The sequence below is a fragment of the Oncorhynchus mykiss genome, chromosome 16 (assembly GCF_013265735.2).
Source record: "Oncorhynchus mykiss isolate Arlee chromosome 16, USDA_OmykA_1.1, whole genome shotgun sequence".
Classification (NCBI taxonomy): Eukaryota; Metazoa; Chordata; class Actinopteri; order Salmoniformes; family Salmonidae; genus Oncorhynchus; species Oncorhynchus mykiss.
In genome coordinates, this window is record NC_048580.1 from 58,742,906 (window position 1) to 58,814,994 (window position 72,089).

The 72,089-nt window shown below is 43.3% G+C and overlaps 1 protein-coding gene across 1 annotated transcript; it reads left to right on the top strand.

Moving 5' to 3' along the window:
* Positions 1–984: 984 nt before the first annotated feature.
* Positions 985–49,289, top strand: LOC110492418 (fibulin-2). Its single transcript, XM_036947393.1, has 15 exons — positions 985–1,177; positions 5,899–7,402; positions 19,247–19,361; positions 19,997–20,126; positions 21,670–21,880; positions 25,298–25,522; positions 28,501–28,605; positions 29,370–29,471; positions 41,444–41,581; positions 42,223–42,366; positions 42,506–42,634; positions 44,280–44,405; positions 44,684–44,929; positions 45,016–45,139; positions 45,747–49,289. The coding sequence occupies exons 2-15, from the start codon at positions 6,028–6,030 to the stop codon at positions 46,102–46,104; spliced, it is 3,528 nt and encodes a 1,175-aa protein (XP_036803288.1). The 5' UTR covers positions 985–1,177; positions 5,899–6,027; the 3' UTR covers positions 46,105–49,289.
* The last annotated feature ends 22,800 nt before the right edge of the window (positions 49,290–72,089 follow it).

A 72,089-nucleotide genomic window follows, 5' to 3' on the forward strand; every position in this document is an offset into this window, starting at 1 on the left:
ATGATGATATTTGAACGCGCAACCTTTGGGCTGCTAGACGTTCACATTATGCACCTACTCATCCAACCTGACCAACCACCCTACTTTAGATTTTGCCTTAAAGGGAAACTTGTGGATTTTTGTGGATACCATGTACTTCCCTAGAGTGGAAGTCTATGGTATCTACTAGCGTGCAGCAATTACACTAACGCTAGTTAGCAACTTCCTTCAAACTGCACACAGGTAGATAAAAATGGTCTCCACAAGTTCATCTCACTTTGGGGAAGTAGATTAAGGGCTTTTTTGCCAAAATCCTAAAGTATCCCTTTAAGTATTATTCTGTATTTTATGTAACTATACCAAGTCTAATATTTATACTATTTTGAGTGTCCCGGATTTATGTTCATAATTAGGTCTAGTCTATGAGACCAGGCTGTCCTCTCAGGTAGACAGAGATTGGACAAAATCTAATCAACGCTTCACGTGTCTGCCTTTTAGCGGGAGAGCAGTTTACCCACTGAATTACAGTCCCCGATTGTCTTTAAACAGATACACACAGACGGTTTCCTTAATCTCTGGGCCTAAAACATGAAACACCGCATGGATCATGTGATATTTTCTTATTGAGTGAGAAGATTTGCAGGAGATTCTGACTATTGTGTGTGACTTGTAGCCTTTTTTTCCTGTCCTTTGTCATTTTCAAGGTAATCAAATGGGCAAAATATGGGCATAATAGTTCTTGAGCTGCACAATCTATTTTTGGTTGATTCAGCTGGAGTTATAAGATCTACACAAAAATGTCTCAATAATTAAAATGTAAATTGCGCCAGGGAAAATGACTGCATTCAGCAGTAAACACAAGTGCAATGGCTAATATTGGAATGTGACAGCAAGCAGTCTATTTCAGTAAAGTAAAAGAGCAACGAGATGCAAGGAGTAGGGGATTGGAATTCGTTCAAGCGTGAATCAGTAGCGTAATAAAATAGAGGCGCGAAATTATTCCAGACTTCTAATTTTCCAAAGTATTAGTAGAGCAAAGAAAGTTTTTGATCCGCCCTTTCCTCTCTCCCTTCGCAGAGAGCGCTTGCACATCCCCCTTCTCTTTAGAACGCGCACAACTAACTTTGGGCACAACCGCTGGCCAGTAGATAATACAGGATAGTCTACCCGTCGCACAGTGACAGAACTGAGACGAAAGGTAAATATAAACTTTTCAATCACTGCCTTTGTACACATCATTGTGAAAATGTGTTTATGTGCTAACCTTATATAAGAGACTGATTGAGATTCTTTCCATGATGTAAAACATGTAAGAAGTATGGTGTTTTCCTAAACTTCTACCCATCAGTTGTGTGCATGGCTTGGTATGGCAGCATGTCACTGACTTGAACAGATTTGTCAGGCTATATTTTCGTTCCTTTCTCCAAATAACTAAGATATCAGCATTTTAATAATATATTAAATTATGCCTATTTCACACTTCTTTGTTAAAACACTGAGAAAATGGGTTTAAATCATATTTCCAATATAAAATGATGCAGTATTCTCTTCAATTATCCCTGAAGTTATCCGTAATGCTTATATCGATGTGTATGTAATGACAAAGTGTAAACAGTAATATTTGTTAAAAGTGATTTGGATTTATGTGAATTTGTGCACCTTATCACCCCTCAGGCTACTGACTTGATCACATTCAAGACATTCTTATGCAAAGTATACCAGATAACTTCAGTCTATCTTTAAATCTTTACAACAGTCAGAAAATACAGTATTTCAAAACCTTAAGACTAACCACAAACAGTACTATTGAGAACTTTTCCTGATGTTCATTATCATGTTAAATGTTTTCTGTGTCCTGGCAAGAGCTGTGGTTGACAAAGGTGGAGAGTGGGATGAGCAAGCCAAGCCCGCAACCATTGTTTTCAGAAGCTTTGGACATTGTGTTAACAGATTGAAAAACGTACAATGTACTTTGTTTCATTGAAACAAATGAGTAGTATCTATGTAAGCAAAGATACAGTGGCCAGATGTATCTTCCATTCACTTTAGCTTCTAGGTTCTGATAGTGGTTGTGCGTGACACATATTTATACAATCAGTTTTATTTTCCCAGACAGACTTTCCATTACTTTTTTGAATCTCACTCTAAGATGTGGCAGACATAGGAACAATCATGCCAATTGTCTTCACATGCAATGTGCTGAATTCAACACAATTAAAACACCAAACCAGTGAGGCACATGCCAGTCAAGACTGTGAGACCTGAAATGATTCGCATGCAAAGCCATCATTGATTGTCTAAGTGGTGCATTAGTCTGTGCTGCAGTCCTTCTCATTCTGTGGTCTGGTATGATGAAGAGAGAAACGTAGCCCCAGATGTGAGAGAGGTAGCCAGAACCAATGTTTTACTTTCAATTGGATGTCTGATGGCTCTCAAAAGGTTTGAATTTGAAAAAACGTTGAATTTGGAAAAGGAGATTGTAATATTTCATTTTGAAAACCTCTGCACTTGGCTGTGACTGCTATAACCTGTTAACTGTGCGCTTGGTTGAGTTTGACACTGAGGGGCTGTGTTAGTGTATGATGATAGAATCCTCACTGAAGGGAAGGCTGTGCATGGTCCCTTATATAATCAGCAATGAAGAAGGAATTTGCTCCTAGATAATAGGATGCCTCAACACAGAGCAGCACACTTTGGCATACTTACAGTCCATAACACTATATAGGTTGATAAACTCAACAGTCTTATTAAAATATATTTAAACATAGTAATATAACATGTCAGGAGCATAGTATTTTAGAATATGTTGATATAGAAAACATTGACTGTATGCAGTTATGAGTTGCTTTGAGAGTTTAAAGACGTGTCAGTGCAGGTTTCTCCATACAACCAATGTACACACGAGCGTGGAGGGTGTCTATTGAGGAAAATATACCATGTCAACACGGGGTGATTTTTGCCCTCCCAAACTGCTCCACCATATGTTGGAATCCATGCACCAGCAAGCTGTTTCTTAGCACTAAGGGGGCACTCACTATGTGTGTCTTTTGAGTCTAACTAACACTGTTAATATTCCTCAACTGAGTGTTAAGCTCAGTGTTAAAGTTGACTAAAATGTCAGGAGTAGATCGAATATCGTTTTTTATACACAGAATGTTTCACTTACAACAGGAATGTATTTTGGAAAATAACTTGTGGAATCATAAAACAGATTTCTTTGCTTGAAATGTCGCAGTGTCTCTTATAACTGGACCAAGCACACGAGCAGTGGAGGAAAACAGGAAAAGTGAAATAGAAAACACTTAGTTTTCAATAAGATGTTCTCTGATTTGAAGTCACATCACTGACTTGGATGACACACGAGTATAGAATTGTCTGAATAACCAGTCTGAATATGGATCACTGCAAAGATTGTCCAGTACAATAGTGTAAGAAATTAATCTTATCAAGAACTTACATACTTCCCACATTCTGAATTGCAGATTTGGAAGCGATCGGGCACTATCAACCACAATACAACCCTACTACTGAATTGTGCTAGACCAGTGGTTCCCAAAATGTTTTATAGTCCCATACCCCTTCAAACATTCAACCTCCAGCTGCTTACCCCCTTTAGCACCAGGGTCAGCGCACTCTTAAATGTAGTTTTTTTGCCATCGTTGTAAGCCTGCCACACACACACTATACGATACATTTATTAAACGTAAGAATGAGTGTGAGTTTTTGTCCAACCTGGCTCGTGGGAAGTGACAAAGAGCTCTTATAGGACCAGGGCACAAATAATAATATAATAATCAATAATTTTTCTCTTTATTTAACCATCTTACATATAAAACCTTATTTGTGAATAACTCACCACAGGTTAATGATAAGGGTGTGCTTGAAAGGATGCATGTACAGCAACTGCAATGTTCGCTTGTATTGGGTTGTCTTAAATCATTTTCCACACACAGTCTGTGCCTAAGTTTAATTTTCATTCTAGTGAGGGTGGAGAATCCACTCTCACATAGGTAGGTGGTTGCAAAGGGCATCAGTGTCTTAACAGCGCAGCCCAATCCAGAAATCTGGCAGAGGTTTCTGATTTAAATTACATTTTCACAGAACCGCTTGTTACAATTTCGATGAGGCTCTCTTGTTCAGATACTGGTAAGTGGACTGGAGGCAGGGCATGAAAGGGATAGCGAATCCAGTTGTTTGTGTCATCCGTTTCGGGAAAGTACCTGCGTAATTGCACACCCAACTCACTCAGGTGCTTCGCTATATCACATTTTATATTGTCCGTAAGCTTGAGTTCATTTGCACACAAAAAATCGTACAATGATGGAAAGACCTGTGTGTTGTCCTTGTTAATGCAGAGAGAGAAGAGCTCCAACGTCTTAATCATAGCCTCAATTTTGTCCCGAACATTGAATATAGTTGGGGAGAGTCCCTGTAATCCTAGATTCAGATCAGTCAGGCGAGAAAAAACATCACCCAAATAGGCCAGTCGTGTGAGAAACTCTTCATCATGCAAGCAGTCAGACAAGTTGAAATTATGGTCAGTAAAGAAAACTTGAAGCTCGTCTTCTTTCAATTAAAAAAAATGTGTCAATACTTTGTCGCTTTATAACCAGCGCACCTCTGTATGTGAAAGCATTACATGGTCGCTGTCCATATAGTGCAGAAAATACACAAGAGTTCAGGGGCCTTGCTTTAACAAGGTTAACCATTTTCACTGTAGTGTCCAAAACGTCTTTCAAGCTGTCAGGCATTCTCTTAACAACAAGAGCCTCTCGGTGGATGCTGCAGTGTACCCAAGTGACGTCGGGAGCAACTGCACACGCATTACCACTCCAATATGTCTCCAAGTCATGGCTTTTGCGCCATCAGTACAGATACCAACACATCTTTAATGCGATTGGATGTTAATTATTTGACTAGGCTACCTGTATTTGACATTGTGTTGTTAGTGAAATGAGGTTACTCAGGTGAGAAAAAAACCTCGCCCAAATGTATAGCCCCGTTGGAAAATATAAATGGACAGAATCTTTTATTTTATTTTGTGTAAAAAATTAAAAAATACATGTGAATCACATTTTCATTTGGCGTACCCCTGAAGGTATTGTGGGTACCCCAGTTTGGGAATAGCTGTATCAGACGATTAGCTTAGCTCTCTGTTTATTATTGTATCTGTTGAAGTTGTTCATGCTCTGTCAGGTGCAGTACTGTAGGTAGAGTACTTTCATCTGTTAGTGTTCCTAACAACTTGTTGCTGTACCTCAACAATACCCTCTTCATCTTAAAGAAACTTAACTTTATAAAGCTTTTTACGAGGCAATAGTAAATTAAGTTGATATTGTTGCTGATAAACAATCTTCTGCTCCAAGCACTGTCAACTTTTTATGTGTGGGCCTCCAATTGTATTGTATTGTTTCGAATGTTTTGTTATTTCAGCCTTGCTTTTCTAACTGTGGAAAGTTTGTCTAGGGTTGTCCATATTTCCCCCCAACCCTATCCGGCGTTACCTGTAGCCAAATGTCCATGCCAATGTAATGTAAACCACAGCATGCATCCACAGCTGTGCTGTGACCCAAGAGAGTGGGCATGGAAAAACATACATTAGCTCACTGGTCAATTTTAGTCTAGGCATAATGACAGTAATGTTAGCTAGTTTAAACACACTGGTGGGGCCCAGTTCAAAGGAAATCAGATAAGAGTTGATTTGACACGTACACAGGTTACAGCAGCTGTAAACAGTGCAGCAAAATGCTTACCTGCAGCTTCCTCAACAATGCAGTTCAACTATCGATACCAATAATATCAAAAGTCAATCAAAAACAACAAGTAAGTAGAAGAAACAGACAACTTGGTGATTACCTTATGGTTCTGTCACTACAGTAACATAACAGAACAGATGTTATGTCTCTTTCATTCTCACAGGTTGAAGGAGGCCAGTTGAAATCGGACCTTCAACATCATTCTCACTCTTGTTCGACTGCAGAGGACTGGGTACAATTGTTATCAACAAATTCATTTCGAACATTTGTTCTTGGGGGACTTTTATGCAAAATGAACCAAAAGAATCTGATGCTCTTTCAATGGGTGCTCCTGTTGTGCCTGGGCACCTGTCTAAGCCAAAGGGACTGTACAAGCGTGGATTGTCCAGTGTTGGACAACTGCATTGAGGAGGTTTTGGAGAAGGGTGCTTGCTGTGCCACCTGTGTTAAAATAGGATGCTCATGTGAAGGTTACCAGTACTATGACTGCATCCATGCAGGATTCCGGAATGGTAAAGTTCCAGAGGGAGAATCTTACTTTGTGGATTTCGGAAGCACAGAATGTTCTTGTCCACAGGGAGGCGGGAGGATCGGGTGCCATTTCATCCCGTGTCCCGAGATCGCTCCCAACTGCATCGCTGTCGCGGAACCTGCGGATGGGTGTCCGCAGTGTGAGCGCATTGGCTGTATCCATATTGACCAGAAATACGAGGCAGGTCACTCCTTCCAGATGGACCCTTGTCAGGTGTGTCACTGTCCTAATGATGGCGGGAGCCTGATGTGTTCCCCTATCCCTGACTGTGACTCTGGTACTGTTAAGAAGCCCATGATAGCAACAACCACACAGAACAACGACCCTCAGAGAGACCTCAGCAAACTGCATGATAACAAACAGACAAGCCCGCTAGACCCATTCGCCACCTCTAACACCTTACCTCTTTACAAAGAGGAGCCATCTGTCCTGGATGAAGATGAGGATTATGACTACACACTGCCTGACCCCACATCTACCACTCCACAAGACCTGGTCCAGCCAACAGAATCTACCACGGTGTCACCATCCTATGCTGAGACAAGCTCTTCTCCTTATGAGATTTTTAATGACCTGAGGCAAGAGCTGAGAGAGAGACTAGGAACATACGATCAGGAGCGAACAGAGGAGGCGGCCATTACTGAGGATCCACATCACATAGATCAGACCACCTCAAGTGAGTCAACAACATCAACAACTACACAGGAAGTGACCTCAGAGAGCCAAAGGCGTCAACAGGAGGTTGTTGACCGGGACAACAGGCATCACAGAGACAGTGACAGAATGATGAAGAGTGACAGTTCGGAGGACGTCACACCAACTGTCCGTAGTGACAAGGGAGTGAGACACACTGGCCTCCACGAACAAAGAGACAGCCACAGCAGTCACCACCATGATGGCGGTCTTTTATCCCAAAGTCATGGAAGGCACCTTGAGGAGCACCTTGAGGAGCAGCGTGAGGAGCCCATAACGCCCCAGAGTAAACCTGACCAGGAGTCTTCATTCCCCACAGAGAAGTTCAGCCCGACCAGCAGAGCTCCTGTCATGAGGGAGGAGGGAGACCAGCTGGCCAGGAGACAGCCCCACACCCTCTTCAACTACCAGGGCCCAAACAAACAGCCTGGAAACACTGAGGGTAAGTCGACAACACTAATATGGACACTGTGGTTTTGGTATAGTTGATATTGAACAGCTCTACCAGTCCACAGTCTAAAACAGTAAGGTACTGCCGATATGTTTCTATTCATTTTCTATAATTGCTTTATTTAACGTGAGTAAATCACATACAATGACCTTTGAGACCTAGTGAAAGGCACTATACATGACAGCAGTTCTTGTATATGCCATTTGTTAATTCATTAAACGATAGGAACTACATTCATCCAATGAAATGGTTTGTGCCTGTGACAACAGTAGCCCAGTGTTAGAGCCTCAGATGATTTACTGCCCTTTTTCTCTTACATCCTGTGTTCCATGTAGGAATTCTTAATCAGTCTATAGTAGCTACTACTGTAGCTGGCGCTGGGTCCAGGAAAAGCTATGGTTCATGGAAAGCAAATGGTCCCTAGACAGTGAGTCTTCAACTATCCTACTCATGACAGGGGTTGGAGATAACTATGCTTGTCTTTTTTTTTTTTTTTTGGTACTAATTTTAGTTAGGCATTTTATCAAATGGAAATTCCTTAGGATAACCTCTCAATAAAGGACTTACAATGGAGTCATTTGGAGAATTTAAGGATGTTTCCATGTTTTCTTTAATTCAAACCCAAAGTGACAGATGATACAGTATTGTGACATTTCTGTATCTTCCTTGTGGCGTCTACATCAGTGTCTTCCATCCTTCCAGGAGCCTCCTGAACACCGCTTAACTTCTGTAGCAGTGTCACTCACGTACCATCATCAGTTAGCTCTCAGAGCTAGCAGGCCTCCCCAGTGCATAAATACTGTACAAGAGCAGCTTCTGAGATGGACAGCAGATGATGAAGACATTAGTTAAATGTCTGGAGGATGGGTTAAGAGGGTACAGTGTTCAAAGAGAATACCTATCTCTGCTTTCAACTTGAGGTCGTCTCGTCTGTGACACATTCATAGGTAGTAGCTGTGATTGTGTATGCCCTCTAAATGGCCGCTGTGTGGGGCCTCCAATATGTTGGATAGTCTTCTCATGAAATCAGGTTTCACCCTGAGAGAAAAATCCCTCAATCAGATCATGAGATTCCTGTAGGGTTTATGGGTTTAACCGTTCATAATGTTTACAGTAATACAGTGATTTGAACTGAATAAACTCCATGTGATTTCATCACCGCCACTGTACAGCTACTGAATGACGAACTAGGTCAGAGCTATGGGAGTTCAGACTCTTGTACTATATTGTAAGTAGGTATCGTGTAACAACCAGTCATCTGTGGATTTTCCCAGCCTCGGCAAGCCATCCTGCTTTACTACACTATCACTGTTCAGACCTGTTGGTATTTTTCTCTGCTTTCAGCATAGGAATGTATAGTATGTGTTAGCTGTATGGGGTGATTCTTTGGGAGTTAGCACAAGAGATACCTGCCACATACATTCCATGTGGAGAGGGTAGATTATGTCAGTTCTTGTCTTCCTCAGTGGCGTTGGCGTTTACAATTCACACAATTTGTTTACAAAGACAAGACGAAGGTCTGGTCAACTTCTCCAGTATGCCTTATGCCTGCCTGTGAGCAAATATCCCCCGGGCTGCCTTGGCTGCAGTGCAACACATAGATTTGTCTTGACAGATGCCCTCAACTGTTTTTCACGCTGCATTTCAGAATATTAGGATATCATCCAAAAATTAAATGGTAGATTACTGTTGCTTCACGGTTGGTTGACTGAGAGAGTCTTAGTTCATTCACATCCATGCCTGTCTAACACACCCTGAGTATCTCTGCCCTGTCTGGAGCAGCGACATAGAGATGACTGGCCTGGCTATTGTCCAGCCTCTGGGTCAAACTGTAATTGTTAAGCAGGGCCGGACTACCACATTTGGGGCCCCTACCTCCAGGGGGCCCCCAACCCATTTTTTTTGTTGCAGTTTTAAAGAGAATTTGCTGATATTCTACACATTTTGCCATGATGCTGAGAGAAAATGTTGCTGTTTTAAAGCTAATTTACTGCCATTCTATCCTTTTTGCCATTTCTTATGACGTGTTCATATGCTTGACCACCAGGGTGCCCCCCCCCCCCCCCCCCCCCCCCCCCAGAAAAAGTATTAGGGCCCCATGGAGGTCAGGGGCCCCCAGAGCACGTGCCCTGCTTGCCTGGCCCTGTTGTTACTGTAAGGGTCAGAGGTCATGGTCACTGGGTGAAGGGAAAGAGGTTCCAGCATGGTGATATCCTTAAGGACAGGAAGAGACTCAGTTGACAAGGCCCTGAATAATGCCTGTTATCAACCCCCTTTAGGGCAGCATGCCAGGGTCTTTGGTAGAGGAAAGGAGAAGCATGCACTACAAAAACACAACTATTTTTCACTACACATAAACCGGCCTAGTTTCTATTGAAGTAAAAAATATCTATATATTTTAGAATCGATAACTACCCTGCTCCGTCTGGAGTCTGGGCTACTACCCTCCCTCTACCAGTTACAAGTTGTGGGGGTTTGTAGGCACTCCAATGCTGTCATGGCCGTGTTGGTGTAGGATTTCACAGGGGGTTGTACCTGAAAAGGGCATAATACACATGTGATGAATGAGACCTCTGTTGTGGCCTGATTGCCGGGCGCTACTCGCTGGTCCCTCATGAGCCGCTGTGATTACGCTCACTGTGATTACGCTTCTCCCATGAGGCACTGGGCCTCCCAATCCAACCATTAATCACTGGAGCTCCGCTAGACTTTCACACTCTTCTCCTGCTCAAGAAACTTACTTAGCCTACTCAACCAAGCTGAAGCCATTTTGAGATCGATTTGTTAAACAGGCATAGGAAAATCTAAGGCGTGTACAAAAAGTTCAAGTCATTTTGGACTTTTGTCCAAAACTCAATAATTTTCAGTAGCCACTATACTGTAATTTTTGCCCTCATTATTTGTGTCAGGGATATAGCAAGGAGGACATTTGTATCATTGCCGCTCACAACACCTAAGGTTGCATCCAGGGCTGGATTAAGAAATCATAGGCCCCAGCGACTTAGTTTTTTTATATAGGCCCCGCCCATCTCCACTTCCCGGCACACCATCATTTTCTGTAAACAAATCCGTGCACCAAGATGCAATTCGATGTGTGATAAATTTACTGTTGAAGAAAAAGCTGCTTTATAATAAATCCATAATCCATTTGCAATGTTGCATAGCCTACAGTTGAGCAGAGGTGTTTTTAGGATTTCCACACATGGGGAACATGTTAGCAATTCTACTTAATTTACATGATAGAACACATTAGCTGAATCTTTTTTAATACCATACAAATTACCGAAATGAGTGGCTACTCTAACAATCTGAGATCAACAGGTCTTGAATTCAAACAAACAATAGCCAAGGCCAATGCATCGTTACACAGATTGAACAGTATTAAGAGGCAATGAGGACAGCACAATAAGTGCTGTTATTGTGAAGTGGAAAAGTCTAGGAGCAACGATGGCTCAGCTGCAAAGTGGTAGGCTACAGAAGCTCACGGAATGGGACCGCTGAGTGCTGAAGTGCCTAGCTTGTATAAATGGTCTGTCCTCGGTTGCAACACTCATTACCGAGTTCCAAACTGCCTCTGAAAGCAACGTCAACAAAATAACTGTTCATTGGGAGCTTCATGAAATGTGTTTCCATGGCTGAGCAGCCGCACACTAGCCTAAGATCACAATGCGCAATGCCAAGCATCGGCTGGAGTGGTGTAAAGCTTGTCGCCATTGGACTCTGGAGCAGTGTAAACGTTCTCTGGAGTGATGAATCACGCTTCACCATCTGGCAGACTGACAGATGAATCTGGGTTTGGCAGATGCCAGGAGAACGCTACCTGCCCGAATGCATAGTGCCAACTGTAAAGTTTGGTGGAGGAGGAATAATGGTCTGGGGCTTTTTGTCATAGTTCGGGCTAGGCCCTGTAGTTTCAGTGAAGGGAAATCTGAACGCCACAGCATACAATAACATTCTAAACAATTCTGTGCTTTCAACTTTGTGGCAACAGTTTGGGTAGGCTCTTTCCTGTTTCAGCATGACTATGCCCCATGCACCAAGCAAGGTCCATACAGAAATGGTTTGTCAAGATTGGTGTGGAAGAACTTGACTGGCCTGCACAGAGCCCTGACCTCAACCCCATCAAACACCTTTGGGATGAATTGGAACGCCGACTACGAGCCAGGCCTAACCGCCCAACATCAGTGCCCTAATGCTCTTGTGGCTGAATGGAAGCAAGTCCCTGCAGCAATGTTCCAATATCTAGTGGAAAGACCAGCTCCATATCAATGATTTTGGAATGAGCAGGTTTGACGAGCAGGTGTCCACATACTTTTTGTCTTGTAGTGTTTATTATCGGCTACTAAACACCATTTCCAATAGCACACTGACTCATTTAATGATGAAGATGAAGCCACAGGCTACTTCCCACCAGTCTTGGCAATAGCATATCTCAAGATGAGCTACTTATAAAAACTGCTGCTGTTTGCAAAAAATGTATAGTTGTTGAGAAAATAGTTACTGTTGGTTCCACAGACAGATTAGTCTTCTCTTTCCAGAAGTAGGCATTTGCTTTCCAAACTTTACATTTTTCCCACAATTGTATTTTGAAATTTGCAAAAGACAGACAGACAGCTGCAACCAACCATAGAAATATAATCCTTAGATGGCAGTTCCCATTCAAGTCAGGACTAGCAGCCATTGGTATTGTACCTATGAGTTTAATCTTCAAATTGCCAGGGTAAGAGGTTCCAAAACCCTTCTATGGATTATATATGTATATGGCCACAGCACATCAAGTTGTATATTTGGCTAGCATGCTGGCCAATAGCAGCCTTTCTGACTACAGGCAACTAGTAACTGCCAAAATAAAGGAAACACTTGAGTAAATGAAGGATACAAATAATATGTCATGGTGTGGGGTGCATTTTTCCTGTCATGGTTTAGGTTCACTTGTAGAATCTTTGATAAGGATCATTAAAGCTGTTCTGGCAGCTCGTAGTGGCCAAACACCCTTTTAAGACACTATGTTTCCTTTATTTCTGCAGTTACCTGTGTATGCTTGTCATAAAACGTTATCCACAGTCATTTTTTTTTAAACTATGGATCCTCTGTTGCTAAATTATGCTCTCTGGTGTATTTTGAACATTGAGAGTGGGTTCTTGTGGTTGGATAAAATAATATTAAAATGACAGATTTATTTTATTTTATTTGCTTTGTCTCTTGGCTCCCTATGGACTTGGGTCCGGCCCCTGTCTCACACAATTGACCAGTCACATTTATTTATTACGCAGTTACCCAATCAAGGCAGGGTCCCCCAATTACCCACATGTGCCCCATACCTCTTCTCCTCCCCCAATCTGACGATTAGCTTAGCGGCAGTAAGCAGCAGCAGGCTGTCTACATTCATTGAGAGAGGGCTCCTGAATCCTCCTGTGGTTGGTGGTTGCAGTAAAACATTTTTAAAATATATATTACATATATAATATATACTATATGTATTTATTTTCTCCATAAAAAATAAAGAAAATGCTGCCTCTTGGGGCCCCAATGTGCCTGGGCCCAGTGGCTTCAGCCCCGATAAACTCCTGCATTAATCTGTCCCTGGTAGCATCTGGGAGTGAACTAGGCAGATATGTAATTTTAGTGCTGATGAAAAGGAGTGTGAATTCCAGACCTGGCCACATCAGGGTTCATCTTTACCGCTACTTTGAGGGTAGCGCTTGGAGGTGGTTGATCCTCTAGCCAATCTACTGTAGGGGGGTTTCCAGGACATTTCCAGGAAGGCTTATCTCACTATTGCATGTCTTTACCATAAAAGGGCAAACTTATCCACAAAACCACTCAGAATTGAAAATATGAACCCGACAAAGCCATATGCAGGAAACCAGATCGTCAACAAGACCGAGAGATAGCATGAGATTGGTGATAAATACAACTGAATAACAGCTCTGCCACTTGTATCCATCTGCATGAATGTAATTGCAATTATGGTTACGTAAGGCCAACGGCTTGCAGCTATTTTCAGCATATTATAAATCTGTTCTCATGGTTAAAGATTAGATGATATGCTTTATTATTCTTCATTGATGTGATTTGACCTGGCAGTCAAACATTTGCAGTGGGCCAAATAAGATTAGAGAGGTTCACCTGTGTGACCACAAATCAAATCGTTATTTGTCACATGCGCTGAATACAACAGTGAAATGCAGACTTACAAGCCCTTAACCAACAATGCAGTTTTAAGAATAGAAAAAAAAAATAGAAATATAACAAATAATTAAGGACAGATCCCGGAAATGCAACCCTCTTTAGTGTGTGTGTGTGTGTGTGTGTGTGTGTGTGTGTGTGTGTGTGTGTGTGTGTGTGTGTGTGTGTGTGTGTGTGTGTGTGTGTGTGTGTGTGTGTGTGTGTGTGTGTGTCTGTGTTTATATTTGGTGAGGTTATTGCCGTATAACTCTATTGGATTAGGTCTTTGAATACTTACTCATCAATATTTAAAGGAAAAGCTAACACCTTTTGGAAATAACAACTGTTCTTTCTTTACAGTAATGTTCCCATCTGAATGGCTGCATATAAATGAGACTGTTTTAACTGCAGCTTGCAAATCCAACCATGCTGAGCAATTGGGCAATTTTTCCCCCCCCGTGGTATCTGATGTTACAAAATGCAAAATCTGGATTTGGATGGATGTGCCAAGGCATGGAATTAAACAATATCCTGTCCTTTGGGTTGTGAAAACAGGCTGTGATATATTACCCATAGAACACCAACAGGAAATGGCTCCACACGTTGGAGTAAATGAGAGGTCTGGCGAAGGTGTGTTGCATCTAACCATAACTCTACATGTAGGGAAATAATCACATTCTCTATCCTTGAAATGCAGATTGATTCTAGTCTGTTTCAATGTCAATCAAAATCAAATGAATTGTATTTATTTGCATTTTTCACAGACATATTCTACAGAATGCTTAGCAAAACAGTGGAAAGGAACAAACAGCCAGACCTAAACTAACTATTTATACTGTATACTGTAACATTGATTGCAATCCTGTCAATGATGGTGATCATTCAGATCACCGTAGCCAATCAGGAGTCGGGACGAGGCGATGGGACATTTCAGTGTGTGTCTGTGCCTCGTACTGGTCTGGTCATCCATCCAACACCACATGGACATGTAATAGGATCAGAGGTTAGAGAGGGAAACCATCAAAGACAGTGGGGTCTGGATGGCCCTCAGGGCTCCCAACCACAAACCACAGCCCAGTCAAGAGTTCAGACTCCAGAGAGAGTGATGGATCACACACGTCCATCTGCTCTACGATCACTACTATCAGACTCAGTCACTATCAGGGTGATCAGGATAAATAGCTGTCGATACGTTATCTTCTTCAACATGCTTCAGCCGGCCATGGAAAGGAAGTCATGCTGATGGGCGAAACACCCTCCCTGTTAAGTCATAGACAGCTGGGGAGTTCCACCAATTGAGTACCTTTTGGGTATTGTAACTTGTTAAAAAAATGTTTTATTTCACTACATTTTGATAAAATATTAACTTTTGGCTCAATGGCTAATTACTTCCCACTCATCTCCCCTGTAACTATTCTCCAGGTCGTTGCTGTAAATGAAAATGTGTTCTCAGTCAATGTACCTGATAAAATAAGGGTCAAATAAAAACAAATGATAAACTGTACAGCAGCGCCGGCCACCAATTTATGGCACAAGAATGGAGACATGTCGGGATGGGAGCTGCTCCCCTCTTGTTTTCAATACTCTCAATGGATGGTGGTGGTGGGCTACAGTGCTGTGTGAGCGTGATATTACTGCAACTTAACAGGCTGGCAGACAGATGTAATGACAGGCCAAGAAAAGAGAGATGTACCTAGAACCACCTATCAAGGCCACCTCCACAACTTTCCTCCTCACATGATAAATCAGCCATGGGGGTGATTACACACCTGACTGGAACATATTTGCTTTAGTCTCCTAATTAGAGAGATGCAGCATATTCATGGGCTGAGCTTAGACATGGTTCCGCTACTCCAGGTAATTGTTTCAAGGCTGTAAAGTGGCTGTTTCAGTCTAAATGTTTGACCTTTATCTGCAGGGTCTCGTTTCAGAGGCTTTTTGATGTCGTTAACTCAAAGGCCTCAATTCAATCAAACCTGCATTGTGGTATTTTCAAAGTAGCTCTTTTCCCCATTTAAAAAAAAATAAACTTAAAATGGTCTTGGGTTCTGTAAAAACTCACAGATTTCATAATAAGAAGTATGTGTTTCTGGGCAGACATTTGTCAACTAAGACCTTGCACAAATATTGCTTTGGCATGTTCAACTGAATTCCAGTCAAACAGCAAATAATATCTTACCTTTTTATTGAGCACATGGGGCCGTTCTGTACTACGTTGTATGATTGCTATACTGATTCCAGCTGGATATAAAAATGGGTAGGATGCAAATGAAAAAGATGACTGATGAAGCTCTGTCTTATAATAATAACAAATTCACGCAGGTTCAAAGAACATTGTCAGAGAGCACGAATGGGGACAGATATTTATGCATCAAAGAGGCCTTGCCTTCTCTGAGGTTCCCTATCTTTTCATTTCTAAACCTATAAATTATTCACTGCTGTGCAGCACATTCTCCACTGGAAATAAACAGCTTGGTGCTCACATGAAAAGGCATGTCAAGGAGAGTGGGCCATCAGGACCAAAACAAAGGAAAGTGAATCACTAAGAAAAGTTGGGGAAGTTAATTAATGACGAGAGAATTAATGACCAGTTAACATAAGCTCCTTCAAACAAATACTTTTGCTTATGTGTTATACTATGCTAATTTGACATTATTTATCCTTTCTGGCTGTTTCTTTAATTGGACTCATGCTTTAGTTGATTTTGTAGACTGTGGAGTTTAATCATGGTATTGGGTAAAGATCTCCACTTAGCACTTTCCTCTGTACCGCCTCCAGCTGCTCTTCTATTAAATCAAGTGGTACATTTGAATCAGCCTACATAATAATTGACAAATTAAAGTTATAAAAAGGTATACAAATGTGTTTTTACAGTCTGCTGATTTAGAAACAGTGCAGATAGAAGGCCCACAAATATAACACAGTTATAGGCCTATTACCCCAAGCCACCAAGCAGATTGTGGCCAGTAAAAGAGGAAATGGTCATTTGAGTGTCTGACCCACCCTTACCTTGGGCTCCCGAGTGGCGCAGCGGTCTAAGGTACTGCATCTCAGTGCTAGAGGCATCACTACAGACCTGGTTAGATTCCAGGCTGTATCACAACCGGCCATGATTGGAGTCCCATAGGGCAGCGTACAATTGGCCCAGCATCGTCCGGGGTAGAATGTCATTGTAAATAAGAATGTGTTCTTAACTGACTTGCCTAGTTAAATAAAGGTACAAATAAAAAATTCAATAATACCATAACAGGTTGGTATGATAAAGATGTCAATAGACAGATGTAATGGATCTAAGAGAAATCAGATGATTTGTTATCCCAGTGCTTGGGAAGTGAACAGGGTGGAGCTGTGTTGACACAAAGATCATGATGTTTTTTTTTTTTTTACAAACGCTGACGTAAAAAAAAAGTTTCTGTGGAAAGCCACCAACAAGAACAAATGTGGCCGTTTTGGAGATTCCAAACAGATTTCAACAGAAGTGAAAGCTTTAATTCCCACTGAAAACAGTGTGGCTCAGCAAGCTTTAAAATAGGTTCCAAAATAGTATGTGTATAAGGCAACCATTTGCAGCCCACATCTTGATATTAGAAAAAAACATTTAAAATGTAATCAGATGTTTTTAAGAATATAACTGTAATTTTTAAGTAATGCGGTCAGGTTAGAGATACTTTATTTTTGTAATTGTCACGTTCGTTGTATAGAGGAGACCAAAGCACAGCGTGAGTACTTAACGCTGAAAATATATAAAGTCATAATTTGCATTAATATTACAAACATTCAAAAATATTACTGAAATGGGATAAACCAAATAACGAGAAGCGCCAGCACACAACCTGTGGCTAAAAGGTGAATTTGACTGGTGTGCGCACCTCACAGAGACAATTCACAGAGGTGGTGAGTAGATTAGAGCAGGTTGGCGATAGAACAATGTCAATCATAAAGTCCTGCCCGACTATATTGCTGAGGCATAAAAGATCTTACAATGCCTGGATAGGTATTTTACCTATGTTATAGCAATCTGGTGCCTGAATGCAGAGACGACTACGTGGCATGTAACCATTGGTTGATGCAATGCAACACCTGAGAAGGGGAACACGACCAAACATTTCTTAATAAATGACATGATTATCTGTATCTGGCATTCTTTTATTATGCAAAACTAGGGCTGTCAGAGTTCATATTTTAACTCGAGTTAACTTTTTGTCATTTTTGTGCACCTTTTTGTTATTGTGTGATTAATCGCATTGTCTGAAAGTGTTTCAAATAACAGCTGAAATCAACAATGCTATGTCACAACAAGTTGACTTTGAAGTTAAAGAAAGTGTGCTTAATCAATTTACCAGATTTTTGCTAACTGTTAGTTTGGACACAATCAAGACGTCATCATGCAATGTATTTTGAATTTTAAAAACAATTCTGAATTTGAGATTAATCGTGATTAATCACATCAAATCCTAAAAAATATTTATCATTTGACAGCCCTATGCAAAAAAACGATGTATTGATGGGACTAACGATAGCATAGGCCTTGGTAAGCAAAATGTTACATTAGCAACAAAAATAGTAGCAAACGAGGAGTACATGTGGGAGAAATGGCCGGAAAGAGGCACATTATAGATTGACCTAATTATACCAACCAGAGAAATACAGTATTTGTAGGCTACAGGCCTACCTTTTCAGCTGGAATGGCTACACTGGGAAACACATCTTTGACCTAGAGGGTTAGGTTCAGTCTGTCCAAATGTAACGGAGTTAAGAACGAACCGTGAACTCATTCCATAGCTAGCTTGAAATGGCTCAGATTGCACCATCCAATTTTCAGTGCACAACCTTTTCGGTGGTCCAAACCTTTGGAATGTTGTCAAGGATGGCAGTCACATGTGTTGCAAAGCAGAAGGTCAATGGTTCGAGCCCAGAATGGGGCAGCGGGACAATGGAGGAAGCTAAACTGTTAGCAGCAAACTAAGCCCTGTTACACAAAGAACTACAGTACAGTACAGGAAACACCAATCAACATTGGAATGCATTGATCTGGAGTCATCATAGTCATGATCACTGGGCAGGCTCTAAATGAGATTATTCTTTTTTCCCCTCTGTCTGTTCCTAGTGCTGGATGGGGTGATATTGTGTTGCCTGAACACTGATTAGCCTTCAAGCTAAGATTTTGTATACATTGGCTCTGGAGTGTACTTTATAGAGTCTAAGGTTTCACAGTGCTCCCTGCCAGGGAAACAGAGAGAGGGAGATGGAGGTGGAAAATAATAAAATAATTTGTTCCTCATGCTGCTGAATGTGAATTCAGTCTATTCACCAAAGCACATTCAGAGCAAAGTCAATCACTCTAGCAGACACGTGGAGCAGTAACAGGCAAGCTGGGATGCAGACACACTCTCAGTAAACTGCCTCAGATTTCTGTATCTTTGGATATTGCATAGACTACAATGTTACACATTAAATCCTTACTTCCATGAAGGACTGGGTGAGATGTATTGCGTGAATGATAGTTAGAGCGTTTGAGATTGTCCTCTCCAATGATGATCTCTCCTTCATTCTATTTAGTTAGCCAGTTTTCTTTTTTAATTTCATGTGTTCCCTCAAAAAAATTGAACTTAAACCCCATTTGTCTGTTGGTGTGTTTGTTTTGTGTGTGTGTGTGTGTTTCTGTAGTTTCTTCCAAGGAGTTGGTGGAGACCTGCTGTGAGACAGGGGAGAAGTGGGCCTCAGCCCATGGCCACTGCAGCAACATGGAGCTCCCCAGAGAGGACAGACACTCCATCTGTCGGTACGCCCATGGAGACACACTAAACACAAGTTTTAGGAAGCCCAATTTTTCTGTAGGAATTACTCATTGGTAGGGACCAGAGTTTGTCCTATTTAGTTATAGAGTGTGTTATAAATGTCAGCTTTGCTGCTTTCACTATGCCAGTGAGGGATGGTTGGCTGCCAAGTTTGTTTCTGCTTCAGCCAACTTGTTTTTGACGGCAAGCCAACTATGCATTAGTTTAGTTTTTATCCTACTTGTAAAATATGATCATCTTATAAATGGCATCTTACGTGACTTCGCTTCGTGGGCCCATGTCAATATTGTATGACATGATTCCATGAAAGTTGTATTTGTGGTTGATGTGTTAAATATGAAGTGAATGAGATCACGATCTATAAAGAATTTGTGCCAATATGAAAACTATACATTTTACAGGCCCTCGCACATTACATTGCACAGCGTACTAGTGTGAATTTTTGCCCTAATAGACTTCCAATTTGATTCCATAACATTTCCAGATGATGCTGGTTTTGGCCAGAGGGAGGCACAGCTAGCCAACACACTGCTAGTGTAGGACCACAGTTAGGTCTAGGTACAGTCAAAACACTGACTCAAATTCTAACATCTCTCCTGGGTGTGTCTCTCTCTGCCAGGACGGCTCAGAGACAGTGCTGTCTGGGCTCTCTGAAGGAGAGTCGCTGTTTCTCTGGTATGAATGCAGCCAGAGAGGGAGTTGTTTGTGAGGTGGACAACAATGACCAGTGTGGAGTCGACTCCTTCAAGGTAAATGTGGTTCCCATGAGTTGGTTGGTTGATTTGGTGGTGCTAGCTGTAGCCCCAGAGTTATGGGTTTGATTCAGACATAGGCCACATTCCATACAGTGAGTTATGTTGTTCTTGCCACAACCAACTCCTACCTCCTACCTTTGTAACACTGAATATACAGTATATAACCAACTCCTACCTCCTACCTTTGTAACACTGAATATACAGTATATAACCAACTCCTACCTCTTTTCTAACACTGAATATACAGTCTATAACCAACTCCTACCTCTTTTCTAACACTGAATATACAGTATATAACCAACTCCTACCTCTTTTCTAACACTGAATATACAGTATATAACCAACTCCTACCTCCTACCTTTCTAACACTGAATATACAGTCTATAACCAACTCCTACCTCCTACCTTTCTAACACTGAATATACAGTATATAACCAACTCCTACCTCTTTTCTAACACTGAATATACAGTATATAACCAACTCCTACCTCCTACCTTTCTAACACTGAATATACAGTCTATAACCAACTCCTACCTCTTTTCTAACACTGAATATACAGTATATAACCAACTCCTACCTCTTTTCTAACACTGAATATACAGGGTATGCTTGGATTTGGAATGAAAGTGTTTGTTAAATGGCCAGATATTTTATGTTACCTCATTCTCTGATCTGTTGACAGAGCCAACACAATTTGCTGGGGGAGTCCCCAGAAATGATTTAAGGTCAAACATAGCCTACCTAGGATTAATTTAAATCAAACCAAATGCATCTACAAGACATGAATAGCCACAGTTTCATGGATTAAATGTAAAAGCAGTTAAAAGAAAACCTCCCTTCAGATTTCCACTGGCCCTAGTCATAGCCAGTGAAGACCACACCAATCAGGAGGACCGTTTAGAGTCCCTCAGTGACTCAATTACCTCTTATTCAATTTAGACAACTCAGAGAGGGAGGACCATGTTTGTGGTCAAGGTTCCCACAGATTTATGAGCTTCACGCTCATGAAACGAGGCTGTAGTACTGCAGGAGATGTCTCAGGCTGTTTTCACCATCCTGCCAAGATCAATAGCTTGGACACTGGTATTTTGAAAGCAGTGATATTTGATATTTCTGGAAAAATGTTGCTATGTAGCTCAAGGTCTGTTATTGATGTCAGTGAGAGTCAAATCATTGTGATGTAGTGTGGAGTTGTAGTGTATTAGCCCAGATTTCCAGAGCCATTCATCTGCCATCAGACCTGTCTTCCAGGAAGTACCCAGAGCGCCCAGAACAGTAGGGGGGCATTATATACTCAAGGCCTTGGTCTAATGTTAAATATTGTCTTTCACCACCCCACCATGGGCCCTACATAACTCAAGTCATATAATACTTCTGTACAGCCACACTATATCACAGTGGTCACGATTTCAGTGTTATGTTTCTCCTCCATGTAGCCTGAACAACATCCTGCTGCGCACTAAGACAGAGAAAGAGAAGAAAGACACTTGATATGGTAGATATATCAGTCTGATGTTGAATCTGTCCACCCAACAGGAGTGTTGTAGCTGCTGCTCTCTGGGGCTGAGGTTCCGTAGGGAGGGCCACCGCTGTGAGGCTCACCAGTACCTGGGCTACCCCTGCAGCCATGTCTTCCTCACCTGCTGTGAGGGAGAGGAGGAGGTGGCGAGAGAGGAGGGGGAGGGAGATGGCTTGCACACCCTCAGAGAGAGGCCTGTGCTTGACCCGACCGCAGTGCCAAAGAGAGGTAGTGTCACATACCTGAGCACACACACACACACACACACACACACACACACACACACACACACACACACACACACATACACACACACACCGCTGTCCTGCCAACACAAACCACTGTCCTGCCAACCCACACCACTGTCCTGCCAACCCACACCACTGTCCTGCCAACACAATACACACACCACTGTCCTGCCAACACACTACACAAACCACTGTCCTGCCAACACATTACACACACACCTGTCCTGCCAACACAATACACACACCACTGTCCTGCCAACACACTACACACACCACTGTCCTGCCAACACACTACACACACACCTGTCCTGCCAACACAATACACACACCACTGTCCTGCCAACACACTACACACACCACTGTCCTGCCAACCCACACCACTGTCCTGCCAACCCACACCACTGTCCTGCCAACACACTACACACACACCTGTCCTGCCAACACAATACACACACCACTGTCCTGCCAACAGACTACACACAACACTGTCCTGCCAACACACTACACACACCACTGTCCTGCCAACCCACACCACTGTCCTGCCAACACAATACACATACCACTGTCCTGCCAACACACTACACACACCACTGTCCTGCCAACACACTACACACACCACTGTCCTGCCAACCCACACCACTGTCCTGCCAACACACTACACACACCACTGTCCTGCTAACACACTACACACACCACTGTCCAGCCAACACACTACACAAACCACTGTCCTGCCAACACACTACACACACACCTGCCCTGCCAACACAATACACACACCACTGTCCTGCCAACACACTACACACACAGCTGTCCTGCCAACACACTACACACACCACTGTCCTGCCAACACACTACACACACCACTGTCCTGCCAACACACTACACACACCGCTGTCCTGCCAACACACTACACACACCACTGTCCTGCCAACACAAGCCACTGTCTTGTCAACACACTACACACACCACTGTCCTGCCAACACAAGCCACTGTCTTGTCAACACACTACACACACCACTGTCCTGCCAACACACTACACACACCACTGTCCTGCCAACACACTACACACACCACTGTCCTGCCAACACATTACACACACCACTGTCCTAACAACACACACCACTGTCCTGCCAACACACTACACACACCACTGTCCTGCCAACATACTACACACACCACTGTCCTGCCAACACACTACACACACCACTGTCCTAATAACACACACCACTGTCCTGCCAACACACTACACACACCACTGTCCTGCCAACATACTACACACACCACTGTCCTAACAACACACACCACTGCCCTGCCAACATACTACACACACCACTGTCCTAACAACACACACCACTGCCCTGCCAACATACTACACACACCACTGTCCTGCCAACACACACCACTGCCCTGCCAACATACTACACACACCACTGTCCTGCCAACACGCTACACACACCACTGTCCTGCCAACACACTACACACACCACTGTCCTGCCAACACACTACACACACCACTGTCCTATCAACACACACCATTGCCCTGCCAACATACTACACACACCACTGTCCTGCCAACATACTACACACACCACTGCCCTGCCAACATACTACACACACCACTGTCCTAACAACACACACCACTGTCCTGCCAACACACTACACACACCACTGTCCTGCCAACACACTACACACACCACTGTCCTAACAACACACACCACTGTCCTGCCAACACACTACACACACCACTGTCCTGCCAACATACTACACACACCACTGTCCTAACAACACACACCACTGTCCTGCCAACACACTATACACACCACTGTCCTAACAACACACACCACTGCCCTGCCAACATACTACACACACCACTGTCCTGCCAACACACACCACTGCCCTGCCAACATACTACACACACCACTGTCCTGCCAACACGCTACACACACCACTGTCCTGCCAACACACTACACACACCACTGTCCTGCCAACACACTACACACACCACTGTCCTATCAACACACACCATTGCCCTGCCAACATACTACACACACCTCTGTCCTGCCAACATACTACACACACCACTGCCCTGCCAACATACTACACACACCACTGTCCTAACAACACACACCACTGTCCTGCCAACACACTACACACACCACTGTCCTAACAACACACACCACTGTCCTGCCAACACACTACACACACCACTGTCCTAACAACACACACCACTGCCCTGCCAACATACTACACACACCACTGTCCTGCCAACACACACCACTGCCCTGCCAACATACTACACACACCACTGTTCTGCCAACACACTACACACACCACTGCCCTGCCAACACACTACACACACCACTGTCCTAACAACACACACCACTGCCCTGCCAACACACTACACACACCACTGTCCTAACAACACACACCACTGCCCTGCCAACATACTACACACACCACTGTCCTGCCAACACACACCACTGCCCTGCCAACATACTACACACACCACTGTTCTGCCAACACACTACACACACCACTGCCCTGCCAACACACTACACACACCACTGTCCTAACAACACACACCACTGCCCTGCCAACACACTACACACACCACTGTCCTGCCAACACACTACACACACAACTGCCCTGCCAACACACTACACACACCACTGTCCTAACAACACACACCACTGTCCTGCCAACACACTACACACACAACTGCCCTGCCAACACACTACACACACCACTGTCCTAACAACACACACCACTGTCCTGCCAACACAATACATATACCACTGTCCTGCCAACACACTACACATACCACTGTCCTGCCAACACACTACACACACCACTGTTCTGCCAACACACTACACACACCACTGTCCTGCCAACACACTACACACACCACTGTCCTGCCAACACACTACACACACCACTGTCCTAACAACACACACCACTGTCCTGCCAACACACTACACACACCACTGTCCTGCCAACATACTACACACACCAGTGTCCTGTCAAAGAAAGGCAGTTAAACAAAAGAAAACCTTTTTTACTCTACCTCTCCTTACTAAAGAGAGGCTTTGTAGTGGAATCTCCCCACTTTGTGCACTTCACTGCCCTGCCAGAGTGAGGATGGGAACTACTATAGACCCCTCTATGAGAGATACAAATCAAATTGTATTTGTCACATGCTCCAGTGTAGACCAGGTGTAGAACTTGCAATGAAAAGCTTACTTACCATCCCTTAACCAACAATGCAGTTTTAAAAAATAAGATACAGTTCCAGATCTGTATTCTCTGCCTTGGTTACCTTCTGCTTTACTTGACTCTATTCTACTGGACAACATAAAGGTTAGGCTATTAGTGACAGCCCTCTCTCCTTGTCCTGTAGTGTCAGACAGTCCGTTCCCCAAAGAGGCCTTCTCCATTGGGGAGGAGGAGGAGCAGGAGAGGGAGAACACGGTGGAGGGCCCTCCTGAGATGGAGGATGTAGATGAGTGCCAGGTTTACCAGGGAACACTATGCCACCACAGGTGTATCAACACCCCTGGCTCCTTCAGGTGTGACTGCTACCCTGGCTATGTACTGCAGAAGGACGCGGTCAGCTGTGTGCCAGGTAAAGGAAAACTACTCTTAGGTTGTTAGAATATGTCAGACCATGCACTGTACAGTACTCCACAATACTGTATGTGCAAGACCACATAGCTATTAGCCTGGTTGCCTGTCTGTTTGGGCCTTGAATAACGGCACACAGTAGCCTTAATTGGCAATACGATGACAAGTTGGATAAAAACAGATTGGCTCCCAGGCTAATAACTAAAGTAAAGAACAGTTATGTTTAATTACATACAACCAGTGAAGGATGACTGATTCCTGAGTGTAGTACCTTTGTGCTAAACCATTTTTCACAGCCACTCTCTCAACAGTATGATTAACAGCCTTCTGTGTTTTCAGACTCCTGCCAGACTCTATCTGTCTATATTTGTCCACACTTTTGACAGCATATGATTTTCCTTGCTTCCTGCCTACTGTCTCTGATTCAGACTGATAATTGTTATTCAGATCTCATTTCTACATTTTTTATTGTAATTTCTTTGTGTACTTTTTACCCCTTTTTATCCCCAATTGGGAGTTACAATCTTGTCCTATCGCTGCGACTCCCGTGCGGACTTGGGAGAAGTGAAGGTCAAGATCCATTTGTCCTCCGAAACACGACCCCGCCAAGCTGCGCTGCTTCTTGACACCCTGCTCGCTTAACCCGGAAGCCAGCCGCACCAATGTGTCAGAGGAAACACTGTACAGCTGGCGACCGGGGCCAGCGTGCATGCCCCCGGCCGCCACAAGGAGTTGCTAGAGCGCGATGGGACAAGGACATCCCAGTTGGCCAAACCCTCGCTAACCCGGATGACGCTGGGCAAATTGTGCGCCTCCTCATACAGTGGGGCAAAAAAGTATTTAGTCAGCCACCAATTGTGCAAGTTCTCCCACTTAAAAGATGAGAGAGGCCTGTAATTTTCATAATATGTACACTTCAACTATGACAGACAAAATGAGAAAAAAAATTCCAGAAAATCACATTGTAGGATTTTTCATGAATTTATTTGCAAATTATGGTGGAAAATAAGTATTTGGTCACCTACAAACAAGCAAGATTTCTGGCTCTCACAGACCTGTAACATCTTCTTTAAGAGGCTCCTCTGTCCTCCACTCGTTACCTGTATTAATGGCACCTGTTTGAACTTGTTATCAGTATAAAAGACACCTGTCCACAACCTCAAACAGTCACACTCCAAACTCCACTATGGCCAAGACCAAAGAGCTGTCAAAGGACACCAGAAACAAAATGGTAGACCTGCACCAGGCTGGGAAGACTGAATCTGCAATAGGTAAGCAGCTTGGTTTGAAGAAATCAACTGTGGGAGCAATTATTAGGAAATGGAAGACATACAAGACCACTGATAATCTCCCTCGATCTGGGGCTCCACGCAAGATCTCACCCCGTGGGGTCAAAATGATCACAAGAACGGTGAGCAAAAATCCCAGAACCACATGGGGGGACCTAGTGAATGACCTGCAGAGAGCTGGGACCAAAGTAACAAAGCCTACCATCAGTAACACAGTACGCCGCCAGGGACTCAAATCCTGCAGTGCCAGACGTGTCCTCCTGCTTAAGCCAGTACATGTCCAGGCCCGTCTGAAGTTTGCTAGAGAGCATTTGGATGATCCAGAAGAAGATTGGGAGAATGGTCAGATGAAACCAAAATATAACTTTTTCGTAAAAACTCATCTCGTCGTGTTTGGAGGACAAAGAATGCTGAGTTGCATCCAAAGAACACCATACCTACTGTGAAGCATGGGTGTGGAAACATCATGCTTTGGGGCTGTTTTTCTGCAAAGGGACCAGGACGACTGATCCGTGTAAAGGAAAGAATGAATGGGGCCATGTATTGTGAGATTTTGAGTGAAAACCTCCTTCCATCAGCAAGGGCATTGAAGATGAAACGTTGGCTGGGTCTTTCAGCATGACAATGATCCCAAACACACCGCCCGGGCAACGAAGGAGTGACTTCGTAAGAAGCATTTCAAGGTCCTGGAGTGGCCTAGCCAGTCTCCAGATCTCAACCCCATAGAAAATCTTTGGAGGGAGTTGAAAGTCCGTGTTGCCCAGCAACAGCCCCAAAACATCACTGCTCTAGAGGAGATCTGCATGAAGGAATGGGCCAAAATAGCAGCAACAGTGTGTGAAAACCTTGTGAAGACTTACAGAAAACGTTTGACCTCTGTCATTGCCAACAAAGGGTATATAACAAAGTTATTGACCAAATACTTATTTTCCACCATAATTTGCAAATAAATTAATAAAAAATCCTACAATGTGATTTTCTGGTTCTTTTTTTGTCTGCCATAGTTGAAGTGTACCTATGATGAAAATTACAGGCCTCTCTCATCTTTTTAAGTGGGAGAACTTGCACAATTGGTGGCTGACTAAATACTTTTTTGCCCCAAATACTTTTTTGCCAGTATGTCTCCCGGGCGCGGCCGGCTGCGACACAGCCTGGGATCGAACCCGGATCTGTAGTGACACCTCTAGCACTGATCAGTGCCATAGACCCCTGCGCCACCCGGGAGGCCCCCACATCTCATACTGTTTTGATAAAGCCTTTCTTCACAGTTCAGTAGCCTTCAGTAGCCTTCATACATTTAGACTAGTAAATAAAGTATGTTCAGGTATTTCCAACCTACTCTAGGCTACTGTAAGTGTGCCATACATTTATCGAATGGGGCTTTCACCAGCACAAGCCTGTCTCAACAGGAATCTAATGTGAGCCCTACTTTACAGAAAGGTGCAGTGAGTCTGCAGGCTGATAAAAACACAGGTTTGTCTGCAGGCCAAGCCTTTTCCTGTCGTGCCTCAACTCTGTCTCTAAGGCAACTTTCATCTGTGCCCTGTTGCCGCCTAGCCTCATATCTGTGGATAAATTGAAGGCATTTCACAGCTCTCTCTTTAACCACCAAGACAGGATGACTGGGCGGTTTGTTGGTTATACTGTTTAATTAGTACTTTCCGTGATGAGTTTATTTCTGTTTTCACAGAGACGGTAGATGAAGAGAACAAGTTGAGAGAGGATGACAGGACAGAGGTTGAGGCTACCTCCACCGCACCCTCCACCACTCCAACCTCTGTTAACCCCTGTGAGGGTGGGTAGAACTTGACAGTAGGCCAGAGTGGTGCCTATCTACTGTAGACCTGGCAGACCACATGAACTGTGTTTTCATACCTTAAAATCAGTCATTAGTCTTGATAGAAGAACCCAAATGCATGTCTGGAATCAGTGTGTGGAAGGAGTCCCATTATGATGGCGCGACAGCATTAGAGGAACCATAGTGGAACAGAATATTTGGTACTGAATAGAAAGGTAAATGAAGACACCCATTAGTCCCCTAAGAGAGCACAAAGCCTAGAAGATTTTCAGTCATGCACCCTTCTAGTATAATTCATGTCACATTCCTTCACATGACAGACGTTTCCTCCTTCAGTTAAATACTTTAACCGCCTTTGTCCATTTTAGTTATGTTTGACCAATTGTACTTTTAAATGTCACATACAAGTTTTAAGATTGCATCAAAGGCCACAAAGCTCCTGTGTGTATTGCGAAGTATCCAGCCATCCCCATGTAGTCCAGCATAGTATGTAGTGGGGGTCTCCTCAGGGTGTGTGTGTTTGGCTCCATAATTCCAGGGTGGGGATCCCGTTCCATTGGGACGCAGGAGGAAATACAATCCGAACAGGTCAGGGGTCAAAGTGGAAACAGGAAATGAGTACACAGGGATACAGTAAATCACACAGAGGTTATATAACACACACACAGGGCTGGCCCCCTGTGACGTATGTCACCTTGACTACTGTTGTGTTGTGGTGTGTTTTGGTGTGATGTTGAGCTGTGTTGTGACCCTCTGAGCAGGAAATGGCCTCTGTATGCAACAGTGCTCCTCAGTGGCTGGTAGACCTGGCTGCTCATGTTTCCCTGGATTCTCGCTGATGGCTGACGGACAATCCTGTGAAGGTAAGAAAAAAGAAACACACGCTCACACACACATACACACACACACACACACACGCACGCACGCACACACACACCAGCTCAGTATTTCAGCAGTTCCAGTCGTGCAGAGTCTCTGAATGGCTGTCACTGACTCCAGTCTCTCCTCAGTCTCCCCCCAGTGCCCCTGGAGCAGAGTAGAGCTGCTCTCTGTGTACCAGATTAGACACGGTCATCGTAATTGTTTAAAGCTATTCTAATAAATGCAACAGTTGGACAATGCATGAAGGTATTGACTGAATTATAGCTCAAAAAAACATTGAATTGGCACGGACATAATGAATGGAATTCCGGTGTTAAATGTCACTTTTTTCTTATAATGCACTCATATATACAGTGCCTTGCGAAAGTATTCGCCCCCCTTGAACTTTGCGACCTTTTGCCACATTTCAGGCTTCAAACATAGAGATATAAAACTGTATTTTATTGTGAAGAATCAACAACAAGTGGGACACAATCATGAAGTGGAACGACATTTATTGGATATTTCAAACTTTTTTAACAAATCAAAAACTGAAAAATTGGGCGTGCAAAATTATTCAGCCCCTTTACTTTCAGTGCAGAAAACTCTCTCCAGAAGTTCAGTGAGGATCTCTGAATGATCCAATGTTGACCTAAATGACAAATGATGATAAATACAATCCACCTGTGTGTAATCAAGTCTCCGTATAAATGCACCTGCACTGTGATAGTCTCAGAGGTCCGTTAAAAGCGCAGAGAGCATCATGAAGAACAAGGAACACACCAGGCAGGTCCGAGATACTGTTGTGAAGAAGTTTAATTTGGATTTGGATACAAAAAGATTTCCCAAGCTTTAAACATCCCAAGGAGCACTGTGCAAGCGATAATATTGAAATGGAAGGAGTATCAGACCACTGCAAATCTACCAAGACCTGGCCGTCCCTCTAAACTTTCAGCTCATACAAGGAGAAGACTGATCAGAGATGCAGCCAAGAGGCCCATGATCACTCTGGATGAACTGCAGAGATCTACAGCTGAGGTGGGAGACGCTGTCCATAGGACAACAATCAGTCGTATATTGCACAAATCTGGCCTTTATGGAAGAGTGGCAAGAAGAAAGCCATTTCTTAAAGATATCCATAAAAAGTGTCGTTTAAAGTTTGCCACAAGCCACCTGGGAGACACACCAAACATGTGGAAGAAGGTGCTCTGGTCAGATGAAACCAAAATTGAACTTTTTGGCAACAATGCAAAACGTTATGTTTGGCGTAAAAGCAACACAGCTGAACACACCATCCCCACTGTCAAACATGGTGGTGGCAGCATCATGGTTTGGGCCTGCTTTTCTTCAGCAGGGACAGGGAAGATGGTTAAAATTGATGGGAAGATGGATGGAGCCAAATACAGGACCATTCTGGAAGAAAACCTGATGGAGTCTGCAAAAGACCTGAGACTGGGACGGAGATTTGTCTTCCAACAAGACAATGATCCAAAACATAAAGCAAAATCTACAATGGAATGGTTCAAAAATAAACATATCCAGGTGTTAGAATGGCCAAGTCAAAGTCCAGACCTGAATCCAATCGAGAATCTGTGGAAAGAACTGAAAACTGCTGTTCACAAATGCTCTCCATCCAACCTCACTGAGCTCGAGCTGTTTTGCAAGGAGGAATGGGAAAAAATGTCAGTCTCTCGATGTGCAAAACTGATAGAGACATACCCCAAGCGACTTACAGCTGTAATTGCAGCAATAGGTGGCGCTACAAAGTATTAACTTAAGGGGGCTGAATAATTTTGCACGCCCAATTTTTTTGTTTTTGATTTGTTAAAAAAGTTTGAAATATCCAATAAATGTTGTTCCACTTCATGATTGTGTCCCACTTGTTGTTGATTCTTCACAAAAAAATACAGTTTTATATCTTTATGTTTGAAGCCTGAAATGTGGCAAAAGGTCGCAAAGTTCAAGGGGGCCGAATACTTTCGCAAGGCACTGTACCTTACCAGTCACAACTTTGAACACATCTACTCATTCCAGGGTTTTTATTTATTTTGAGTATTTTCTACATTGTAGAGTAATAGTGAAGATATCAAAACTATGAAATAACACATATGGAATCATGTAGTAACCAAAAAAGTGTTAAACAAATCAAAATATATTTAATATTTGAGATTCTTAAAATAAGCCACCCTTTGCCTTGATGACAGCTTTGCTCACTCTTGGCATTCTCTCAACCAGCTTCATGAGGAATGCTTTTCCAACAGTCTTGAAGGAGTTCTGAGCACTTGTTGGGTGCTTTTCTTTCACTCTGCGGTCCAACTCATCCCAAACCATCTCAATTGATTTGAGGTTGGGTGATTGTGGAGGCCAAGTCATCTGATGCAACACTCCATCACTCTCCTTCTTGGTCAAATAGCCCTTACACAGCCTGGAGTTGTGTTGAGTCATTGTCCTGTTCGAAAACAAATTATGTTTGTGTTTGATGTATTTGATACCATTCCACTCATCCTGCTCCAGCCTTTACCATAAACCCATCCTCCCCAATTAGGTGCCACCAACCTCATGTGACTTTAAAATGAAATGTGCCTTATTTGCATATACACTGGGTGTATTTGTATACAATAATACATTAATATAAAGGAGTGGGCTGCAACCACCAAAAACTTGTCTCTAGGCCTACCTGCGCTCTACTGCCTCGCTAATTATTAATTACCATTGTTATCATGTTCTCTTGCCTGATTCAACAAGTGTGTCAAGAAAGATACCCATGCAATTTAAAATCACAACTCTTGGCTCTTGATTACACCTATGTAAGAATGTTGTTCATTGACTACAGCTCAGCATTCAACACCATAGTACCCTCCAAGCTCATCATTAAGCTTGAGGCCCTGGGTCTCAACCCCTCCCTGTGCAACTGGGTCCTGGACTTCCTGACCGGACGCCCCTGGTCAGGAAGGTAGGGAACAACATCCCCACTTTGCTGATCATCAACACTGGTGCGTACATAGCACACTCCTGTACTCCCTGTTCACCAATGACTGTGTGGCCATGCACGCCGCCAACTCAATCATCAAGTTTGCGGACTACACAACAGTAGTAGGCTTGATTACCAACAACGACGAGACGGCCTACAGGGAGGAGGTGAGGGCCCTTGGAGTGTGGTGTCAGGAAAACAACCTCTCACTCAACGTCAACAAAACAAAGGAGATGATCGTGGACTTCAGGAAACAGCAGAGGGAGCACCCCCCTATCCACATTGACGGGACAGTAGTGGAGAGGAAAGTTTTAAGTTCCTCAGCGTACACATCACGGATAAACTGAAATGGTTCACCCACACAGACAGCGTGGTGAAGAAGGCGCAACAGCGCCTCTTCAACCTCAGGAGGCTGAGGAAATTTGTTTTGTCACCTAAAACCTCACAAACTTTTACAGATGCATTATCGAGAGCATCCTGTCGGGCAGTATTACCGCCTGGTATGGCAACTGCACCGCCCATAACCGTAAGGCTCTCCAGAGGGTAGTGAGGTCTGCCTAACGCATCACCGGGGGCAAACTACCTGTCTTCCAGGATACCTACAGCACCAGATGTCACAGGAAGGCCAAAAATATCATCAAGGACAACAACCACCCGAGCCACTGCCTGTTCACCCTGCTATCATCCAGAAGATGCATTAAAGCTGGTACCGAGAGACTGAAAAACAGCTTCTATCTCAAGGCAATCAGACTGCTATAGAGCCATTACTAACACAGACAGGCTGCTGCCTACATACTGACTTGAAATCATTGGCCACTTTAATAAATGGATCACTAGTCACTTTAATAATATCTACATATATTGCCTTTCTCATCTCATATGTATATACCGTATCTTATATATACCATCTATTGCATCTTGCCTATGCCGCTCGGTCATTGCTCATCCATATATTTATATGTATACATTCTTATTTCATCCCTTTACTTAGATTTGTGTATATTAAGTCGTTTTTGTGGAATTGTTAGATTACATGTTAGATATTACTGCACTGTCGGAACTAGAAGCACAAGCATTTTGTGACACTCGCAATAACGTCTGCTAACCGTGTGTATGTGACCAATAAAATCTGCTAGCCATGTGAATGTGACCAATAACATATGCTAACCATGTGAATGTGACCAATAACATCTGCTAACCATGTGAATGTGACCAATAAAATCTGCTAGCCATGTGAATGTGACCAATAACGTCTGCTAACCATGTGTATGTGACCAATAAAATCTGCTAGCCATGTGAATGTGACCAATAACATATGCTAACCATGTGAATGTGACCAATAACATCTGCTAACCATGTGAATGTGACCAATAACATATGCTAACCATGTGAATGTGACCAATAACATCTGCTAACCATGTGTATGTGACCAATAAAATCTGCTAGCCATGTGAATGTGACCAATAACATATGCTAACCATGTGAATGTGACCAATAACATCTGCTAACCATGTGAATGTGACCAATAACATATTAACGGGAACACACTAACAGGTAACATTAATGGGAACACACTAACAGGTAACATTAATGGGAACACACTAACAGGTCATTCATTACATTAATGGGAACACACTAACAGGTCATTCATTACATTAACGGGAACACACTAACAGGTCATTCATTACATTAATGGGAACACACTAACAGGTCATTCATTACATTAATGGGAACACACTAACAGGTCATTACAAAGGTGTCCCTGGTCATTACATTAACAAGAACACACTAACAGGTAACATTAATGGGAACACACTAACAGGTAACATTAATGGGAACACACTAACAGGTAACATTAATGGGAACACACTAGCAGGTCATTACATTAATGGGAACACACTAACAGGTAACATTAATGGGAACACACTAGCAGGTCATTACATTAACGGGAACACACTAACAGGTCATTACATTAACGGGAACACACTAACAGGTAACATTAATGGGAACACACTAACAGGTCATTACAAAGGTTTCCCCAGTCATTACATTAACGGGAACACACCACTGGCACAAGCAAGAGTTGGAAAGAGTCACCAGAGTAAAATGAAAGCAATCAATCCAGATTTAAGTGACAAGTGGATTTTACACTCCTCAAACCCAGGAAATGGAAAAGTCCTCAGGTGGGCAGAGCATGCATGTACATTGCTGACCAGAGTACTAATTCCCTTTCTCACAGTGACATTGGAGGCGAAGACACCAGGCTGCAGACTAACAGAGCCTTATACTTGGAGGCAGGCTCCACTATGTGATTAAATGTGTTTCTATCTTTGTGATCTCACACTGTCCCTACAGTACTACACGTCTACTAGTTGAGACAATATGGGATTGTATGGTTGTTACCATGAAGCTGATTAGTGAGCTACTGTATCTGTTTAAGTCATCTCGTAGAAAAGCATATGTTACGCCACCCTTGTTAGAGATTGCTCGGATTCCATATTGAAGGGATAAGCCATCGCTTCTAGCAGACTGAGACTTCCTCCTTGGTGGCAGTGGATTGTTCTGTTGTGACATGGTGGTGCAGTGTTTTGACAGATCTTTCATTGTGTGAGACTTACACCCTGTGGCTGTGCCCCCAATCCCTTCCCTCTGTGGAGGCCAGGCTGCTTAATCTATTTGGGACTGCCCCTGTGTTACACCATGAATTTAACAGGACTAGGGGCGACTAGGGTATTCCAATGTGCTTACTTTCCCCCTCTATTTCCCTCACTTACTCTGATGTACCATTTCCATCCCATTCCCCTCTCTCTCCATCTTGTCTCATGCTTTCATTCTCTCTTTTTGCTTTTGTATCTCCCCTCCTACACTCTTGGTTTCTCTCTCGGTGTCTGTCTTGGTGTCTCCCTTGGTATCTCTCTCGGTGTCTCTCTCGGTGTCTGTCTTGGTTTCTCTCTCGGTGTCTGTCTTGGTGTCTCCCTTGGTATCTCTCTCTGTGTCTCTCTCGGTTTCACCCTTGGTTTCACCCTTGGTGTCTCTCTTGGTGTCTCTCTCGGTGTCTCTCTCTGTGTCTCTCTTGGTGTCTCTCTTGGTTTCTCTCTCGGTGTCTGCCTTGGTTTCTCTCTCGGTGTCTGTCTCGGTGTCTCTCTCGGTGTCTCTCTCGGTGTCTCGGTTTCACCCTTGGTTTCACTATTGGTGTCTCTCTCGGTGTCTCTCTCGGTGTCTCTCTTGGTGTCTCTCTTGGTGTCTCTCTCGGTTTCACCCTTGGTGTCTTTCTCAGTGTCTCTTGGTGTCTCTCTCGGTGTCTCTCTGTGTCTTTCTCGGTTTCACCCTTGGTTGCTCTCTCGGTGTCTGTCTCGGTGTCTCTCTCAGTGTCTCTCTCGGTTTCACCCTTGGTTTCACTCTTGGTGTCTCTCTCGGTGTCTCTCTCGGTGTCTCTCTTGGTGTCTCTCTTGGTGTCTCTCTCGGTTTCACCCTTGGTGTCTCTCGGTGTCTCTCTCTGTGTCTCTCTCGGTGTCTCTCTCGGTGTCTCTCTCTGTGTCTCTCTCGGTGTCTCTTGGTGTCTCTCTTGGTTTCTCTCTCGGTGTCTCTCTCGGTGTCTCTCTCGGTGTCTCTCTCTGTGTCTCTCTCGGTTTCACCCTTGGTTTCTCTCTCGGTGTCTGTCTTGGTTTCTCTCTCTGTGTCTCTCTCGGTGTCTCTCGGTTTCACCCTTGGTTTCATTCTTGGTTTCTCTCTCTGTGTCTCTCTTGGTGTCTCTCTCAGTGTCTCTCTTGGTTTCTCTCCACCTCTCTCTCCTTTCACACAGATATCAATGAGTGTTTGATGTCCACTCATACCTGTCAGATGAATGAGAGATGTGTGAACACGGCTGGTAGTTTTGTGTGTCAGATCACCTGTTTTCTGGGTTACCAGATCAACAACGACGTCTGTGAAGGTATGGAGACAGAACAGTAGCGGCAAACTGTACAACAGCCAAATCATTCACTCTCCAGTAGACCCATGTATAGTTAGTTGTAACTAGTAGCAACACAACAACTGGTGTGTATTAATTTGACCTTTCACAATGTGAGGAAAGCACATTGTAAAACTAAACAATCACAGTTGCCACCCATGGGAGTGACTACGAGTCAGAGATTGGGAGCTGCCAATTAGATCTTGAACCATGCTTCATGTAAGTTACAGTACAGTAATGACACCATTTTTTAACTGACCACACGAACAAGTCTATTTGATGCTGAATATGATTATAAACAAGATATTAGCATTAGGTTTTGCCTGCATACCCTCTATACGAAAATCTCACTTGACTTGTGTTTATGTCGGTGGAGAATGTACAATGCTCCAACCCAAAAAGAAACCTCACAGCCTTCATCATTATTTCCATTGCCCACACTTGGCAGAATACGCTAACTGTGGGCTCTTATCCACAGCCAGTGTGCTCTGAGATAGAGCTATGAGATGATCAAGTTGTTAAAGTCCTGTTGTTGACTACTGGAAGGAAATGGAGAGAGAGATGGGTCTCAGCTGCTCTGGTAGAGGGTGTTAGAGTAGGGACTACAGCTGCTCTGTTAGGGGGTGTTAGAGTAGGGACTACAGCTTCTCTGGTAGAGGGTGTTAGAGTAGGGACTACAGCTGCTCTGGTAGAGTGTGTTAGAGTAGGGACTACAGCTGCTCTGGTACTGGGTGTTAGAGTAGGGACTACAGCTGCTCTGGTAGAGGGTGTTAGAGTAGGGACTACAGCTGCTCTGGTAGAGGGTGTTAGAGTAGGGACTACAGCTGCTCTGTTAGAGGGTGTTAGAGTAGGGACTACAGCTGCTCTGTTAGAGGGTGTTATTGTAGGGACTACAGCTGCTCTGGTAGAGGGTGTTAGAGTAGGGACTACAGCTGCTCTGGTAGAGGATGTTAGAGTAGGGACTACAGCTGCTCTGGTAGAGTGTGTTAGAGTAGGGACTACAGCTGCTCTGATAGAGGGTGTTAGAGTAGGGACTACAGCTGCTCTGGTAGTGGGTGTTAGAGTAGGGACTACAGCTGCTCTTGTAGAGGGTGTTAGAGTAGGGACTACAGCTGCTCTGGTAGAAGGTGTTAGAGTAGGGACTACAGCTGCTCTGTTAGAGGGTGTTAGAGTAGGGACTACAGCTGCTCTGGTAGAGTGTGTTAGAGTAGGGACTACAGCTGCTCTGGTACTGGGTGTTAGAGTAGGGACTACAGCTGCTCTGGTAGATGGTGTTAGAGTAGGGACTACAGCTGCTCTGGTAGAGGGTGTTAGAGTAGGGACTACAGCTGCTCTGGTAGAGGGTGTTAGAGTAGGGACTACAGCTGCTCTGGTCGAGGGTGTTAGAGTAGGGACTACAGCTGCTCTGGTAGAAGGTGTTAGAGTAGGGACTACAGCTGCTCTGGTAGAGGGTATTAGAGTAGGGACTACAGCTGCTCTGAGAGAGGGTGTTAGAGTAGGGACTACAGCTGCTCTGGTAGAGGGTGTTAGAGTAGGGACTACAGCTGCTCTGGGAGAGGGTGTTAGAGTAGGGACTACTGCTGCTCTGGTAGAGGGTGTTAGAGTAGGGACTACAGCGGATCTGGTAGTGGGTGTTAGAGTAGGGACTACAGATGCTCTGGTAGAGGGTGTTAGAGTAGGGACTACAGCTGCTCTGTTAGGGGGTGTTAGAGTAGGGACTACAGCTGCTCTGGTAGAGGGTGTTAGAGTAGGGACTACAACTGCTCTGTTAGAGGGTGTTAGAGTAGGGACTACAGCTGCTTTGGTAGAGGGTGTTAGAGTAGGGACTACTGCTGCTCTGGTAGAGGGTGTTAGAGTGGGGACTACAGCTGCTCTGGTAGAGGGTGTTAGAGTAGGGACTACAGCTGCTCTGTTAGAGGGTGTTAGAGTAGGGACTAGAGCTGCTCTGGTAGATGCTGTTAGAGTAGGGACTACAGCTGCTCTGGTAGAGGGTGTTAGAGTAGGGACTACAGCTGCTCTGAGAGAGGGTGTTAGAGTAGGGACTACAGCTGCTCTGGTAGAGGGTGTTAGAGTAGGGACTACAGCTGCTCTGGGAGAGGGTGTTAGAGTAGGGACTACAGCTGCTCTGGTAGAGGGTGTTAGAGTAGGGACTACAGCTGCTCTGGTAGTGGGTGTTAGTGTAGGGACTACAGATGCTCTGGTAGAGGGTGTTAGAGTAGGGACTACAGCTGCTCTGTTAGGGGGTGTTAGAGTAGGGACTACAGCTGCTCTGGTAGAGGGTGTTAGAGTAGGGACTACAACTGCTCTGTTAGAGGGTGTTAGAGTAGGGACTACAGCTGCTCTGGTAGAGGGTGTTAGAGTAGGGACTACTGCTGCTCTGGTAGAGGGTGTTAGAGTGGGGACTACAGCTGCTCTGGTAGAGGGTGTTAGAGTAGGGACTACTGCTGCTCTGGTAGAGGGTGTTAGAGTGGGGACTACAGCTGCTCTGGTAGAGGGTGTTAGAGTAGGGACTACAGCTGCTCTGTTAGAGGGTGTTAGAGTAGGGACTAGAGCTGCTCTGGTAGAGGCTGTTAGAGTAGGGACTACAGCTGCTCTTGTAGAGGGTGTTAGAGTAGGGACTACAGCTGCTCTGTTAGAGGGTGTTAGAGTAGGGACTAGAGCTGCTCTGGTAGAGGCTGTTAGAGTAGGGACTACAGCTGCTCTGGTAGAGGGTGTTAGAGTAGGGACTACAGCTGCTCTGTTAGAGGGTGTTAGAGTAGGGACTACAGCTGCTCTGTTAGAGGGTGTTAGATTAGGGACTACAGCTGCTCTGTTAGAGGGTGTTAGAGTAGGGACTACAGCTGCTCTGTTAGAGGGTGTTAGAGTAGGGACTACAGCTGCTCTGGTAGAGGGTGTTAGAGTAGGGACTACAGCTGCTCTAGTAGAGGGTGTTAGAGTAGGGACTACAGATGCTCTGGTAGAGGGTGTTAGAGTAGGGACTACAGGGTGTTAGAGTAGGGACTACTGCTGCTCTGGTAGAGGGTGTTAGAGTGGGGACTACAGCTGCTCTGGTACAGGGTGTTAGAGTAGGGACTACAGCTGCTCTGGTAGAGGGTGTTAGAGTAGGGACTACAGCTGCTCTGTTAGAGGGTGTTAGAGTAGGGACTACAGCTGCTCTGTTAGAGGGTGTTAGAGTAGGGACTACAGCTGCTCTGTTAGAGGGTGTTAGAGTAGGGACTACAGCTGCTCTGTTAGAGGGTGTTAGAGTAGGGACTACAGCTGCTCTGTTAGAGGGTGTTAGAGTAGGGACTACAGCTGCTCTGGTAGAGGGTGTTAGAGTAGGGACTACAGATGCTCTGGTAGAGAGTGTTAGAGTAGGGACTACAGGGTGTTAGAGTAGGGACTACTGCTGCTCTGGTAGAGGGTGTTAGAGTTGGGACTACAGCTGCTCTGGTACAGGGTGTTAGAGTAGGGACTACAGCTGCTCTGTTAGAGGGTGTTAGAGTAGGGACTACAGCTGCTCTGGTAGAGGGTGTTAGAGTAGGAACTACAGCTGCTCTGTTAGAGGGTGTTAGAGTAGGGACTACAGCTGCTCTGTTAGAGGGTGTTAGAGTAGGGACTACAGCTGCTCTGTTAGAGGGTGTTAGAGTAGGGACTACAGCTGCTCTGGGCTTCAACGGAAATGAAACTCGCACAGCAGTGAGTCAACCAAATGAGCATTTAAACACGGTGCTCATAACTGCTGCCACTTCTGTCGGCTGGTTGGAGTGTGGGATGGAGACTGTGTTGTTATGTTTCTACTCCTCTTTCAATTCCCTGCCCAATTACTTCACATCAATTAAACTCCCCTCTCATCGACTGAAGTCCCCTCCCCTCCTTCATCTTACAAAGCAAATTCTCTCCTCACTGCTTACTCCAGGAGTTGATTGTGTTCCCCAATTTCTTATCCAATAATTGCTGTCCCTGCTTGGGTAGAGTGAACTCCCTCGCCTCTGTGAGGTTGTCGAGACAGCTCCCTCCTTGATTTGTCATGAGCCAATTACCTTCCTATAGTATTGCTTTGACTGCGACTGAGCACCCTGCCAATCTCTCACACGTTTATTCCTGTCCCTGATCGCGGTCTCTCTCTGTCTCAGTGTGTCTGGGTCTGTCAGAGCTTCACTCAGTCCTGTGCCAGCCGTGCCAAGACCAGGATTGTCTTAATGTGCTAGTTGAAGCCCTGCCCTTCCCAGGGGCCAAGCTGAGGCTTTAACATGGTACATACCGAATGAGGTCCCTACAGGGATCATAGAGCCTCACAGACGTACAGTACATGTGGCTTCATGCACAGAGGAAGACACACACACACACTTGTTTTCTGCATGCACACACACACACACACACACAGAGAGAGAGAGAGAAGTTCACTCTCTAAGCCCTGTTTATGACAGATGTGATTTCTCTGCAGTGACAAGGCTGTGTACAACAGCAGATGTGTCAGGATGATTGACATCAGGGGAATCCCAGTGTAGACAGGTGAAAGAGCTGTAAGGAGCTCTGCTCTGGGGGAACTCACTGCTCTCTACAGTCACAGATACAAGCACCAGAGAATAGGAAGACTAATGCACATAACTATGGTCTGACAGGCTGGCTCATTGGAGGTGATTCATCATGGAGAAATAAGAAGCTGTATCTGTTGTTGTGCTAATGTAATGAGGAGGATTGGTGGGGGAAACATTCCTAGGATCCTCTCTGAAGTTGGAGAATTAACCTTTTTACTGTTGATTGTTTTCTTTAAAGGGGAAGGAGAGTGTTTAAATAGATCTATGTGAAATGATTTATCTGCTAATTTAGGGGTGCTCTAGCTGCTGTCTCAAAGCCACAGTAACACAGTGACACCCAGTGGTTTCAGTATACATTACACTCTAACAGGCTTGCAACATATGAGTTTTACTTCTCTAATCAACTTAATGGATTACAATAGATTGATTACAAACTGACAATAGATCACCAACCAAACATGTTTTTACATAATTTGTCATACATTAGATTTCATTTCTAATATGCATCCTGCTTATTCCTGTCTCTGTTTGCAGATGTTGATGAGTGTTTTCAGGGGACTCATAACTGCGGGCCAGGCTTTGAGTGTGTGAACAGTGAGGGCTCGTTCAGGTGTAATGCCAAACCTCGCTGCTCCATGGGCTTCACACAGGACACACATGGAAACTGCATTGGTAAGAGGGGCTGTCGGGACTAACTGGGCTGTGCAGACCTGGGCCACTGTTAACAAGAGTAATAGTATGAATGTAACATTATGAATATAACTATAACAGTGTGTCAATATAAATGTAAAGGTATACCCAGACCAGGTATAGAGGGGTTGAATGCCACACAGGAGGGGGGTCAGAGGGGAGCAGAGTGGGCAGCAGTGGGGTGGATGAAAGCCAACCTTCCTCCAGTCAGTACATTCTGATACTGAGGAATGAGCCTGGGGGACAGGAACTGGGGCATGTCGAGGCAGTTCTGAACCACTGAAAAACAGTCAAAGGCAGGGTTAGAAGATGAGAAAATAGAGGGAAACACACACCAAAATGATCCCAGGGAATGGGAGTGTATGATGTATGTCTGCCTCTGAGTAACACAGTGTGACTAACTGGCTGCCATCTCTCTCGGACTCTGTCCTCCCGTGGTCCTCTGTTCTTCCTTTTCTATCTTCCCTTCTCAAAATGTCCCTCCCTCCCTCTTGTCTCCAACCCTCTCTCTTCCCTCGGTGTCCATCCTTCCTCTCTCCTACCTCCCTACCTCCCTCCTTCTGTCTCCAACCTTGTGTCTATCCGCCCTCTCTCCTCCCTCCATCACCCTCTCCATCCATCAGACATAGATGAATGTGGTGTCGTGGGCCAGCCCTGCAGTCCAGGCTTTAACTGTATCAACACTGTGGGATCCTACAGCTGCCAGAGGAAGATCATAATGTGTAGCCGGGGTTACCATGCCAGCCCAGACGGAGCCAGATGCATAGGTAAGAGGAGGAGAGGTATACAGATCTGTGGAGTTTTCATTTCCATGGTTAATACCATCAACAAGTCTTTAATAGAGATGGTTGACATTGAGCCACAGTACCCACTCTGTATCTTTCCTCTCTACCTTCCTGTGTCCAGATGTGGATGAGTGTCAGAGCGCTCTTCACCGCTGTGGGGAGGGACAGATCTGCCACAACCTGCCCGGCTCCTACCGCTGTGACTGCCAGACGGGCTACCAGTACGACATGTTCAGGAAAACTTGTGTGGGTAGGTACTGTGTGGCCTACTGACCTCAAGAGAAGAAGCTCTCCCTTTAACTTTTTTATTTAAATACAAATCTCTGTCAAAGTAGTTCTGGGTGGTTTTGGTAGGCTAGTAGTAAGTCACCCAGGCAGCTCTCCCCTGCTGCAGTAAGTCTCTTAGACAGCTCGCTCCTGCTGCAGTAAGTCTCCTGCTGCAGCTCTCTCCTGCTGCAGTTAGTCTCCTGCTGCAGCTCTCCCCTGCTGCAGTAAGTCTCTTAGACAGCTCTCTCCTGCTACAGTAAGTCTCCTGCTGCAGCTCTCTCCTGCTGCAGTTAGACTCCCATGCACCTCTCTCCTGCTGCAGTTAGTCTCCCAGGCAGCTCTCTCCTGCTGCAGTTAGTCTCCCAGGCAGCTCTCTCCTGCTGCAGTTAGTCTCCCAGGCAGCTCTCTCCTGCTGCAGTTAGTCTCCCAGGCAGCTCTCTCCTGCTGCAGTAAGTCTCCCAGGCAGCTCTCTCCTGCTGCAGTCAGTCTCCCAGGCAGCTCTCTCGTGCTGCAGTTAGTCACCCAGACCAGCTCTCTCCTGTTGCAGTTATTATCCCAGGCAGCTCTCTCCTACTGCAGTTAGTCTCCCAGAAAGCTCTCTCCTGCTGCAGTTAGTCTCCCAGGCAGCTCTCTCCTGCTGCAGTTAGTCTCCCAGGCAGCTCTCTTCTGCTGCAGTTAGTCTCCCAGGCAGCACTTTCCTGCTGCAGTTAGTCTCCCAGGCAGCTCTCTCCTGCTGCAGTAAGTCTCCCAGGCAGCTCTCTCCTGCTGCAGTTAGTCTCCCAGGCAGCTCTCCCCTGCTGCAGTTAGTTACCCAGGCAGCTCTCTCCTGTTGCAGTTAGTCTCACAGGCAGCTCTCTCGTACTGCAGTTAGTCTCCCAGGCAGCTCTCTCCTGCTGCAGTTAGTCTCACAGGCAGCTCTCTCCTGCTGCAGTTAGTCTCCCAGGCAGCTCTCTCCTGCTGCAGTTAGTCTCCCAGGCAGCTCTCTCCTACTGCAGTTAGTCTCCCATGCAGCTCTTTCCTGCTGCAGTTAGTCTCCCAGGCAGCTCTCTCCTGCTGCAGTTAGTCTTCCAGACAGCCCTTTTCTGCTGCAGTTAGTCTCCCATGCAGTTCTCTCCAGCTGCAGTTTGTCTCCAAGGCAGCTCTCTCCTACTGCAGTTAGTCTCCCAGGCAGCTCTCTCCTGCTGCAGTTAGTCTCCCAGTCAGCTCTCTCCTGCTGCAGTCTTAACTCCTGCTGCTATGCTCCTCTGGGTTGCAGTCAGTCAGTCAGTCAGCCAGGCAGCCACTTCAGAGGACTGTGTGCTGATTCACTGGTATGTGACTTTAATAATAATGAACTCCAGTGGAGTGTTTTGACTTATCAGCAGGCAGCTGGCCCCTCCACTTCCAACCCCTATTCACACACATACACTAAGGATGTGCACACACATACATGCATATGTTTTGTATACACACATTATCTCTCTCTCTCTCTCTCTCTCTCTCTCTCTCTCTCTCACACACACGCATATTCTCTCTCTCACACTCCCACATATATTCTCTCTCTCTCTCTCACACACACACACACACACACACACACACACACACACACACACACACACACACACACTCTCTCCCCCCACTCTCTTTAGATGTGAATGAGTGTTGGCGCTACCCTGGCCGCCTTTGTGCCCAGACCTGTGAGAACACCCCGGGATCCTATCAGTGTTCCTGCACCGCTGGGTTCAGCTTATCCAGGGATGGCAAGAACTGTGAAGGTCGGTCGGTCTGTCTGTCTGTCTGTCTGTCTGTCTGTCTGTCTGTGTGTCTGTGTGTCTGTGTGTCTGTGTCTGTGTGTGTCCTGCAACACCCCCAGCAGGACAGAGAAGGCTTTTGTTCCCCCGTCACACCTCTAGAGGACTGTAAGATATGACTGATAGGACAGTAGTGGATGTTGGTGGAGAGACAGAGATACAGACATATGTTGCATTCTGTGGTGTCATGGATGTCATGGCATTGTTTTAGGAGTCTTTTTCCATCTTTGAATGTCTTACAGATGTGAATGAGTGTCTAACCAACCCCTGCAGTCAGGAGTGTGCCAACATCTATGGCTCCTACCAGTGTTACTGCAGACAGGGCTCCTACCTAAGGGAGGATGGACACACCTGTGAAGACATTGATGAGTGTGCCCAGAGCATTGGCCACCTGTGTTCCTTTAAGTGTGTCAACGTCCCAGGGAGCTACCAGTGTGCCTGTCCCGAGTACGGTTACACCATGTCTCCCAACGGACGCTCCTGCAGAGGTGAGGAGACACTGATACACACATTACATACACATAACACACACACACACACATTAACTCTGAGCTGACTATGGTTTGGGTTACAGACATAGACGAGTGTACCATCGGGGCCCATAACTGTTCCTTGGCTGAGACCTGCTACAACATCCAGGGAGGCTTTCGCTGTCTGTCCTTCAATTGTCCACAGAACTACCGCAAATCCTCTGACATGTAAGTGACTGTATCTCTACTAATCCGATATCCCAGGACTCCTTAGAAAAGAGAGGAACTACAGTTGAATTGAAGACTTGTAATCTTTTGTGTTGTTGGAAAAGTTCAAACAACAATGAATGGACATTTTCAGAGGTATTTTCATGTTGTCCTCTGGGGCTTGAAAACTGTGCTCTCTTGATTTTCTCAAAGTTCAAAGTTCTTTAGAGGTTTTTCTCCAACTAGTGGAGTGTACGCGGGAAGGAACAATGTTTCCCTTGAGGGGAATGTGTCAGTCTGGGTAATCAAAGCTGTGAAACAGAAAGGCCACAGTGGACACAGAGGCCATGATAGATCAGCTAGGATTCAGAAGAGCTGTCTGGGATTGGCTTTATTTCTCTTCTATCTTATTCTGAAATGACCTGGAAAAACAGTCAAGTTTTGCCTATATGATTCTGCCCATTTGACTGTTATTATTTATGATGTGTTGATTCCACGACTGACTGACTGACTGACTATCTGGCTCATGTTTTGACTGTTCTCATTCTGTGAGTCTGTCTTTTTCATTCTTTTCACTCTGATTAATATAGTTTCGAAATTCTGACTCTCTCATTGGCTGGTCCTTTAGGCGCTGTGAACGACAGAGCTGCCCCAACTTGCTGGACTGTCAGAACTCTCCTCTCAGGATCACCTACTACCACCTGAGCTTCCAGACCAACATCGTCATCCCTGCCCAGATCTTCCGCATCGGCCCCTCCCCCGCCTACTCCGGGGACAACGTCATCATCAGCATCACCCAGGGCAACTTGGAGAACTACTTTAGCACGCGGAAGCTGAACGCCTACACTGGCGCGGTGTACATGCACAGGCAGGTGCGTGAGCCACGGGACTTCCTGATTGACGTGGAGATGAAGCTTTGGAGACAGGGCACCTTCACTACGTTTCTAGCCCGGATCTATGTCTTCATCACGACCAACTCACTCTAACAGACTGGCCCCCAGCCTCACCCTACTTCCACCCTTGTCCCACCCTCTCAATGGACAGCCCATCCCCTTCTATCCCCCTAGCCCTACACCCCTCAATGGACAGCCCATCCCCTTCTATCCCCCTAGCCCTACCCCTCAATGGACAGCCCATCCCCTCTATCCCCCTAGCCCTACCCCTCAATGGACAGCCCATCCCCTTCTATCCCCCTAGCCCTATCCCTCAATGGACAGCCCATCCCCTTCTATCCCCCTAGCCCTACCCCTCAATGGACAGCCCATCCCCTTCTATCCCCCTAGCCCTACCCTTCAATGGACAGCCCATCCCCTTCTATCCCCCTAGCCCTATCCCGCAATGGACAGCCCATCCCCTTCTATCCCCTAGCCCTACCCCTCAATGGACAGCCCATCCCCTTCTATCCCCCTAGCCCTATCCCTCAATGGACAGCCCATCCCCTTCTATCCCCCTAGCCCTACCCCTCAATGGACAGCCCATCCCCTTCTATCCCCCTAGCCCTACCCCTCAATGGACAGCCCATCCCCTTCTATCCCCCTAGCCCTACCCCTCAATGGACAGCCCATCCCCTTCTATCCCCCTAGCCCTATCCCTCAATGGACAGCCCATCCCCTCTATCCCCCTAGCCCTATCCCTCAATGGACAGCCCATCCCCTTCTATCCCCCTAGCCCTACCCTTCAATGGACAGCTAGTCTTCAGCACAGCCCTGCATTTGTTTCCTACCATACTGACCGTCTAGTAGACGAGATGCCTAGTTTTATACCACACTGATGATATCAAAAAGTAGTTTTGCACTATTAACAAAAAAAACGATTCAACTTAAAAAGTTAAGTTACCTGGCTGCCTTACAATCGGTTACGTCAACTAGCAGTTAAAAATTAGTTGACAAAACATAATATGAGTGATATTAGTTCATCAAGTTGATTCAACTTGAAATCTTAAGTCAGTGGGCTAGGTCTAACACTAGTTTTTCCAGTGTAGAGAAATGCTCTCTAACCCCAGTTAACCCAATTCAGCTTATCAACCAGCTAATTATTAGAATCAGGTGTGCTTCGGGTTGGAACGAAAACATACAGGATGGTAGCTCTCCAGGAACAGGGTTGGAGATCCCGGGCCTTAGCTTGTGGTTGTCTTTAACCCACTAAGACAGGTTGTGTCAGGGCCTCAATCCAAATTCACTCTTTTCTATCTCCCTTAAGCTGCTGTTCCTTTCTATCCTCTTGAAGAATGTTGTACCACTATGCTAATTTAATATCACAGTATATTATGACATGTATTTGTACTTACTGTATGTATTATTCAGACACATTAGATATGACTGGATGTATCATATTTTGTTCCGCTATTTTCATGAGCTGCAAATAATTTTTAGTAAAAATGAAAACTACACAAACTGTTTGACGTTCCGTGTCTACCATATGACCTATAACAGTAGCTATACCCGATGAACAGATTCAAATGAAATACAAGGCATGTTTTTTTTCACACATAAAGTCCAACTTAAGAAAAGTATTCAATTGAATTGACTTAAATTTAGTGCTACTCCTATGTTCGCACAGTACAAGTGAATCGAGAAATGGTTCCAATGTTAGCACCATGTCAGAACATGTTATACTGTTAATGTACATGCTTATGTACATACCGTTTCACACCTCCCTAGTGAGATCACCACCGTGAGAGAGGTCTTTATTTACACTAGCTTACCGACAATATCAACTATAAAGAACACACATGTTTTATGATGACTAATCAAAACCAGGGCTATTATCATAGTGTGAAATGCCTGTAATAAAAGCACATTATCTTATGTATAATAATATAATGAATCACTGTATGAAGCAGATGATTTTAAAGTAGCTGTCCAGTGTTTCCAGATTTCTATGAATAATGAATTACAATATGAGTGAATGTTTTTTTTTACCCCAACTCTGATATTGTAGCACTTGTTGAAAGAGTAACATCTCCATCTACAGGATATAGTGTGCTCAACACTCATGATTTAGTTCTACGCCATTGCTGCAAGGCTGGAATTCAATCCAACTCACAATGGCAATGTCAAAGATGTGTCATAAAGGCTTGGGTTTTGAGCCAAAACAGGTTGTTTATTTTTTTTCACAATCAAATGGTTTTGTTACTAAACCAATTCGTACAACGTGTTACACATTTGTTGTGGTTAAGATCTCGTTCAATCTCTTCAAATGTATGTGGACAAACTTCTGCCCATATACACATCCCTGGTGCAGTGGTAGGTTTTCACAGAACCCAAATTCATTCTGTGGTTTTATATGACCATGGCACAAACAACTGCTGTGTAAATACCACGATGTAGGTTTGATTTGATTTTTAAGGTCAGGAAGAGTGTAGAATTCACATCAATTCTACAGAATGTGGGACTAATATTATTAGAATCTCAGAATATGAACCTTTTGAAATGGAGTCAATAAAATACTATTTTTTTATTTGCTTCAGTTTGAGTTAAGGTCATCTGCTCCTCTAGCTATGGGCCCTGAGGACCTTACCATTGTAAACACGGAAAGGGTGTGAGTGGCTCCTTGACAACTGTATTAATCTATATTGCACATCCAAACAGAAACGTTTGCCAGTTATCTGCTCACTAGAATGAGTTATATTTCCAAAGGTCATTTCAACAAAAGAATCTAAATTACATTTTGTTTTCCACTCTCCCTTGTCTAATTTTAGTCTAGAGCTCTTTGCTTGGCTCTGAGAGCAAATGTGATAGCAATTACAGCACACATGCTTCAAAGCTAACCCATGTCTTCCACAGATACTGAGCTGTACAGTATGTACACTGAACTAAAATATAAACACAGCATGTTAATGTTGGTCCCAGGTATCATGAGCTGAAATAAAAGATCCCAGACATTTTCCATATGCACAAAAGTGGGACAACATTCCTCAGGCCACAATCAACAGCCTGATCAACTCTATGTGAAGGAGATGTGTCGCGCTGCATGCGGCAATGGTGGTCACACCAGATACTGACAGTTTTTTTTATCCACTCCCCTACCATTTTTAAAGGTATCTGTGACCAACAGATGCATATCTGTGTTCCCAGTCAAGTGAAATACATAGATCAGGGCCTAATGTATTTATGTCAATTGACCGCTTTCCTTATATGAACTGTAACTCAGCAAAATCATTGAAATTGTTGCATGTTGCGTTTATATTTTTGTTCAGTGTAGTATGTAACTAGTATGCACCTGTTGTAGTACACAGAATAAATCCTACTGACAAATATCAACATACATAAACAGTTGTTGACTGTAGGCTGCTATCATGATGACATTCTTTCTCAACTCATATGGTTCAGCCCAAGACAAAAAGTGGTCAGCAGCTTTAGCTATACTGACCAACCATACAGTACACTTTATGGGTGTATTGAGTGGCTCTCCCCTCCGCGTTCACTAGAGTCAAGTCCAAGCACTTCCTGCCATTGAGGTGCCATCCCACACGTACTTATGAGTGCACTGGCCTTGATCGATGTTCCCCTTCCCTAATTAACTTTATCTGCTGCTCTAGATTGGCTTGTGTTGTGTTTCAGGGGCTCAGTGAATCACGCAGCCCAGAGAGGGGAAGTTAAAATCTCCTAAGGACAGGCACAGGAAGTTCTGAAGTCTCCTACACAAAAGGAGAGGGACAAGAGAAAGTTATAGGATTGAGGTTAGAGCCGATGACAATGACAACATGTTAGAAGGCCAGCAGTGTTTTGACCTTTCTGGTTCAGTGGAGGCCTTGATAGTGTTTACACACAGATAAATATATTGTCCTTCTATCTAACCAACATTAAGAAATGTAGAGCCTGCAGAGGATGAATTAAGAACCTTTCATAATCAAACAAGGAAGCATCAAATTGTTACTGAGAGTCTGTAATTCCATTAGTTTGGAATGAACCTGGTGGAATCTTATATAATGTAACCTTATACACATTCCTTACACTAATCAGATGCCACCTCAGCATCCTTGTTGTAACATGAAGATGAGCAGAAATGTGATACCAGATTGAGCTTGTAATTGTTATACGGTCACTATCACAATAAGTGGTAGTAGAATAGAGGCCTGAGGGCACACTTAATATGTTGTGAAATCTGTTATGAATCTGTTTTTAAAATGTATAACTGCCTTCATTTTTGCTGGACCCCAGGAAGATTAGCTGGCAGCAGCTGATGTGGATCCATAATAAATGCAAATACAATCTGTGGTTTGTGAGGAGGGGATGTGTGAGTGGGAGAGGGGTTGGGAGAGGGGTTGTTGTAGACACGGTTGTCTTTGATTTCTCAGGTGGTCATCACCTGAGGGGGAGTGTTAATGGACATTCTCAGCTCCAGACATGAACAGGCTAGTGCACCCTCTCCTCTGCCTAGTGCACACTCTCCTTTGGCTGCCTTACGTGGAGGGAAGCGTGCATCATTAGTGGCACTGGAGCTAACTATCTGTGTTCCTCCAACAAAGTCACTCCCTTAGAGTGCTCAGGCCAGCCCTGGCACTAGCACAGGTGTCACACATTAGTACCATCAGAGAAATCCGATCTGACATGTTACATTTTGGTTCCACATTTTGATGATGTATCTGTTGTATTAAAACTCAGATGATTATTGATGTACTGTATGGGTTGTGTAGGTAGGCTATCAATCATTACATAGATGAAAATCCCTACAGTGTCAGAATCTGTAGTATCTTAATTGAGAGAATGTGAGGATAATTTTGTCACAACATCTTAATCACTTCAGGTAGTGAGGAGGAAGTGACTAAACGGGCTAAGCCTGGAAGGCACTGCTCTGTGTTTGGTTTCTCTAGAGTTAAACCATGCAATTGGCTCTGTCAAGAGGTCAGACATAACTAAGTACCATAAGTACCTAAATGGGACATACAGTGCCTTGCAAGAGTATCCATCCCCTTGGCAATTTCCTGTTTTGTTGCATTACAACCTGTAATTTAAATGGAATTGTATTTGGAGTTCATGTAATGGACCTACAAATCAAATCAAATCAAATCAAATCAAAATCAAATCAAATCAAATCAAATCAAATGTATTTATATAGCCCTTCGTACATCAGCTGATATCTCAAAGTGCTGTACATAAACCCAGCCTAAAACCCCAAACAGCAAGCAATGCAGGTGTAGAAGCACGGTGGCTAGGAAAAACTCCCTAGAAAGGCCAAAACCTAGGAAGAAACCTAGAGAGGAACCAGGCTATGTGGGGTGGCCAGTCCTCTTCTGGCTGTGCCGGGTGGAGATTATAACAGAACATGGCCAAGATGTTCAAATGTTCATAAATGACCAGCATGGTCGAATAATAATAAGGCAGAACAGTTGAAACTGGAGCAGCAGCACAGCCAGGTGGACTGGGGACAGCAAGGAGTCATCATGTCAGGTAGTCCTGGGGCATGGTCCTAGGGCTCAGGTCCTCCGAGAGAGAGAAAGAGAGAAGGAGAGAATTAGAGAACGCACACTTAGATTCACACAGGACACCGAATAGGACAGGAGAAGTACTCCAGATATAACAAACTGACCCTAGCCCCCCGACACATAAACTACTGCAGCATAAATACTGGAGGCTGAGACAGGAGGGGTCTTTGTGTAGGAGACACCTACACAAAATAGTCCAAATTGGTGAAGTGAAATGGAAAAAAAAAATGTGTTAATTATTTTTTATTTTTTTAAATGCGTGCATATGTTTGCTATGAAGCCCCTAAATAAGATCTGGTGCAACCAATTACCTTCAGAAGTCACATAATTAGTTAAATAAAGTCCACCTGTGTGCAATCTAAGTGTCAAATGATCTGTCACATAATCTCAGTATACATACACCTGTTCTGAAAGGCCACAGAGTCTGCAGCACCACTAAGCAAGGGGCAACACCAAGCAAACGACACCATGAAGACCAAGGAGCTCTACAAACAGACCAGGGTAAAAGTTGTGGAGAAGTACAGATCAGGGTTGGGTTATAAAAAATATCTGTATCTTTGAACATCCCACGGAGCACCATTAAATCCATTACAAAAAAATTGAAAGAATATGGCACCATAACAAACCTGCTAAGAGAGGGCCGCCCACCAAAACTCACGGACCAGGCAAGAAGGGCATTAATCAGAGAGGCAACAAAGAGACCAAAGATAACCCTTTTTGGCCATCAAGGAAAACAATATGTCTGGCGCGAACCCAACACCTCTCATCACCTCGAGAACACCATCCCCACAGTGAAGCATGGTGGTGGTGGCATCATGCTGTGAGGATGTTTTTCATCGGCAGGGACTGGGAAATTAGTCAGAATTGAAGGAATGATGATGGCTCTAAATACAGGGAAATTCTTGAGGGAAACCTGTTTCAGTATTCCAGAGATTTGAGACTGGGACAGAGGTTCACCTTCCAGCAGGACAATGACCCTAAGCATACTGCTAAAGCAACACCTAATTGGTTTAAGTGGAAACAGTTAAATGTCCTGGAATTGCCTAGTCAAAGCCCAGACCTCAATTCAATTGAGAATCTGTGGTATGACTTAAAGATTGCTGTACACCAGCGGAAACCATCCAACTTGAAGGAGCTGGAGCAGTTTTGCCTTGAGTGGGAAAAAATCCCAGTGGCTCGATGTGGCAAGCTTATAGAGACATACCCCAAGAGACTTGCAGCTGTAGTTGCTGGAAAAGGTGGCTCTACAACGTATTGACTTTGGGGTGGATAGTTCTGCACACTCAAGTTTTCTTTTTTTTGTTGTCTTATTTCTTGTTTGTTTCACAACAACAAAAATATTTTGCATCTTCAAAGTGTTAGGCGTGTTGTGTAAATCAAATGATACAAACCCCCAAACAATCTATTTTAATTCCAGGTTGTAAGGCAACAAAATAGGAAAAATGCCACGGGGGGTGAATATTTTCGCAAGCCACTGTAATTATTCCCAGGATTGGGTGACAAAAATTGGAAGAGAGATACTTTGTAGTATACCCTGGGTAAAGAAGCTATCAACTGCTAAAGGCATAAGCAAGTATTAAGTAAGTGTAGGATCATCATGGGATGATGACATAACATGGAGTCTCTTCGACCATGTGCGACAGAAGTGTTCCTTTAAGAGCTGGGATAGAGATGCTGGGTGTCTGGTCCTTGGGAAGAGAGAGAGAGAGCGAGAGAGAGAGGAATTTGCCTGAGAGAATGAGAGAAGGTATGTGAGAGTACCTGTCACACCGGGGCTCCTGTGTGTTTGCTGTTTGTTGGTTAAGTTCCAATCCGATACCATTCCCTGTATCCTTGTTGACCCCTCTCTCTGATCAAAGGACTGGACTGTATCAAGTAACAAATAGGGTAATTGCTCCACTTACCCTTCTGGTGGGCTAAATACTATTCATTGTCATAGGTCTTACATCTCTATCCAAACTGGACAGATCTGGGACTGGGGATAGTGATCAACGGCAGATAAAAGAGAACAAGAAGGGAGCATACATTTTTTTGCTCCCTGCTTGGGAAGATTTACTGCAGTCCTAATGTCAAGTCAACCCATCAGCAACACAACCTCTGACCAATGGGAGGCAAGCTGGAGATGAAGAATTTCCTAGTTAATTGCCATTTTGACTGTGTGCAATGCCAGAAAGGCAGACTTTTGACACCACAAATATTGCTTTCACCATTTCTGATTTACTGTACTGAGCTTTCACCATTTGCAAATTTCATGCAGAGTAGATTGTTTAGAGGAATTTATAATGCTAATATTTTTGTCATTTAGCAGACACTCTTATCCAGAGTGACTTACAGGAGCAATTAGGGTTAAGTGCATTGCTCAAGGGCATATCAACAGATTTTTCATCTAGTTGGCTCAGGGATTCAAACCAGCAACCTTTCGGTTACTGGCCCAACACTCTTGACCACTAGGCTACCTGCCGTGTGTGTGTTTCATTATTCATTTACAGTAAGTATCAAATTAAAAGTGATACGAAATGTATTTCTTCTCTTGCATTGAGAGAAATTACAACTCCATAAACAGTATATACATAAATAAAATAAACCTACTATATCCATTACTTACTTTGCAGCAAACATTTAGAATGATTAGTGTTGAGACTGTAGATAAAGAGTAGTGTTGAGACTGTAGTGTAGATAAAGAGTAGTGTTGAGACTATAGGGTAGATATAGAGTAGTGTTGAGACTGTAGTGTAGATAAGGAGTAGTGTTGAGACTGTAAATAAAGAGTAGTGTTGAGACTGCAGATAAAGAGTAGTGTTGAGACTGTAGTGTAGATAAAGAGTAGTGTTGAGACTATAGGGTAGATAAAGAGTAGTGTTGAGACTATAGGGTAGATATAGAGTAGTGTTGAGACTATAGGGTAGATATAGAGTAGTGTTGAGACTATAGGGTAGATATAGAGTAGTGTTGAGACTATAGGGTAGATATAGAGTAGTGTTGAGACTATAGGGTAGATATAGAATAGTGTTGAGACTATAGGGTAGATAAAGAGTAGTGTTGAGACTGCAGTGTAGATAAGGAGTAGTGTTGAGACTGTGGTGTAGATAAAGAGTAGTGTTGAGACTGTAGTGTAGATAAAGAGTAGTGTTGAGACTGTGGTGTAGATAAAGAGTAGTGTTGAGACTGTAGTGTAGATAAAGAGTAGTGTTGAGACTGTAGTGTAGATACAGAGTAGTGTTGAGACTGAAGTGTAGATAAAGAGTAGTGTTGAGACTGAAGTGTAGTTAAAGAGTAGTGTTGAGACTGAAGTGTAGATAAAGAGTAGTGTTGAGACTGTAGTGTAGATAAAGAGTAGTGTTGAGACTATAGGGTAGATATAGAGTAGTGTTGAGACTATAGGGTAGATAAAGAGTAGTGTTGAGACTGTAGTGTAGATAAGGAGTAGTGTTGAGACTGTAGTGTAGATAAAGAGTAGTGTTGAGACTGTAGTGTAGATAAAGAGTAGTGTTGAGACTGTAGTGTAGATAAAGAGTAGTGTTGAGACTGAAGTGTAGATAAAGAGTAGTGTTGAGACTGTAGTGTAGATAAAGAGTAGTGTTGAGACTGTAGTGTAGATAAAGAGTAGTGTTGAGGTGGTAGTGTAGATAAAGAGTAGTGTTGAGACTGAAGTGTAGATAAAGAGTAGAGTTGAGACGGTAGTGTAGATAAACAGTAGTGTTGAGACTGTAGTGTAGATAAAGAGTAGTGTTGAGACTATAGGGTAGATATAGAGTAGTGTTGAGACTGTAGTGTAGATAAGGAGTAGTGTTGAGACTGTGGTGTAGATAAAGAGTAGTGTTGAGACTGTGGTGTAGATAAAGAGTAGTGTTGAGACTGTAGATAAAGAGTAGTGTTGAGACTGTAGATAAAGAGTAGTGTTGAGACTGTAGTGTAGATAAAGAGTAGTGTTGAGACTATAGGGTAGATAAAGAGTAGTGTTGAGACTATAGGGTAGATATAGAGTAGTGTTGAGACTATAGGGTAGATATAGAGTAGTGTTGAGACTATAGGGTAGATATAGAGTAGTGTTGAGACTATAGGGTAGATATAGAGTAGTGTTGAGACTATAGGGTAGATATAGAATAGTGTTGAGACTATAGGGTAGATAAAGAGTAGTGTTGAGACTATAGGGTAGATATAGAGTAGTGTTGAGACTGCAGTGTAGATAAGGAGTAGTGTTGAGACTGTGGTGTAGATAAAGAGTAGTGTTGAGACTGTAGTGTAGATAAAGAGTAGTGTTGAGACTGTGGTGTAGATAAAGAGTAGTGTTGAGACTGTAGTGTAGATAAAGAGTAGTGTTGAGACTGTAGTGTAGATACAGAGTAGTGTTGAGACTGAAGTGTAGATAAAGAGTAGTGTTGAGACTGAAGTGTAGTTAAAGAGTAGTGTTGAGACTGAAGTGTAGATAAAGAGTAGTGTTGAGACTGTAGTGTAGATAAAGAGTAGTGTTGAGACTATAGGGTAGATATAGAGTAGTGTTGAGACTATAGGGTAGATAAAGAGTAGTGTTGAGACTGTAGTGTAGATAAGGAGTAGTGTTGAGACTGTAGTGTAGATAAAGAGTAGTGTTGAGACTGTAGTGTAGATAAAGAGTAGTGTTGAGACTGTAGTGTAGATAAAGAGTAGTGTTGAGACTGAAGTGTAGATAAAGAGTAGTGTTGAGACTGTAGTGTAGATAAAGAGTAGTGTTGAGACTGTAGTGTAGATAAAGAGTAGTGTTGAGGTGGTAGTGTAGATAAAGAGTAGTGTTGAGACTGAAGTGTAGATAAAGAGTAGAGTTGAGACGGTAGTGTAGATAAAGAGTAGTGTTGAGACTGTAGTGTAGATAAGGAGTAGTGTTGAGACTGTAAATAAAGAGTAGTGTTGAGACTGCAGATAAAGAGTAGTGTTGAGACTGTAGATAAAGAGTAGTGTTGAGACTGTAGTGTAGATAAAGAGTAGTGTTGAGACTATAGGGTAGATAAAGAGTAGTGTTGAGACTATAGGGTAGATATAGAGTAGTGTTGAGACTATAGGGTAGATATAGAGTAGTGTTGAGACTATAGGGTAGATATAGAGTAGTGTTGAGACTATAGGGTAGATATAGAGTAGTGTTGAGACTATAGGGTAGATATAGAATAGTGTTGAGACTATAGGGTAGATAAAGAGTAGTGTTGAGACTATAGGGTAGATATAGAGTAGTGTTGAGACTGCAGTGTAGATAAGGAGTAGTGTTGAGACTGTGGTGTAGATAAAGAGTAGTGTTGAGACTGTGGTGTAGATAAAGAGTAGTGTTGAGACTGTAGATAAAGAGTAGTGTTGAGACTGTAGATAAAGAGTAGTGTTGAGACTGTAGTGTAGATAAAGAGTAGTGTTGAGACTATAGGGTAGATAAAGAGTAGTGTTGAGACTATAGGGTAGATATAGAGTAGTGTTGAGACTATAGGGTAGATATAGAGTAGTGTTGAGACTATAGGGTAGATATAGAGTAGTGTTGAGACTATAGGGTAGATATAGAGTAGTGTTGAGACTATAGGGTAGATATAGAATAGTGTTGAGACTATAGGGTAGATAAAGAGTAGTGTTGAGACTATAGGGTAGATATAGAGTAGTGTTGAGACTGCAGTGTAGATAAGGAGTAGTGTTGAGACTGTGGTGTAGATAAAGAGTAGTGTTGAGACTGTAGTGTAGATAAAGAGTAGTGTTGAGACTGTGGTGTAGATAAAGAGTAGTGTTGAGACTGTAGTGTAGATAAAGAGTAGTGTTGAGACTGTAGTGTAGATACAGAGTAGTGTTGAGACTGAAGTGTAGATAAAGAGTAGTGTTGAGACTGAAGTGTAGTTAAAGAGTAGTGTTGAGACTGAAGTGTAGATAAAGAGTAGTGTTGAGACTGTAGTGTAGATAAAGAGTAGTGTTGAGACTATAGGGTAGATATAGAGTAGTGTTGAGACTATAGGGTAGATAAAGAGTAGTGTTGAGACTGTAGTGTAGATAAGGAGTAGTGTTGAGACTGTAGTGTAGATAAAGAGTAGTGTTGAGACTGTAGTGTAGATAAAGAGTAGTGTTGAGACTGTAGTGTAGATAAAGAGTAGTGTTGAGACTGAAGTGTAGATAAAGAGTAGTGTTGAGACTGTAGTGTAGATAAAGAGTAGTGTTGAGACTGTAGTGTAGATAAAGAGTAGTGTTGAGGTGGTAGTGTAGATAAAGAGTAGTGTTGAGACTGAAGTGTAGATAAAGAGTAGAGTTGAGACGGTAGTGTAGATAAACAGTAGTGTTGAGACTATAGGGTAGATATAGAGTAGTGTTGAGACTGTAGTGTAGATAAGGAGTAGTGTTGAGACTGTGGTGTAGATAAAGAGTAGTGTTGAGACTGTGGTGTAGATAAAGAGTAGTGTTGAGACTGTAGATAAAGAGTAGTGTTGAGACTGTAGATAAAGAGTAGTGTTGAGACTGTAGTGTAGATAAAGAGTAGTGTTGAGACTGTAGTGTAGATAAAGAGTAGTGTTGAGACTGTAGTGTAGATAAAGAGTAGTGTTGAGACTGAAGTGTAGATAAAGAGTAGTGTTGAGACTGAAGTGTAGATAAAGAGTAGTGTTGAGACTGAAGTGTAGATAAAGAGTAGTGTTGAGACTGTAGTGTAGATTAGGAGTAGTGTTGAGACTGTAGTGTAGATAAAGAGTAGTGTTGAGACTGTAGTGTAGATAAAGAGTAGTGTTGAGACTGTAGTGTAGATAAAGCGTAGTGTTGAGACTGTAGTGCAGATAAAGAGTAGTGTTGAGACTATAGTGTAGATAAAGAGTAGTGTTGAGGTGGTAGTGTAGATAAAGAGTAGTGTTGAGACTGAAGTGTAGATAAAGAGTAGAGTTGAGACGGTAGTGTAGATAAACAGTAGTGTTGAGACTGTAGTGTAGATAAAGAGTTGTGTTGAGACTGTAGTGTAGATAAACAGTAGTGTTGAGACTGAAGTGTAGATAAAGAGTAGAGTTGAGACGGTAGTGTAGATAAACAGTAGTGTTGAGACTGTAGTGTAGATAAAGAGTAGTGTTGAGACTATAGTGTAGATAAAGAGTAGTGTTGAGGTGGTAGTGTAGATAAAGAGTAGTGTTGAGACTGAAGTGTAGATAAAGAGTAGAGTTGAGACGGTAGTGCAGATAAAGAGTAGTGTTGAGACTATATTGTAGATAAAGAGTAGTGTTGAGGTGGTAGTGTAGATAAAGAGTAGTGTTGAGACTGAAGTGTAGATAAAGAGTAGAGTTGAGACGGTAGTGTAGATAAACAGTAGTGTTGAGACTGTAGTGTAGATAAAGAGTAGTGTTGAGACTGTAGTGCAGATACATAGTAGTGTTGAGACTGTAGTGTAGATAAAGAGTAGTTTTGAGACTGTAGTGTAGATAAAGAGTAGCGTTGAGACTGTAGTGTAGATAAAGAGTAGTGTTGAGACTGTAGTGCAGATACATAGTAGTGTTGAGGTGGTAGTGCAGATAAAGAGTAGTGTTGAGACTGAAGTGTAGATAAAGAGTAGTGTTGAGACTGTAGTGTAGATAAACAGTAGTGTTGAGACTGTAGTGTAGATAAAGAGTAGTGTTGAGACTGTAGTGTAGATAAAGAGTAGTGTTGAGACTGTAGTGCAGATAAGGAGTAGTGTTGAGACTATAGTGTAGATAAAGAGTAGTGTTGAGACTATAGGGTAGATATAGAGTAGTGTTGAGACTGAAGTGTAGATAAAGAGTAGTGTTGAGACTGTAGTGTAGATAAAGAGTAGTGTTGAGACTGAAGATAAAGAGTAGTGTTGAGACTATAGGGTAGATATAGAGTAGTGTTGAGACTATAGGGTAGATAAAGAGTAGTGTTGAGACTGTAGTGTAGATAAAGAGTAGCGTTGAGACTGTAGTGTAGATAAAGAGTAGTGTTGAGACTGTAGTGCAGATACATAGTAGTGTTGAGACTGTAGTGTAGATAAAGAGTAGTGTTGAGGTGGTAGTGCAGATAAAGAGTAGTGTTGAGACTGAAGTGTAGATAAAGAGTAGAGTTGAGACTGAAGTGTAGATAAAGAGTAGAGTTGAGACGGTAGTGTAGATAAACAGTAGTGTTGAGACTGTAGTGTAGATAAAGAGTTGTGTTGAGACTGTAGTGTAGATAAAGAGTAGCGTTGAGACTGTAGTGTAGATATAGAGTAGTGTTGAGACTGAAGTGTAGATAAAGAGTAGTGTTGAGACTGTAGTGTAGATAAAGAGTAGTGTTGAGACTGTAGTGTAGATAAAGAGTAGTGTTGAGACTGTAGTGTAGATATAGAGTAGTGTTGAGACTGTAGTGTAGATAAAGAGTAGTGTTGAGACTGTAGTGTAGATAAAGAGTAGTGTTGAGACTGTAGTGTAGATAAAGCAGCTAACTGCTGTCACTTTCATTTGCCATTTTCTTTAGTATATTATATATCATATCAACGATGTCATTGAACACCTAGTGATAGCAATACGTCTGATGTCCCATGCAGTCCCACAGTAAATTGATAAAAACAAGCCTCCTTTGGATAACTGGTTCAATTTTACATTTCAGAATCTGAATTGTGCAAGATGCAACAGGTACTGTAGTGCTTTCAAGGCTGTCTGCATACCAGGGTGACCGCAGAGCAGTCTAATACTCTCCTTATTCCAACACCCCCACCCCCACCCCCCACCACCACCCCCTCCGGCTTTCTCTCTGATAAAACCTTGTACTCCTTCCAAAAAAAACTACATTTCTTCGGGGTGTGTACATTTGTTTGTGTTTACGCCTAAAGCGACGTCTTTTTATGACACTTGACAAAGTCTTCCATTTAGAAAGAGAGTGAAAATGTAGTAGAAAAGGAGCCTCTTTTACATAGAGGAGCTGTGTTTTAAAATGGCCGACGTACAGCTGTCATACATTACAGGACCCAAGCAGCCAGAGAGTCAGTTTCATTAGCAGGCATTACAAACAAACGGAAACATTCCCACTTGCCATTGTTCTTGTCGCTGTCATACAATAGTATACTGCTCTGTTAGGGAGATTGATGCCAGTGTGTTTATCTATCCACTCTCTGAGTGACTGGTTATTATCGAGGCGTATTCATAAATACAAACAGCAATCAGCATAAATCCTGTCACTGCTACCGTTTAATACAATATGCTGAAAAAATTGGATTCTAAAGATGGGCCTGATTCCTTGTTTTTTCTATCTAATTATATAACTAGTCACTGATGCACGCTCTTAAGACTCATACCCAACACGCCCAGATAATGGTCTTGTTCGAGGGGGGAATTTCCCACTCTTCACGTTATCTTATCTCCCCAATAGCCCGAGGAGATGAATGGGCACCCATCTACAGCCTAGGGGAACCAAAACCTCTGTTTGGAAAACTAGAAATACCGTATGACATTCAACAATGTCTCCACCTGAGAGACAGACACTCCAAAGCCTGTGGAAAGACTCTTCAGACTGATACAGTGTCACTGTGTAGGCATGATGATCTGTTCTGAGCCCTGTCCTATCTCAGCAGTCTGGCATGGGTCAGGAATGTCACGTGGGCATCTCGAGACAGCTTGTGGATTGTGGATAGTTTGGGTTTATTGTAAAATATAGTCTTTATGCCATAATGCCAGCATTACAGGTAATCTAATTTAAGGAAGCAGGCAGCACTCATTCACAGTAATGTAACTGTAGTGTAACCTGCATGTCCTTTGTATTTCCTTTGTTACATTTCAACTTGTTGCTGCCTGATATTGAGCCATATAAAACATATGTCAATCAGGGAACGTGGCTTGGGAACAGTTACCTGGCTACATGCCAAACAACAGATAAACACACTGTATTCTCTCTCTACCTCCCCGCATTTCTGCCTTAAAATACCTGTACAGGTGCACATCTCACAAAGTCGAGATAAAACCCAGTCTAAAACTGACCAATCATCAGTTTTCTCATACAAAACCTGAGTGTGGATCTGTACTCATAGATCTACTGAGCTCCTGACAGCAGAGTTGGAGCTGATGGTTAAAAGATGATGACTATGGCAGTTTTTCCTGGTGTTGCTGCTCTGCTCTCTGTCTGGGCCACATGGCCATGATGACAGAGTGAAAGACATCACTACTCAGGTTCCCTATGTAGACAGACAGAGTAGCATGGATGAAGATCAGATTGACAGGTTGGATGAAGCTGAAGGTGACCCTGGTTCTAAGCTGACGGGACCACAATCTGGACTGAGCTGAGGGCTCTGAGAGACATGGTGGTAGAGCAGAGAGTTGATCTGAGGTTCATGGAGGCCAGAGTAACAGCTGCTGAGTGCCATGTGGACCAACAGCAGACAGAGAATGAAGGTGAGCGAGCTGAGAGACATGTTTATGTATATGTTTATGTATATGTAGAAAACATTCCCTACTAGCCCGGCTGGCCAGTGCCCAAAATGCTTAAGTATCAGCCCTGAGTGCTACAGTAGCATACCTTTTTGTATGGATTAATTTAAATGAATTGATATATTTCCATTGAATAACAAAATCTCTGAAGAAGGCCATGAGACCGATACCTAAAGCTTATTAAAGATCAGGGATCCTACCAAGAGCAGAGTGTGGTTTCCTTTTTCCGTCATCTTGTTCAACTGTTACCATGCACCTGCAAAAAAAGATTGCTCAGATGTGCGAGTGCCTGTTGAACATAGAATAACAGTAACAACAATATATTGTTCTTGTTATTTCAGCTCAGCAGACAAGCTGATGGACATGGAGGCCAAGATGGCAGATGCTGAGACCCACGTGGAAGAACTGCAGACAGAGAATGAAGGTAATTCATGATGAATTAGATAATCAGGCAACAGTAAAATGAGCATTTATCACTCATGTTATGGTAACAAGGAATTAATACATTTGTCATTTTAGCACAAGAGGGTTTGCTGACAGGCAGGGGAGCCAGGATGACAGCTGCCGAAAGTCGTATGGAGGAACTGCAGACAGAGAATGAAGGTAAAAATGACAACAGATACAACAGATCACAAGCAACGTGAACATTTGTAATGAGATTTTCTGCAAAGCACAAGTGATACATTAAGAGGACCACAATGAAAATAATCCTTCAGGCTTTACTGTGTTTTATCCTCAATAATTGTTTAAGTATGTAATGTTGTCTCTGGCTGGAGAACCACTAATACTTTTAAATGTAAAAAAATGTAAATTAATCCACCAATCAAATCATCTTGGCTGTTGACAACAAATTAATTCCTGTTATCTTTAGTCCAAGCAGCAGAGTTGAGTGCAATGAGAGAATACCACAGAGAGCCAGATAGAGGGACTGAAGACAGACAGGGACAGTAGACAAACTCACATAGAAGTAACATGTTTTCTTCTCTCTTTGTTGAAAATTATAACATGATAATAACTGCACTCTCATAATTGTAATTTCAGCTCAAAGTGTGGAGCTGGGTGTCACAAAGGTCAAGCTCTGTGGAAGCCTGGTTGACAGCCAGTGAGAGACAAATTGATGGACTGGAGAGAGAGCAGGAAGGTCAGAGGTGGACTGGGGACAACACCATGTGCAGTGACTACCCACTGGGCACAGATATCAATTCAATGTCTATTAAACGTTGGTTCAACGTAATTTAATAGAAATGACATTGAGTGGCTGCTGCCAACATACTGACTCAAATCTCTAGCCACTTTAATAATAAAAAATTGGTTGTAATAAATGTATCACTAGCCACTTTACACTATGTCACTTTATATAATGTTTACATACCCTACATTACTCATCTCATATGCATATACTGTATTCTATACCATCTAATGCATATATTGCCTATGCCGTTCGGCCATCGCTCATTCATATATTTTTATGTACATATTCTTATTCATTCCTTTACACGTATGTGTATAAGGTAGTTGTTGTGAAATTGTTAGATTACGTGTTAGATATTACTGCATGGTCGGAACTAGACGCACAAGCATTTCGCTACACTTGCATTAACATCTGCTAACCATGTGTATGTGACCAATAACATTTGATTTGATTTGAGTCAACCAGTGTGTGACCAGTGGGTAGATTTCATGGGAGTTGTGGGCTGAAATAATATATACAGTATGTATTGGTTTCAGCACAAACAATGGAGCTGAGAGATCTGTCTGTCAGGTCAAACATCACTGAGAATCAGGTGGCTGAACGGGAGACGATGGTGGTGATGCTGGAATCATCAGTGGCGCCCTCCAAAGCCTTAATGATAGTAAATTAATATTGCACTGGAAAGTGTGTGAATGGTGAGTGTGAAAAGTCTGAGAGTGATAAAGTACAGCATGAGGGCAATACCTACTCCCTCTGTCCCGGTTTGACTGATAATGAGGTCAAGTCTCAAACACTGCCTTTTAAAAAAGGGCCACTTTGGTTGAGGTGGACATTACGTTATGAAAACCATCAACAAATTCCTCAGATAAAAGAGGAAAATGACATTGCATGAATGTGATCATTGTTTCCTTCCCTTTGGTGTTTCACATCATAAACCTCTGGGAATGCAACTGCATCACTGTTGAAGGTTTGACTCAGATCCATTCAGGCACTTTGTTGTGCAGTCAGTCAGATCATACATATTGACACACACACACACACACACACACACACACACACACACACACACACACACACTCTGACAGTACACACCCTTCTCTATCAGTCATCTACTACAGCCCTGATAACCATTATGAACACCACTCTGTGGCTGAAAAGAGACACGCAAGTACTCCTGTTCCCTCTATTCACTGCCAGTGGCCGTGGTTACAACAGGTTATGTTAAGAAGTAGCATTTGGTCTCCCCCCTTTACCTTAGCAAAGACTGCTGTGCATGTCTGTATCCCAGTGACGATGAATGGTGTGAGCTAAGATCTCCACAGAGATTCCAACATGGGGTCAAAGCATGCCCTCTCTTTATTTGTGTCTCATACTATCCTTGGGTAAGGACACAGTAACATATCTACTTCCTCAAAGTATGATAGCCACTTTTCTAAGAAGGTGAAAAGGGGTGTTATCTAGGACCTAAAATGGTTCTTCAGCTGTCCCCACAGGAGAACCCTTTGAATAACCCTTGTTGGTTCCAAGAAGAACCCTTTTTGGTTCCAAGTATAACCATTTTGGGTTCCTTGTAGAACCCTTTCCACAGAGGGTTCTACATGGAACCCAAAATAGTTCTACCTGGAACCAAAAAGGGTTTCACCTAGAACCAAAAAAGGGTTCTACTATGGGGGCAGCCGAAAAACCGCTTTGGAACCTTTTTTCTAAGAGTGTATGCGATAAACAATAAGTACAGTCAGTAGGCCTACATCAATTCCTTCTCCTGCAGTACGTAAGAGTCAAAAAGGCAGGCCCATGTCAGGTGAGAGTTGCTCGTCCCAGTCGGCAGGAATAATTCACCTGAGTTTATGGAAAGCGCCTGCAGTGCTTTGGAGAAGTGGTGGCTTCTTTGAATGTTAAGATCCTACCCCCAGCTACAGCCACAGTACCAAGAGCTCTGCTCTGCTTCACCAAGGCTGGCTGATCAAACAGCTGCAAATATGAAGAGGACTGCCATATCCTCTCTGAAATGAATACACCTTTCTTGCGTCCCACTTTATTTTCTCTCTCACTCTCACTCATCAGGTCCATTTTTTTTCGCTCCCAATTGCATTTAATTCTACGTTGCATGTCCCCACTATAGACAGTTTGGATAGGGAGTTTCAAGACACTTTGCAAACAGAAAGAGCTGTTCAGAGAACCTCACTTCTACAGAGGTCATGACTCACATTGTGGTGCATTATCATCAGAGGGGAAGGGGGAAACCTAGTCAGTTGTACAACTGAATGCATTCAATCGAAAAGTGTCTTCAACCCCTCTGAATCAGAGAGGTGCTGCCTTAACCGACGTCATCGGCACGCCGGGAGTAGTTGTTGTGAGGGTTAACTGCCTTGCTCAAATACAGGGCGACAGATTCTTCCACCTTGCCGGTTTGGGGATTCAAACAAGCAACCTTTCGGTTACTGTCCCAATGCTCTAATCGCTAGGCTCAGGCTAACTCATCATAGCATTATCATCAGGGACATCAGGCTAACTCATCATAGCATTATCATCAGGGACATCAGGCCAACTTATTACAGTATTATCATCAGGGACATCAGGCCAACATTACAGTATTATCATCAGGGACATCAGGCCAACTTATTACAGTATTATCATCAGGGACATCAGGCCAGCTTATTACAGTCATTATCATCAGGGACATCAGGCCAGCTTATTACAGTCATTATCATCAGGGACATCAGGTCAGCTTATTACAGTCATTATCATCAGGGACACCAGGCCAGCTTATTATAGTCATTATCACCAGGGACATCAGGCCAGCTTGTTACAGCATTATCATCAGGGACATCGGGCCAGCTTATTACAGTCATTATCACCAGGGACATCAGGCCAGCTTATTACAGTCATTATCATCAGGGACATCAGGCCAACTTATTACATCATTATCATCAGGGACATCAGGCCAGCTTATTACAGTCATTATCATCAGGGACATCAGGCCAGCTTATTACAGCATTATCATCAGGGACATCAGGCCAGCTTATTACAGCATTCCCACTGAAAACCCAATATGCAAATCCATGTAAATGTGCAGTCCAAATCAAGTCTGACATTAAAGTAGAAATTGCAAACTTTAGAAGCCTTTTTAAACCTCAAATACACTACACATTTTCATTTGCTGCTGTGCAGGAAAATTCTCATCAACAAAAGAGCGGTCAAATGAAGATCCTACATCTTTATTCCCAGACTCCTCTCTATCATGTTGACTTTTAATTGTGTGTGCAGCTGTGAAAACCCCCAAGATTAACGACTCTTAGTTGTGTGGTTGATGAATCAGATGGGTAGAAGACACACAGAGGATGGTTAAGGCTTGTTAATTACCAAGGCAGGGAATTCCCTATTGGAAAAAGTCAATCACAATGTTTAATTTGCACTAGCAAATCTTTCATCTAGGTGATTTTCTTTCTGTGGGATTGTTCAGGTGTGAAGGCTCATTAATCGTGACAGTGTTGGGCAGGTTGCGTGCCACCTCTCTCTCTCTCTGATGGCTTAGCTATAGGGATCTATTGAACTGTGAATGTTATGGTTAGGGCTGGGTTCATCCGTAAACCATTCAAGTACAAGGGGCAGGACTTTGTGGTTTCATGAACATACGAATGCAATAATTGTGTGTGTGTGTGTGTGTGTGTGTGTGTGTGTGTGTGTGTGTGTGTGTGTGTGTGTCTGTCTGTCTGTCTGTCTGTCTATGGTTTTCCATTACAGCCATTAACTTTGTCAGGTCTTCACATGCTTTGCATCTCATTAGTAACATGTACATCAACAATATAGTTTATTTGCACATAAGAGGACATTGTTGTTGGTAATTTGTAGATCATGGCGATAAAATGTATTGTCAGGTCTAAGATGAGAATTGGAATGTAGCCATGTTAGCAGCTTCTGCTAATCATAGGCCCATGAGTTCCACAGTAGGTGCTATTAGTTCTCTTTTTGCCACTACAAAACGTGTTTGGTGCAAGCAAAGCCTGGAGGCTCAACTGACAGTAGATGTGCATTCCATTCTGCCTGATTTAAAAGCAAAGTCTAATCTTTTTATGAATGACCTTGATCAGAGATGAGCATGAGGCATTTTCTTGATCAAATAGAAATTGGGTTTAACGAAAGGTAGGAATTGTTTTACCATTGGAGGGGACCTACCCCTGATGAAGAAAGAGTTAAATCTTCAATCCCCCTGGTAAAATGATATGTGTATGTCGGGAGCTTGAGCCCAAGGGCTTCTTTCAGATGCAAATCCAAGCGTGTTCCATGTGTGTTTCAGAGGCCTAGCACCATAATCTGGTCTGAGCATTACTACAGTTTTGATTACCAAACACACACACACACACACACACACACACACACACACACACACACACACACACACACACACACACACACACACACACACACACACACACACACACACACACATACACACACACACACACACACACACACACACACACACACCCACACACACACACACACACACACACACACACAAAGGGCCAGTGGTGTAGTGTAGGGTACACTCAGGTAAAAGCCATATACCCACTTTTTTTTCAGTGGGTATTGTACTTACTTATACTTACTTCTTAATCCATACCGATCAATACTGTAGCGTATCAAAGTATTGTAGAGGTATATGACTTATCAATTATGTAGTACAATAGAGAAATCATGCACAAAGTAGCCTACACAATCGCAAAGCTCGTGAAATATATTCACATGGGTAGGAAAGTTCATTCGAAGAATGTATGAAAGCGTGAAAGTGACCATATCTAAGTGGTTGCTTGTCAGAATCTTTTTTTTTAAGTGTCATATTCTTCTTGGGGGTGTATATGAACAGACTTTAATAAGGTGTCATGTTGCTAAAATGCTGTCAGTTCCACTTTAAACGCAGCAATGTTTCACACACATACACTACCATTCAAATGTTTGGGGTCACTTAGAAATGTCCTTGTTTTTGAAAGAAAAGCACATTTTCTGTCCATTAAAATAACATAAAATTGATCAGAAATACAGTGTAGACATTGTTGATGTTGTAAATGACTATTGCCGGTGGAAACGGGAGATTTTTTAAAATAGAATATCTACATAGGCGTACAGAGGCCTATTATCAACAACCATCACTCCTGTGTTCCAAACGCACATTGTGTTAGCCAATCAAAGTTTATCATTTTAAAAGGCTAATTGATCATTAAAAAAAACTTTTGCAATTATGTTAGCACAGCTGAAAACTGTTGTTCTGATTAAAGAAGCAATAAAACGGGCATTTGTGGGTTCGAGTAGAGGCTGAAAATGGCCAGAAACAAAGAACTTTCTTTTGAAACACGTCCGTCTATTCTTGTTCTGAGAAATGAAGGCTACAGTGAAGAGGCGACTCCTGGATGCTGACCTTCTAGGCAGAGTTCCTCTGTCCAGTGTCTGTGTTCTTTTGCCCATCTTAATATTTTATTTTTATTGGCCAGTCTGAGATATGGGGTTTTATTTGCAACTCTGTCTAGAAGGCCAGTATTCCGGAGTCGCCTGTTCACTGTTGAAGTTGAGACTGATGTTTTGTTGGTACTATTTAATGAAGCTGCCAGTTGAAGACTTGTGAGGCATCTGTTTCTAAAACAAGACACTCTAATGTACTTGTCCTCTTGCTCAGTTGTGCACCGGGGCCTCCCACTCCTCTTTCTATTATCGTTTGAGCCAGTTTGCGCTGTTCTGTGAAGGGAGTAGTACACAGCGTTGTACAAGATCTTCAGTTTCTTGGCAATTTCTCAGATGGAATAGCCTTCATTTCTCAGAACAAGAATAGAGTGACAAGTTTCAAAAGAAAGTTATTTGTTTCTGGACATTTTGAGACTGTAATCAAACCCACAAATGCTGATGCTCCAGATACTCAACTAGTCTAAAGAAGCCAGTTTTATTGCTTCTTTAATCAGAACAAAAGTTTTCAGCTGTGCTAACATAATTGCAAAAGGGTTTTCTAATGATCACTTAGTCTTTTAAAATTATGCATTTGGATTAGCTAACACAACGTGCCATTGGAACAGAGGAGTGATGGTTGCTGATAATGGGCCTCTGTACGCCTATGTAGATATTCCATAAAAAATCTGCCGTTTCCAGCTACAATAGTCATTTACAACATTAGCAATGTCTACACTGTATTTCTGATCAATTTGATGTTATTTTAAAGGACAAAATAAAATGTGCTTTTCTTTAAAAAACAAGGACATTTCTAAGTGACCCCAAACTTTTGAATGGCAGTGTAAGTTATTTTCAAAGAGACCACTAACAACAGCAAGCTCACTGCAATGAAAAACAGTTCCACCCACCAGATGATGATAATTTGAAACTTAACTTCTTGTTGAAAGTTATTCTTGAAAAGGGAGAAGCTAACAAATGAGCAACAACATTCTCCTTGACAACACCTGCTGCAGCCGGTGCAAACTAGCCAACAACAAAAGCTAGCTAGCTAGACTGTGGGAAAACTACTGCAGCCTATTGCGCAGTGACCTTCTTCTGCTTCTGCTTCTTCTTCTGCTTCTTCTTCTGCTTCTTCTTCTTCTTCTTCTGCTTCTGCTTCTTCTTCTGCTTCTTCTTCTGCTTCTTCTGCTTCTACTTCTTCTTCTGCTTCTTCTTCTGCTTCTTCTTCTTCTTCTTCTGCTTCTGCTTCTTCTTCTGCTTCTTCTTCTTCTTCTGCTTCTGCTTCTTCTTCTGCTTCTTCTTCTTCTTCTTCTTCTGCTTCTGCTTCTTCTTCTGCTTCTTCTTCTGCTTCTTCTTCTTCTTCTTCTGCTTCTGCTTCTTCTTCTGCTTCTTCTTCTGCTTCTTCTTCTTCTGCTGCTGCTTCTGCTTCTTCTTCTGCTTCTTCTTCTTCTTCTTCTGCTTCTGCTTCTTCTTCTGCTTCTTCTTCTTCTTCTGCTTCTGCTTCTTCTTCTGCTTCTTCTTCTTCTTCTTCTGCTTCTGCTTCTTCTTCTGCTTCTTCTTCTGCTTCTTCTTCTTCTTCTTCTGCTTCTGCTTCTTCTTCTGCTTCTTCTTCTTCTTCTTCTGCTTCTGCTTCTGCTTCTTCTTCTGCTTCTTCTTCTGCTTCTGCTTCTTCTTCTGCTTCTTCTTCTTCTTCTTCTTCTGCTTCTTCTTCTTCTTCTTCTTCTTCTTCTTCTTCTTCTTCTTCTATGATATCATGACGGTCCGCAAACAATTGTTTTAGTGCAAGCCGCCACCTGCTGTGCTGGAATGTACTATCAATCATGATCATGCCCAATTCTTTACTACCATGAAAATACAATTTAAAACCAAATAAATCCTTAACTTCTACCCCCCCCCCCCCAACCCCATTAAACTTTATCTATATCATGCGAAACACTCCACCCGTAGGATTGTTCAGCATGTCAACAACCATTTCAAGAGTAACATCTGTTACCCCCAATATCGCTTTTGCTGTCTTCACAATAACCTTCAACCTGGCATTTCTGCTTTCCACAACCCAAGTCGTATTGATAACCTTACCAATAAACGTTAGGAAGTCAACTTTCTTGAATTGGACTCACATTGTTCTGGTCTCTGTCTTGACTCGGTCTCGGACCCCTTGTCTCCCTCCCGGTCTCGACTCGGTCCCCCCCCCCCCCACCCTCTGGTCTCTGTCTTGACTCGGTCTCGGACCCCTTGTCTCCCTCCCGGTCTCGACTCGGTCTCCCCCCCACCCTCTGGTCTTGGTCTTGACTTGGACTAGATTTGCTCCGGTCTTGGTTTTGAATCGGTCTCGCTTTAGGTAGTCTCGAACACAACACTGGCTCACACACACAACCAGAACTGATCCGAGACAGCGGTTTCCATGGAAATGAGGGCTTGTACCCTGGCCAGAGCCTGAAGATGCATATCTCCTTAGAAAACACCTGATTGTACTCAGATTCAAATGCATTGCACTGAACCGGACAGAGAGGGACTGTTCTCTGGCAATACACACAGGAATTATTTTCCCTCGTGTCCGTGGTAACAGGGCGTATGAAGTTCTATCAGAGACCAATACACTTGAAAATATCTCTAGTTGTCTACAATATGATTAGTTCTCTTTCCTTTTATAGCCAGTCTATTGGACAAAAGCATAATGAGAGGGCTATGCAGTCGAAACAACACTTGACGGGTAGTTAAAATCATCAAATTTCAAGATGTTTCACATCAACACAGGGCCCTCCTTTCAGTAATACCTTGATAATACCATATAAATAACTTACAGTTTCCATTTACTGTTCAAACATTACAAATCATCCTTGTCTGCATGACGTTGCACAATAATGATGGTTTAAAGGCACAATGCAGATGTTTTTATCTCAATATCAAATAATTTCTGGGTAACAATTAAGTACCTTACTGTGATTGTTTTCATAGCTTCTTAGCAAGAGAAATTTCTCAAGCAAGACTTTTGCTATAACTGTCTGGGAGTGGTCTGAGTGGGAGGGGAAAACTTCAAACTAGCTTTTATTGGCAGATGTTTGGAACTCTCTTTTTTATTGGTGTATTAACTAATTTACCTCCTGGTGATGTCACCAGGCAGGCCAAAACTCCATCCCAGCAAAACAGGCTGAAATTTCAGGCAGTCTTTTCATATGGCCCTTACACTAAAAGGGCATTATCATCATTTTCACAATATTATTCCAACCACATAGTGTGGAAATACACACTGATTATACCAAACATAATATTGAGCCCCCCCTTTTGCCCACAGAAAACCCTCAATTCATCAGGGCAAGGACTCAAAAGTCAAAAGTGTTGCACAGGGATGCTGGTCCATGTTGACGCTAATGCTTCCCACAGTTTGTCAAGTTGTCTGGAAGTCAGCAGCGTTGCAGTTCTTGAAACCGGTGTGCCTGGCACATACTACAATACCCTGTTTAAAGGCACATACATTTGTTGTCTTGCCAATTCACCCTCTGAATGGCACACATACATAATACATGTCTCAATTGTCTCAATGCTTAAAAA

Bases quoted from the DNA above. Each gene is read 5' to 3' on its own strand.
- LOC110492418 (XM_036947393.1), top strand. From the start codon at position 6,028: ATGAACCAAAAGAATCTGATGCTCTTTCAATGGGTGCTCCTGTTGTGC. The intron at 7,403-19,246 runs GTAAGTCGACAA...GTGTTTCTGTAG, and splicing joins ACAGCCTGGAAACACTGAGG to TTTCTTCCAAGGAGTTGGTG. The intron at 45,140-45,746 runs GTAAGTGACTGT...CTGGTCCTTTAG, and splicing joins TACCGCAAATCCTCTGACAT to GCGCTGTGAACGACAGAGCT.